Source organism: Giraffa tippelskirchi, chromosome 2, assembly GCF_054371585.1.
Source record: "Giraffa tippelskirchi isolate mGirTip1 chromosome 2, T2T-mGirTip1v1.2.pri, whole genome shotgun sequence".
NCBI classification, from domain to species: Eukaryota; Metazoa; Chordata; class Mammalia; order Artiodactyla; family Giraffidae; genus Giraffa; species Giraffa tippelskirchi.
Window position 1 is genome coordinate 43270629 of NC_137276.1, and position 72089 is coordinate 43342717.

At 37.0% G+C, this 72089-nt stretch overlaps 1 long non-coding RNA gene and 1 other non-coding gene across 2 annotated transcripts; one reads left to right on the top strand and one right to left on the bottom strand.

Moving 5' to 3' along the window:
- Positions 1-7194: 7194 nt before the first annotated feature.
- On the bottom strand, positions 7195-7266 carry TRNAC-ACA (transfer RNA cysteine (anticodon ACA)). The gene has a single exon. It is a non-coding gene; the product is annotated as a tRNA-Cys (tRNA).
- An 8685-nt stretch (positions 7267-15951) lies between these two features.
- On the top strand, positions 15952-41152 carry LOC145539160 (uncharacterized). The gene is made up of 2 exons (XR_014077610.1): positions 15952-15995; positions 39509-41152. It is a non-coding gene; the product is annotated as an uncharacterized LOC145539160 (long non-coding RNA).
- Positions 41153-72089: the final 30937 nt, after the last annotated feature.

Here is a 72089-nt window from a genome sequence, read left to right on the forward strand (position 1 = left end):
CCATTGTTTCCCCATCTATTTACAGTGAAGTGATGGGACCAGAAGCCATGATCTTAGTTTTCTGAACGTTGAGTTTTAAGCCAACTTTTTCACTCTCCTCTTTCACTTTCATCAAAAGGCTCTTTAGTTCTTCTTCACTTTCTGCCATAAGGGTGGTGTCATCTGCATATCTGAAATATATTGATATTTCTTCCAGAAATCTTGATTACAGCTTGTGCTTCATCCAGCCCAGCATTTCACATGAGGTACTCTGCATATAAGTTAAACAAGCAGGGTGACAATATACAGCCTTGATGTACTCCTTTCCCAATTTGGAACCATTTCCTGATTTGTTGTTCCATGTCAGTTCTAACTGTTGCTTCTTGACTAGTATTCAGCTTTCTCAGGAGTCAGATCAGGTGGTCTGACATTTCCATCTCTTTCAGAATTTTCCACCATTTGTTGTAATCCACACAGTCAAAGGTTTTGGCGTAGTCAATAAAGCAGAAGTACATGTTTTTTTGGGAGTCTCTTGCTTTTTTGATGATCCAATGGATGTTGGAAATTTGATCTCTGATTTCTTTGCCTTTTCTAAATCTAGCTTGAACATCTGGAAGTTCACAGTTCGTGTACTGTTGAAACCTGGCTTGGAGAATTTTGAGTATTACTTTGCTAGTGTATGAGATGATTGCAATTGTGTAGTAGTTTATCATTCTTTGGCATTGCTTTTCTTTGGGATTGGAATAAAAACTGACCTTTTCCAGTCCTGTGACTACTGCTGAGTTTTCCAAATTTGCTCGCACATTGAGTACACACTTTTACAGCATCATCTTTTAGGATTTGAAATAGCTCAACTGGAATTCCTTCCCCTCCACTAGCTTTGTTCGTAGTGATGCTTCCTAAGGCCCACTTGACTTCACATTCCAGGATATCTGGCTCTAGGTGAGTGATTACAGCATCGTGGTTATCTGGGTCATGAAGATCTTTTTTTGTATAGCTCTTCTGTGTATTCTTGCAAAGTCTTTTCAATATCTTCTGCTTCCATTAGGTCCTTACCATTTCTGTCCTTTATTGTGCACATCCTTGCATGAAATGTTCCCTAGGTATCTCTAATTTTCATGAATAGATCTCTAGTCTTTCCCATTCTATTGTTTTCCTCTATTTCCTTGCACTGATCACTTAGGAAGGCTTTCTTATTGGTATTCTCCTTGTTGCTTTCTCCTTGCTATTCTTTGGAACTCTGCTTTCAAATGGGAATATCTTTCCTTTTCTCCTTTGCCTTTAGCTTCTCTTCTTTCCTCAGGTATTGATAAGGCCTCTGCAGATAACCATTTTGCCTTTTTGTATGTCTTTTTCTTGGGGATGGTATTGGTCACTGCCTCCTGTACAATGTCACGAACCTCCATCCATATTTCTTCAGGTACTCTGTCTATCCAGATCTAATCCCTTAAACTTGTTTGTCACTTCCACTGTATAAATTAAGGGACTTGATTTAGGTCATACCTGAATGGTCTAGTGGTTTACCTCCATTTTAAAAAGAAATGAAAAATTCCAGTTAAAAGTATTTTAAGTAAATACTATAAGAAAAAAGTGAGGGAATATCTTCCCTATTTTTAATAGGGAGTATTTTAAACCTCTTATTTAAAATTTCTATTTTATTACAGTTATTAGGGGGAAATATATAAAAAAAATAAGGCTGCATGAGCTAGAATTTTCTGTGGTATCACTAGTGTTAATTTTCACAAAAAGAAAGTTATTGATAAGAGAGATTTGTAGCTAAAGGATATGTTACTCACTGAAGTTTAAGCTTGGCATGTTTAAGTTTATTAAAATAATAAGGTATTGAGCAAACGAACTTGAGATAGTATTGAAAAATTTTACCGAAATAGGTCTTTAATTGGTATTTGACTGAAGTTATCTTTGCTTATACAATGATATTGAATTTTGCAAAATCTACTTTGACTGGTAGACTGTGAGGTGGATTTTCCAGATTTAGCAAATTAAAATTCAAGACACCCGCTTAAAGTGAATTTCCATTCAAATTTAATTACCTGTCATATTTTGTATGGCAAATTCATTATGAGATGCAGTGGTTGAAAAATAAGATGGTGAGCTTGAAGTAACACTGACAAACAGAATTGTGGTTTAAATCCCAACTTGCCCAAACTGAAGGTTTGCTTTCTTAAACTATATCTTATACAACCTGTCAGATGGCATAACTTCTAAAATCTATTTGTTTTTTACCTATATATGTGGCTTGTCTTGGATCAGCCATTTAAACTCTCTGGTTTTCTATGTTTGTATATATAAAATTAGAGCATTAAATTTGGTGATTTCTAAAGTTGCTTCATTTCTAAAATTCTGCTTTGTCAGGAAATCAGACAGCTATGCTAGTGAGGTACAGGAAATAGAAATATACTTAATTTACCCTCTAGACTTTAAAGCCAAACAGAGAGGTTAGGCAGGCTAGAATCATAACACATTGGTCAGGGTTATCTTCATGTCAAAAGCCGCAAGAACTAGAAGAACCTACAAGGTCACAGGTCACAACCTCCTCCTAAGCTTAAGAGGAGGAGCAGAATCAAGTAGGGAGAGAAAATATTTAATAAAAAAAAGAATCTGACCATGGGGCTACTTTTACCTCTTTGTCTTCACGTTTTTATGTGGCCCTGTGTGAAAGATCTAGGTTTAGCCTACTTTGTTCAGGACACATAGCTGACTGGATATACCTCAGAGATCTAGAAACTTGATTGGCTATGACACTTCTGACAGGTAGATTTTGAACACTGCCTTGTCCCAGGCATCAAGAGGGTCTTGGGATTCTTATTGCCTTTATCATTGCTATTTTTTCCCATTCTTCCTATATAGTCTATTTCCTGGTTCATGTCAACATTCAGCAAAATAGTTGACTGATCACTTTTGATATGCTTAATACGGTGCTATGTGCTGCAGAATGCAATAAGCAATAGAATTACAGCTTCTGCCCTCATAGGGATACAGACGAGTGGAAAAACACCTACCAAAGAAGCAAATATAATGTAGTGTGAGAAAAACTATAATGAAGAAATAGTGCATTGAAGAACACCAGGACTAGAGTTCTCTACCACATTTGAAACCCATGGTCAGACAGTCCAGAAGTACTTTGTTTTCCAAAATTCCTGGTTTGTTTACATAGATTTGACAAAATGTCACATACTCAATGCACCTGTGTAACCAGAAGCCAGAACAAGAACACTGTGATCACGTCAAAACACCCCTCCCCACCACCACCACTCCACATTCCATTTCAGGATAAACTCCCAAAGGTAACCAGAATTTTGACTTAAATATTATTGCTTAATTTTGTTGTTTTTTAACTTTATAAAAATAGAATTATAGAATATATATTCTTTTGTTTCTAGGTTATTCTCAGTTTTTTCATTATAAATTGCATTAATCTAATTCATCTATAGTTTGTATCTAGGTTTAGTTTAATTATTAAAAGTATTCAAATTATCCATATTACATGTAATATATATAGCGCTATATATAGTATAGATACACTATGTCATAGCCAATAGTGTAGATGCCCTCAGTGTGCTCAGTCACTGAGCTGTGTCCAACAGTTTGCAACCCCATGGATTGTAACCCACCAGACTCCTCTGTTCATGGGATTTTCCAGGCAAGAATACTGGAACGGGTTGCCCTTTCCTTCTCCAATTGTAGGATATACTATAGTTTATTTATCTTTTCTTCTGTATATAGACATGTGTGATATGTGTTACTTTCAAATTTTGAATAGTGCTGTCATGAATGATCTTGTAATGTCTTATACCAGTATATGTATACACTACTGTTAGTGGAATTTTGGGGTCCTAGGAAATGCACACAAACACTTTTCCAAAGTGATTAGATCAATTTACATTCTCAACAGGAGTATTTCATGAGAGCGGCCATGAGGACCTACCCAACGTCCAAGGTCAAGGGCAGCGGCCATGGGGAGCTACCCCATGTCCAAGGCAAGGAGCAGTGGCTGCGCTTTATCTCTGTGAAGAGATACCCTACGTCCATGTAAGACAGTAGGCACTGAGAGAGGGCATCAGAGGGCAGACAGACTGAAACCACAATCATAGACAACAAGCCAATCTCATCACAAGGACCACAGCCTTGTCTAACTCAATGAAATTAAGCCATGCCGTGTGGGGCCACCCAAGATGGATGGGTCATGATGGAGAGGTCTGACAGAATGTGGTCCACTGGAGAAGGGAATGGCAAACCACTTCAGTATTCTTGCCTTGAGAACCCCATGAACGGTATGAAAAGGCAAAAAGATAGCACACTTAAAAATGAACTCCTCAGGTTTGTAGGTGCCTAATATGCTGTCTCCAGTATCTCCAAAATGGAGATCAGTGGAGAAATAACTCCAGAAAGAATGAAGGGATAGAGCCAAAGCAAAAACAACACCTAGTTGTGAATGGGACTGGTGATAGAAGCAAGGTCTGATGCTGTAAAGAGCAGTATTGCATAGGAACCTGGAATGTTAGGCCCATGAATCAAGGCAAATTGGAAGTGGTCAAACAGTAGATGGCAAGAGTGAATATCGACATTCTAGGAATCAGTGAACTAAGATGGAATGGGTGAATTTAATTCAGATGACCATTATATCTACTACTGTGAGCAGGAATCCCTTAGAAGAAATGGAGTAGCCATCATAGTCAACAAAAGAGTCCAAAGTGCAGTACTGGGATGCAATCTCAAAAATGACAGAATGATCTCTGTTCATTTCCAAGGCAAACCATTCAATATCACAGTAATTCAAGCCTATGCCCTGACCAGTAATGGTGAAGAAACTTAAGTTGAACGGTTCTATGAATACCTACAAGACCTTGTAGAACTAACACCCAAAAAAGATGTCCTTTTCATTATAGGGGACTGGAATGCAAAAGTAGGAAGTCAAGAAATACATGGAATAATAGGCAAATTTGGCCTTGGAGTACAGAATGAATGAAGCAGGGCAAAGGCTAATAGAGTTCTGCCAAGAGAATGCACTGGTCATAGCAAACACCCTCTTCCAACAATACAAGAGAAGACTCTATGCATGGACATCACCAGATGGTCAACACCGAAATCAGATTGATTATATTCTTTGCAGCCAAAGATGGAGAAGATCTATACAGTCAGCAAAAACAAGACCTGGAGCTGACTATTGTTCAGATCATGAATTCTTATTGCCAAATTCAGACTTTAATTGAAGAAAGTATGGAAAACCACTAGACCATTCAGGTATGACCTAAATCAAATCCCTTATGACTATACAGTGGAAGTGAGAAATAGATATGAGAGACTAGATCTTATAGATAGAGTGCCTGATGAACTATGGGTGAAGGTTCATGTCATTGTACAGGAGACAAGAATCAAGACCATCCCCAAGAAAAAGAAATGCAAAAAAAGCAAAATGGCTTTCTGAGGAGGCCTTACAAACAGCTGTGAAAAGACGAGAAGCAAAAAGCAAAGGAGAAAAGGAAAGATATACCTATTTGAATGAAGAGTTCCAAAGAATAGCAAGGAGAGATAAGAAAGGCTTCTTCAGTGATCAATGCAAAGAAATAGAGAAAAACAATAGAATGGGAAAGACTAGAGATCTCTTCAAGAAAATTAGAGATAACAAGGGAACATTTCATACAACGATGGGCTCAATAATGGAAAGAAATGGTATGGACCTAACAGAAGCAGAAGATATTAAGAACAGGTGGCAAGAATACACAGAAGAACTGTACGAAAAAGATCTTCACGACCCAGGTAATAATGATGGTGTGATCACTTACACTTACCTAGAGCCAGATATCCTGGAATGTGAAGTCAAGTGAGCCTTAGAAAGCATCACTATGAACAAAGCTAATGGAGGTGATGAAGTTCCAGTTGAGCTATTTCAAATCCTAAAAGATGACACTGTGAAAGTGCTGCACTCAATATGTCAGCAAATGTGGAAAACTCAGCAGTGGCCACAGGACTGGAAAAGGTCAGTTTTCATTCCAATCCCAAAGAAAGGCAATGCCAAAGAATGCTCAGACTACTACACAATTGCACTCATCTCACACGCTAGTAAAGTAATGCTCAGAATTCTCCAAGCCAGGCCTCAGCAACTCTGGAACTGGAACTAAGTTTGGTTTATCAAGAGAGGATAGTTGAATGACTGTTCACTAAGGTGTCTGATTGCATGTAAATGTTTCAGGTAATTTACCTGTAGTCCAGCATTTGGTCTTTGTTAGGGTACTGATGTTAGGTGGAACAAGGGATGATAACTCACATTCAGTTCAGTTCATTTCAGTCACTCAGTCATGTCCGAATCTTTGCGACCCCATGAATCGCAGCACGCCAGTCTTCCCTGTCCGTCACCAACTCCCGGAGCTTACTAAAACTCATGTCCATCGAGTCGGTGATGCCATCCAATGATCTCATCCTCTGTCATCCTCTTCTCCTCCTGCCTTCAATATTTCCCAGCATTAGGGTCTTTTCAGATGAGTCAGTTCTTTGCACCAGGTGGACAAAATATTGGAGTTTCAGCTTCAGTGTCAGTCCTTCCAATGAATACTCAGGACTGATTCCTTTTAGGATTGACTGGTTTGATCTCCTTGGAGTCCAAGGGACTCTCAAGAGTCTTCTCCAACACAACAGTTCAAAAGCATCCATTCTTAAACATTCAGCTTTCTTTATAGTCCAACTTTCACACCCATACATGACTACTAGAAAAATCATAGCTTTGACTGATGAACTTTTGTTGGCAACGTAATGTCTCTGCTTTTTAATATGCTGTCTACGTTGGTGATAGCCCTTCTTTCAAGGAGCAAGAGTCTTTTAATTTCATGGCTTCAATCACTATCTGCAGTGATTTTGGAACCGAGGAAAGTAAAGTCTATCACTGTTTCCATTCTTTCCCCATCTATTTGCCATGGAGTGATGGAACAGGATGCCATGATCTTAATTTTTTGAAAGATGAGTTTTAAGCCAGCTCTTTCACTCCCCTCTTTCACTTTCATTAAGAAGCTCTTTAGTTCCTCTTCATTTTCTGCCATAAGGGTGGTGTCATCTGCATATCTGAACGTGAAAAGTGAAGTCGCTCAGTTGTGCCCAACTCTTCACGACCCCATGGACTGTAACCGACCAGGCTCCTCCGCCCATGGGATTTTCCAGGCAAAGGGTACTGGAATGGGTTGCCATTTCTTTCTCCAGGAAATCTTCCCGACCCAGGAATCGAACCTGGGTCTCCCACATTGTAGGCAGATGCTCTACCAACTGAGCCACCAGGGAAGTCATATCTGAGGTTATTGATATTTCTCCTGGCACTCTTGATTCCAGCTTCTGCTTCATCCAGTACAGCATTTCTCATAATCTACTCTGCATATAAGTTAAATAAGTAGGGTGGCAATATACAACCTTGAAGTACCCCTTTCCCAATTTGGAACCAGTTTGTTGCTCCATGTCCAGTTTTAACTGTTGCTTCTTTACCAGCATAGAGATTTCTCAGGAGGCAGGTCAGGTCATCTGATATTCCCATCTCTTGAAGGATTTTCCATAGTTTGTTGTGATCTACACAGTCAAAGGCTTTGGCGTAATCAATAAAGCAGAAGTAGATATTTTTCTGGAATTCTCTTGCCTTTCCTATGATCCAATGAATGTTGGTGATTTGATCTCTGTTTCCTCTGCCTTTTCTAAATCCAGATTGAACATCTGGAATTTCTTGGTTCACATACTATTGAAGCGTGGCTTGGAGAATTTTGAGCATTACTTTGCTAGCGTGTGAGATGAGCACAATCGTGCAGCAGTGAACATTCTTTGGCATCGCCCTTCTTTTGGATTGGAATGAAAACTGACCTTTTCCAGTCCTGTAGAACAGTATGAAAATCCAACTCACATTAACTAAATTCAAAGTATCCTAGAGAATAAGCAAGGTCAATATATTAACTGACAATGGAGAATATTATTTTCGTTAACTGCAATGTTCAAACTGCCTAGTTAGGTCACAGCTTTCATTATCATCAAGTTATAAATGGAATGTTGCTTAGAAATGAAAATGGAAGTAAAGTAAGGTGAAATATCATGACAGACTTTTCATTTGGACTACAGTGACACTTGATTATATATTCCTTTTTGTAAACAAAGGTGTTATTTCCAATGATTCTGTGGGTTTCTCAAAGTTAGTGTCTCAATCTGAAGGATGCCAGATAAACCATATCACCTTGTTGGGCTTACTTTTTCTAACTTTCATGCTCTTTGCTTTCTTGGTGTTTATTTAAGTTTTCTTTAGGTAGAATGCAATATAGTGGGTAAGGTTTCAAAATATTAAAAATGCAGCTCAACCCTGCTTACCTGATATAAAATTTGGGATATCTTGATACTTGGATTAGGGATTCACATTTTCTTTCCATCCCACAAATACTGATCATCTCTTTATCTGCCCTATATTTTTTTAATTCATTCCAAACATGTTTAATCATACTGTCTCTGTAGAATTTTGTTTAGAGGATAGTTTCAGCTTCAAGTTCTTTAAGATAATGTCACTATCTCACTTATGCTCATCTCACTTCTATAATATTCATATGATTTATTACCTTGTTTTTGTTTATTTAAAACAATTATTTTAAAGTAGATTTAAAAAGTGAGGGATACTATGTGATCATTACTATTTCTTCCTGCACCACCTATATGAACATAAGTTAGTTCATAAATATGAGAATGTATTCCACTTTGAGAACACAGTTATTTTAAAAATATATCCCACTTTGCAGCAGATCTTAGAACATGGTAGCATCATTAACAATGATGGCAAAGTCAGAATAGAACAAATTAATGTTCTTGTTAGGTGAATCTCAGAGTTTTCAACTAGTTTGGAGGAAATGCTTATTTGATAAGTCTTTTCCTGTTAATTCATCATCTTTACTAATATGCTTTTCAAAGTCAAATAACTATGTGAGTCAGACAAAGGAAAATGAAGATATTATAAATTCACATATTTGTGCATTCACATTTTTATAAATATCCCCCAGAAGAGACTCATTTCTTCAACTCTGCTTGTAGGTTGGAACATAGATATATATTCATGTATTTGATAAATTCCAGAAAGAAGGGCATAATTTGCTTTATGTTGAGATACTTATACAAGTTACCAGGGTGACAGTATAATTTGCAAGTATGTTGACTTCTCAACAGATTTTATAAGATGAAACTAGACAGGCTAAGTAAAATGGCATTGAGAATAAAGTCAGAAAGACTGAAAGGCCAGCTAGCCATGGTTAAGGAGCAGGTGAAAAGGCAAGAGCAACACGTAGCAATTGATGGTTTGGAAATTGCTTGAAAATGATCTCAACTCCCAATGTTTGTCTGTTCCAAACTTTTCCAACGTTTGTCTGATACTAATTTTGAAACTTGATTATTTACTCTGCCCTTTATCAATTGCCATTTTTATTTGGATTTTCTTTTTTATTTTATTTTATTTAATTTTTTTAATAAATTTATTTATTTTAGTTGGGGGCTAATTACTTTACAATATTGTAGTAGTTTTTGCCATACATTGACATGAATCAGCCATGGGTTTACATGTGCTCCCCATCCTGAACTCGCCTCCCACCTCCCTCCCTATCCCATCCCTCTGGGTCATCCCATTGCCCCAGCCCTGAGCATTTGTCTCATGCATCAAACATGGAATGGTGTTCTGTTTCACATATGATAATATACATGTTTCAATGCTATTGTCCCAGAACGTCCCACCCTCACCTTCTCCCTCAGAGTCCATAAGACTGTTCTATGCATCTGTGTCTCTTATTCTGGATTTTCTTTCCTTATTTTTCTAAGGGTTATATCAGAATATCAAGAGCAGAAAATGCTATTCGCTTTGTTTTTGATTGTTTCATGGCTCTGACAGTGTCAGCCATATAGATTACTCAGTTAATAAATACTTGTTTAGACTTTAGGATTTCATGGGAAGGCAAAATATAACACTATGATTGAAGAACCTAGGACAATTGAGCTAGTGTGAACTTTATAGCAATTTTTCTTTATATTTTCAAAGCTATTCAGAATTTTAAGTATTATATTGTACTCCACTATCATGCCCTATTTTATTGCTGTAGAACTGATGCCGGAGTTCCGCTCCAGCTGGTCCAGGGTTACCCAAGGAATGAACAGCATTGGTGAAAGGAAAGAAAGGAGACAGAGAGTTTTTGATGGCCCAAGGACCATTGGTCCAAGGACAAAATCTTTATTGCTTTTAGTTTCTACTTATATAGCACATGTTCTTCTACGTAATGACTCTTACAATATTTTTCCGTTCAGATCAACATCCCCTGATTCTAAGATGTGTTAAAAGTTTTTTCCTAATCCTTTGTCACATTTTGGTTACATGTTTACCCCGAAACCTATTTTGATTTTACTAAAACATAGTCTATGAATCATATTATTCCATCTACTTATTCTGTACAGCCTGCTACTACAGCGAATACAGCGTCTTGCTTTGGTGAATAAGTACTATAGCAGGGTCTAAAGGCAAAAATTTCTCATAGTACAGCCATTGTCAGCGGTGGTTTGTTTACCATCTACCCACATACCACAAGACTTTCTGGCAGGGGCAAGTCTTTTTCAGTTTACCTTGAAACTATTTACAATACAATTCATATATTTATTTTCCATTTATGCTTAGATTCTGAGGGGAAAAGGCAATTGGCTTAGTTTCTGTAATTTTCCCTGATACATGACCCAAGTTTTCCAGTCATCAATAACAATCTCCTCATGAGGCCAGGTCACAATAGGCTTAGGGCTTGTTTTCCAAATGATCATGGCCTATTCCCTGGCTGAGTGTTAAGGACCCACCAGTCAGGGGCCTCAGTAGGTTTAATCATTTTTGAAATGTTTCTCTGGGGCAAGGGATCATTTTTCTTTTTCCTAGACTCTCATGACCTCATCATGGAAGCCCCTACAACTCCAGCCATCAAAGAATGAACCAGAGTTAGCCACAACAAAAGCATAGAAACCAGAAGGAGTAAAGGTTCTGATCCAGGAGAGAAACCGCTTTGCAGTTTCTTCTTGAGTGGTGCCGGGACTTTGTTATCCAGCAGTAATTCCAGAATGGCTCCCAACAAACTGAGACTTAATTTAGTAAAATGGCTCCTAAGGTTAACAGTTTATTTGTTACAGATTTGAATCTGGAAGCACTATTCTAAAATTAGATATGTAGAGTATTATTGACATCTACATCATTCTCATACAGCATATAAGTCTTAAATAAAATTTTATTTTTGTCTTATTATTCAACTATCATATAGTAAGTGAACTTTGGAATCATTTTTGGAAATCTTAATTAGCTCCATATTTTTGTTTTCTATGTACCTTAGAATATACTGTCGTTTATATGTCTCATCTCAAGTAGAGTTAAAAATAAAAACAAAAAATCATATCTATTAATTATTTTTTTTATAGAAACTCTTTAGTGTTATATGAAAAAATGCTTATTTTGCTTTTATTTCCTTTATTTTCTTCACTCTTTTATCCCTTCCTCCTATTTTTACAATAAAGTATTTAAATTGGAAGTATTTCATCTCATAATTTTACCATGTTAAAGTAAAATATATAAACTTCCATGATTCATTAAAATAAATTATTACAATTTAATAAAGAGGATGTTATTAAATAATTTCAAATATAAGAGATTTGTCTTTTAAAGAGAGTGAACCCATTGTGATTACATGGGTTCAAGCCAATTCTAACATGTACAGGAAATATAAAGGACCTAGAATAAGGAAAGCAGTTTTGAAAAATAGCAAAGTTATAGCACTTATACTACTGATTTTATTACTCCTTATAAGGTTAGAGTAATAAACACTGTGATAAGGTTAGAGTATTAAAAATAGTGTGGTGCTGGCATAAATATAGACATAAAATCAATACAGCAGACCTGAAAATGCATATATATGTGGTCAATTAATTTTGACAAAGGCTTCAAGGTGCTCAGTGTGGAAACAATAAATGGTGTTAACATAACCATATTTTCATAGAAAAGAATGAACCTTTGCCTTTGCCTGATATCATATGTCAGAGAAGGCAATGGCACCTCACTGCAGTACTCTTGCATGGAGAATCCCATGGACTGAGGAGCCTGGTAGGCTGCAGTCCGTGGGGTCGCTACGAGTCAGACACGACTGAGCGATTTCACTTTCACTTTCCACTTTCATGCATTGGAGAAGGAAATGGCAACCCACTCCAGTGTTCTTGCCTGGAGAATCCCAGGGACGGGGGAGCCTGGTGGGCTGCCGTCTATAGGGTCGCACAGAGTCGGACACGACTGAAGCGACTTAGCAGCAGCAGCAGCAGCATACCATATGTAAATACTAACTTAAAATGTATCATGGATCTAAATGTAATAGCTAATACAATAAAAGAGAGATAATGCTGAAACCTTGGGCTGAGCAAAGGTTTCTTAGAACACAGAAAGAACAAACCGTAGAAGAAGCAAATGATAAATTGTATTTAAACTCCATAAAAATTGAAAAGGTAAGCCACAGTTCAGGGCTTTCCTGATAGCTGAGTTGGTAAAGAATCCACCTGCAGTGCAGGAGACCCCAGTTGGATTCCTGGGTTGGGAAGATCCGCTGGGGAAGGGATAGGCTACCAACTCCAGTATTCTTGGGCTTCCCTTGTGGCTCAGCTGGTAAAGAATCATCCTTCAATGTGGGAGACCTGGGTTCAATCCTGGGTTGGGAAGATGCCCTAGAGAAGGGAAAGACTACCCACCCCAGTATTCTGGCCTGGAGAATTCCATTGACCATATAATCCATGGGATCTCAAAGAGCAACTTTCACTTTTCACTTTCAAGCCACACATTAGAAAAAATATAATAGATGTATGAAAAAAGAATGCATCTAGAATATATAAATATCTATCAAAACAATAATAAGATGACAAAAATCCTACTTAAAACATAGGCAAAATATTTAAATAGTCACTTCATAGAAAAAACACATATGAATGGCAGAAAAGCACATGAAAAATCACGGAGACATTCAAAATAAAATCACAATGAAATGCCACACACATTCATTTGAACAGCTCTAATTTAAAAGCTTGACAATATCATGTATTGACCAGAATGTTCATGCATAGCTATTGAGAATGTAAAGTGATATCCTTTGGAAAACAGTAGTAGTATATTACCAACTTAAATGTACACTTAATCTACAACCTAGCAATGATACTTCTAAGTATTTATCAAGAGAAATAAAATCTTATGTCCATGAAAGCGTTTGTACAGGAATTTTCTTAGCAACTTTATTCCTATTAGCCAGAAACTGGAGACACCTCAAATGTCCAACAACAGACGAAAGAATAAAGAAAATATAATATATCTATACAACATGATACTAATGAGAAACAAAAAGTTACACACAACTTATGCATTCAACAACATGAATGAGTCTCTAAAAGATACTGAGTGGGGAATCCAAACAGTAAAATTACATACTGGATGATTTATTTATGTAACTTCCTGAAAAATACAAGCAAACATAAAAAGAAAAGAGCCTAGTGGATTACCTGATAGAAGTAATTTATTGCAAAAGGGTGTGAGGGGACTTTTCAAGTTATAGAAATATTCTATAACTTCATTTTGGTTTTGGTTACATGGGTGTATATATATTTTTTATAGCTTATTAAATTAAGCATTTAAATAGATGCATTTTATTATATATAATTTATACCTTAATAACTTTTTGAAAAAGATGATTAAAGAAAACAATACCCTGGAGGAGGATAAAATAAACCTTAAATGTATTATAATTACTAATTTTTAAATTTGTTATTATTTTCATATTCTGAGGTTTTTTTGGCAGAAAAGTAGCTGATGAGGTTGTATTTATTTAGTTGACTGGTTTATTTTATGTTGTTCTAAGAGTTGGTATACATACAAAAAGCATTTTGAATGCATCAAATTATAAAGAGAACTTTCATTTAAATTTTTTCTTCAGGAAAATAATGTATAGAACTATATCTCAATTTAGTTCAAGATATTAATATATGAGTATAGATATTAACATAGTTATGTAAATTGATATATGAAGTCTTACTCAGGGAAGATGGTTAAAAAGTAAAGAGCTGAATTGGAAGTTAGTAGGTACATGTCACAGTGCTCCAAAGGTTACTCCAGTAATTCTTTATTTTAACACTCAATTAACTCTCACACCACTCCTGGCAGAAATTATGAACTCAATCTGAGGGAAAATGGAAGAGAAAGATAAATGAACTTCCCAGCTGCCCAAGGCTTTGCTAGTCTCTGTCAGATCTTACATTCCTTGATTCTAAGGAGAATCTGTTGACTAAGTGCCAACTGCAAAAATGTTAAGGGTAATAAGCATATAATTTGAAGGTATAACTAATGATTGTCATGTATTTGAGGAGTAGATTCTCCTATTGAAAAAAAAAAAAAAGCTCAGATTCTTTGTATTTCTAGAAACTTCAGTATCATTTAAAAAGTATCATTTTGATCAGAAAATGAGGTTTTTTGAAAATTGCTGATAATAGAATACCTAGGGATGTTTGAAGAAGTTGAACTGAGATCAATCAGTATTTTCAAAGTAAAAATTTATGGAGTGCTTCCAATTATTTCTGAGCTCTTATAGAATTTCAAGAGAAAGAGGAGCACTAAAAACTACAGGCTGTCATTGAAGAGGATTGATGGGGTGGGGCTGAGTTTGCTGTTAGCTTGCCTTCTTCTTTGCAGAAGCCAATTAAGAATAAAGACCACTGGAATCCATCAGTTGGCAGTTAGATCAGAGAACCCTGTTTGGAGAAGATGTGATAATGATTTCTGTTTCTTGCAAATAATCATTTGTAATGTTGGTCATCTGCTGTAGTTCTGATAATGTCAACCATGCACATTGTTTTTTTTTGGAACAAGCGTATGGAGGAAAATCTGGATTTAATAAAGTCATATAAGGATGGCCCTTTCTAGAACAGACAATGACTCCTTGGTGCTTCTAGGATGTGTGTATTTTCTTCAGTGTTCTTTACATCAATATTGACTGAATTAGTTTCTTATTATTGCTGCAATAAATCACCACAAGCTCAATGGTGAGTAGGAAAACACAAATTTATTATCTTACAGTTCTGAAGTTCAGAAGTATGACATGGGTCTCACTGGGTTAATATTAGAACATCAGAGGGACTACATTCTTCCTGGAGAAGAGGAGAAAATCCATATTCTTGCCTTTTCCAGTTTCTAGAGGCCACCTGCATTCCTTGATCTATTATATATTTTAAAGTTAGCATAATAACATCCTCAGATCTCTTTGTACCTTACTCTTTTGCCTCCATCTTCCATATTTTAAGAACCCCAGGATCCTTAAGTCTGCCTTCCAAATAATCCAGGATAATTTCCTTATATTATGGTCATCTGATTAGCAACCTTAAGTCCATCTTAAAACTTAATTCTATCTTGTATATAACATACAATATTTAGTTTCTAAGGATTATGTATGAAAATCTCTGGGAAGCATTATTCTGCCTACAACGGTGACTATGCTAGGGAGCCTAGAATGTCACAAGTCACATATTTACCCAGTCCAAATGTAGCTAGGTTGGAGTTAGAAAGATTGAATCAAAGACCTTTCACTTATACTCCTAACACATTATTATTTTAATAATATAATAGCACACTATTAATAATGTGCTAATTAGATGATATTGAGGAATATATCAATAGTGTGCTAGTACAGAAATATCTTGGGCTTGCCTGGTGGTTCAGCAGTAAAGAATCTGCCTATTAATGCAGGAGACATGGGTTTGATCCCTGAGTCAGGAAGATCCCCTAGAGAAGGAAATGGCTACCTACTCTAGTATTGTTGCCTGAGAAACCCCATGGACAGAGGATCATGGTGGGCTGCAGTCTATGGGGTCACAAAGAATCAGAGATGACTTAGTGACTAAATAACAAGGAAATATCTTAGCAGCAGTAAACTTAGCATGGCTCAGCTGAAGAGCATTGAAGTAGAAGCAAGGTATCTGAAATTTTAAGAATTACTATGTATTTTTTGTAAGTGTTAAAGGTTATTAGTTTAGTGATGCACCTGAAAACAAACCTCAAGATTTATGCTAATAATAGGTATGATATAAAACATTGAAAGTAAATGAAATGAATAGACAGCAAACCCTATGCTATGGAAAAAGTGATGTTTTAAGGTAAGAGCCATTAGGAACTTTTCCTTTATCTTTTGAGTGAATTTATTGAAATCCTATCATTGAGGCAGTGTATAAGAGAGAAATTTTAAGACAATATAATACAAGGAAGAACCCAAGTCTCACTTATAAAGATGGAGGTCATTCATCTGTAAAAATGCTTCAGATTTGAAACTTTTTTTTCAAATATTCTTTATTTTATAAATTTTTCAAAATTTTATATTTATTCATCTCTGTTTAAAGTTTTATTTTTAAAATTTGCTCAATATTAAACTGATTGTATTAATTTTCTGCTGCCATTGTAATAAATTGCCAAAAGTTTAGCAGCTTAAAATAGCATAGGTCTATCACCTTATAGATCTGTTAATCAGAAGTCTGAGTACATCCTGGCTCAGCTAGATTAAAGCTCTATTTGGAGTCTCACAGGTCTAGAATCTCATGGATCACAGCCTTTTTGTGGCAAAGGAGCTTGTGTAAGTCAATGAAGCTATGAGCTATGCTGTGCAGGGCCACCCAAGATAGAAGGGTCATAGTGAAGAGTTCTGACAAAATGTGATCCACTGGAGGAGGAAATGGCAAACTACTCCAGTATTCTAGCCACAAGGACACTATGAATATTATGAAAAGGCAAAAAGATATGACACCAAAAGAGAAGGTTGGAAGGTGTCCATTACACTACAGAGGAAGAGTGGAGGGCAATTACTAATAGCTCCAGAAATAACGAAGTGGCTGGGCCAAAGAAGAAATGGTACTCAGTTGTTGATGTGTCTGGTGGTGAAAATAAAATCTGATACTGTAAAAAACAATATTACATAGGAACCTGTAATGTTAGGTTCATGAATCAAGGTAAATTGGATTTGGTCAACCAGATGACAGTGAGAGTGAACATTGACAACTTAAGAATCAGTGAACTAAAATGGATGGGAATGGTTGAATTTAATTCAAATGACTATTATATCTACTACTGTGGGCAAGAATCCCTTAGAAGAAATGGAGTAGCCCTTGTAATCAACAGAAGAGTCTGAAATTCAGTACTTGCAGTGCAACAACCTCAGATATGCAGATGATACCACTCTAATGGCAGAAAATGAAGAGGAACTAAAGAATCTCTTGATAAGGGTGAAAGAGGAGTGAAAAAGCTGGCTTGAAACTCAGCATTAAAAACAACTAACATCATGAAATCCGGTCCCTTCACTTCATGGCAGATAGAAGGGGGAAAAGTGGAAACCAGGACGGATTTTCTTTTCTTTGGCTCCAAAATCACTGTGGATGGTGACCGCAGCCATGAAATTAAAAGATGCTTGCTCCTTGGAAGAAAAACTATGACAAGAAATGTGACATAGCATATTAAAAAGTAGAGACATTACTTTATTGACAAAGGTCTGCATAGTCACAACTATGGTTTTTCCAATAGTCATGTATGAATGTGAGAGTTGGACCATTAAGAAGGCTGAAGGCCAAAGAATTGATGCCTTTGAATTGTGGTTTGGAAGACTCTTGAGAGTCCCTTGGACTGCAAGGAGATCAAGCCAGTCAATTCTAAAGGAAATCAACCCTGAATATTCATGGAAGAATTGATGCTGAAGCTCCAATACTTTGGCCACCTTATGCAAAGAGCCTTCTCATTGGAAAAGACCCTGATGCTAGGAAAGTTTGAAGGCAAAAGGGCAAGGGGGGGGTGGGGCACAGAGATTAAGATGGTTAGATAGCATCACCAACTCAGTGGACAGTAATGTGAACAAAATCGGGAGATAATGATGAACAGGGAAGCCTGGCATGCTGCGGTCCGTGGGGTTGCAGAGTCAGACACGATTTTGGTCTGAATGACCATTTTTCTCTTTGTGTCTATAGGTAGTTTCTCCATCAGCTACATTATAAAGCTTTTGTATATTATGCTACTGTGTGACTCTCATAGTACATAAGATATGACACTTGTTATAGTAATTGATTCTTGGAAAAAAAAAAAACAACTTTTATTGGAAATATTACAGGAGATCCACGTTTGATTCCTGGGTCAGGAAGACCCCCTGGGGAAGGGAATCTTCAGTATTCTTGTCTGAGGAATTCAATAGACAGAGGAACCTGTTGGGTCTGCAGTCCATGGGGTTGCAAAGAGTCAGATATGACTGAGTGGCTAACACACACACACACACAAGGCCAGATGAAAGATCAGATGAAAGTCAGAGGTTTTTCCTATATAATTTTTTGAATAAGACTTGCTTCTATCTAAAGTTATTTTTATTACAATTTTAATGTTCCCACATTCAAGTAAAATGAAAATGATATAAGGAATTATGCTAAATGGTTAAAAATAACATTAGTCATTGCTTTCCTGTGTGTGATTCAGTAGGTAATTTAAATGATAATCTAGTGACAGTCTCTAGGGAAAATTGAATATCTGCAATGAAACTAAAAATTAGAAAAAAAGAAATAATACATCTCAACCATAAATATTCAAGTATGTTGTAGTCAATCCCACATTCACCACTGTGGGTATAAAACCTCTGCCAGGCACTCTGTCTAGGAATGCTGTAGCAGTGAAATAAATAACTTCCAAAGCCTGCTTTACCCATCTTCATGCCAGAAGTAATTCTGCAGTCAACCCACATACATTTCCAAGGGCATTTACAAGGGAACAGGATTATCTAGAATCCCGGAGCAAGCTCATCTCATAAGCTACTAGATAAAAAACCTTGAAAATTACTAACATTAGAGTGAGCTATTCTCCCTAGATTCAAATTCAAGGATGCTAAGCTCTTTTGAACTTATCAGTGTCTATTTATGAGATCAGTGAATTTTGCTTTCAGTGTAACCTCTTTTATGCAAATTAAGCTGATGTGATTCTTATTTAAAAAATGTTCTTTGCTGAATAGATCAGAAGACTTAAAGCTGACCCATCAGGGATCCACCATACTGGGATGGGCAAAGATGCTGCCAGTTGAAAGGGAAGAGGAGTGTCCCTTTCTTGATCCATGGGTCCACCCCTCTCATTAAAGCCTCTGAGGATTAGGTCGTATTTCATTTACAACTATTACTCCTAGTGTTTCTGTGTAATGATCCTGACAAAACACTGATGCAGTTCCACAATAGCCCTGCTAAGGTCTATTTGCTGCTGACCAGTAAGGAGAATCTTCTTGAGGATATTTTAAAACAGAATCCTTTTCCAAATAAATGGTAGAAACTATGTTAACTGGAGATTTACTCAATTACAACGCGTGCTCTGAAAAGTCAGATGGAAGTCAAACTTTATTTTGAATTCACAGGATACTGTCTTTGTAAAGAGACTTTGGACTAATGCTTTGGATCATAAGCATTTTATAAAAGGGCTTTTCAGAAGCAAATCCTGCCTGAAATGAATTTTGAAGAATCCCATGTCAATTACACTATATGTGTCAATTGCACACATATAGTCTTAATATTCATTTTTTGGCATAAAATATAACCTTATTTCTCCTCCTTCCCTTGAACCCCATACTCCTCACCAAAAAGATACTTCAAAAAAATCTGCATTTCCACAAGTTGCTATTACAACATTTGGGGGAAAATTGCTGAAATGGTTTAATAATAATATTATTTTTTAGGAGATGTTTTGCACCTATGAAATAAATTATATAAAGAGAGCTCAATCATACTTGCCAGGAAATTTTCCCTGGACTAAGAGAGATAATATCAATGAATGTTTATCCAAATTTTTAATGTCTTTAAGGCTAGAGATGGAGAAAAACAATTGTTTTTGCAATTTTCACCAATGATCATGTATCTTTTAGTTAAAAAAATTCTAATTTTCAATTTTTAGTTACTTTTCCAAGTGATACTGAAACATTTATGAATTAAGAATTAAGCAAATTGCTCATAAGGGAAATAATTGAGGCATGGTGGTGGTTGTGGTAAAGAACTCTTCTGCAAATGCAGGGGACAAGAGATGTGGCTTCATTCCCTGGGTTTAGAAGATCCCCTGGATGAGGACATGGCCACCCTTTTCAGTATTCTTGCCTGGAGAATCCCATGGCAGAGGAGCCTGGTGGGCTACATTCCACAGGGTTGCAAAGAGTCAGACATGACTGAAGCAACTTAGCATAAAGGAAAATGAGGTTAACATATTAACCATAAAATTTTTCTACAAAATTATATAATCTACAATTTATAAGTAAATGCATAGAACTAAAATGTAAATGTTACAATGAGTTCATCTGCTTGACCATAATGGTCATTATTTATAGATAGTATTCTATAGTATATAGTATGAGCACTCTGAATATAGTTCTTTATATACTCTATACACATCTTTTTTCAGATGTACATTTTACAAATATTTTGTCCCATTCTGTTATTGTCTTTTAGTTTCCTTATGGTATCCTTTGAAGCACAAAAGTTTGATTTTTGATGAAGTCATCTATTTTTTTTTTGGTCTATTTTTTTCTTCCGTAGTTTGTGCTTTTGATGTTTTATATTTAAGAAACCAATGACTATTCCAAGGTCCTGAAGGTTTACACTTAATATTTCTTCTAAAAGTTTTATTGTTTTAGCTTTTACATATAGGTCCTTGATTCACTTTGAATTATGTATGATTTGAGGGTGGGTTCCAGATTCATTCTTTTGCTTGTGGATACTAAGCTGTCACAGCACCATTTTTTCAAGAATTTTTTTTCCCCTATTGAATTGTCTTGTTGAAAAACAAGATTTAACATTTTTTAATATCAATTGGCCATAACTGTGAGGGTTAACTTCTGAACTCTTTTTATTTCAGAATTTTATTTGTATGGTTTTGGCTGCTCTGGGCCTTTGTGGCTGCATGCAGGCTCTCTCTTTAGTTATGGTGTGCAGGCTTCTCATTGCAGAGGCTTCTCCTGTTGCGCAGCACTAGCTCTTAGACATGTGGGCTTTAGTAGTTGGCTTGTGGGTTGAGTAGCTGTGGTGTTCAGGCTTAGTTGCCTCATGGAATGTAGAATCTTCCCAGGCCAGACATTGAACTCACATTTCCTGCATAAGCAGATTCTTAACTATTAGACCACCAGGGACGACCTGACTGAATTCTATTCCAGTGGACTATATATTTTTCTTTATGCTTGTCCCACATTGTCTTGGGTACTGTAGTTTGATAGTAAATTTTGAAATTGAGAAGTGTGTGTCCTCCAATTTTGTACCTTTATTCAGGACAATTTTGGTTTTTCAGGGTCATTTGCATTTCCCTATGAATTTTATGATCAGCTTGTCAATTTCTGCAAAAAACAAAAGGCAGTTTCAAACTGGGATTTTCGTAGGAATTACATTTAATCTATAGATCAATTTGGAGAATATCACCATCTTATATCTTTCTACTTGTTTAGTTATTCTTTATGTTTTCACAATGATATTTTAAGATTTTCATAGTATGTAAGTTTTCTTTTGTTATTCTTAAGTATTTTGCTATTCTTGATACTATTGTAAATAGAATTATCTTCTTAATTTCATTTTTGTATTGTTCAAAATATAAATTATTTTGTATCTTGGCTTTAACTATATGGACCTTGTTATTAGTTCTAGTAGTTACTTATGCATTCCTAAAGATTTTCTGTGTACAAGGTCATGTCACCTGTGAATAGAGATAATTTACTTCCTAATTTCCAATCAAGATACCTTTTCATTCTTTTTCTTTCCTTTTTGTCCTAATTGCCCTGAAAATAACCACCCATGCACTATTGCATAACATTGTCAAAAATGTCTCTGATCATGAGGGAAATCTGTCTCACTACTAAGTATTATATCCGTGGAATTTTCGTAGATGCTTTTCATTAAGTTGAGGCTGTTCTCTTCTGCTACTTGTTAAGTGTTTTTATCTTAAAGAGGTATTGGATTTTTGTCAAGTGTTTTTTGGTTTTTTTTTTTTTGCACATAATGAAATGATCATTCATGTTTTTTGTCCTTTATTCTATTGATCTGTTATAGTAGTGGATTTTTGTATCATTAATCTACCTTATGCATAATATTTTTAATATGTTACTAGATTCTTCACGACCCAGATAATCACGATGGTGTGATCACTCACCTAGAGCCAGACATCCTGGAATGTGAAGTCAAGTGGGCCTTAGGAAGCATCACTATGAACAAAGCTAGTGGAGGCAATGGAATTCCAGTTTAGCTATTTCAAAACCTGAAAGATGATGCTGTGAAAGTGCTGCACTCAATATGCCAGCAAATTTGGAAAACTCAGCAGTAGCCACAGGACTGGAAAAGGTCAGTTTTCATTCAAATTCCAAAGAAAGGCAATGCCAAAGAATGCTCAAACTACTGCACAATTGCACTCATCTCACATGCCAGTAAAGTAATGCTCAAAATTCTCCAAGCCAGGCTTCAGCAATATGTGAACTGTGAACTTCCAGATGTTCAAGCTGGTTTTAGAAAAGGCAGAGGAACCAGAGATCAAATTGTCAACATCCGCTGGATCATCGAAAGAGCAAGAGAGTTCCAGAAAAACATCTATTTTATTGATGTTGCATCTATTTTATTCGTTGCATCTTTATTGACTATGCCAAAGCCTTTGACTGTGTGAATCACAATAAACTGTGGAAAATTCTTCAAGAGGTGGGAATAACAGACCACCTGACCTGCCTCTTGAGAAATCTGTATGGAGGTCAGGAAGCAACAGTTAGAACTGGACATGGAACAACAGACTCGTTTCAAATAGGAAAAGGAGTACGTCAAGGCTGTATATTGTCACCTTGCTTATTTAACTTATGTGCAGAGTACATCATGAGAAACACTGGGCTGGAAGAAGCACAAGCTGGAATCAAGATTTCTGAGAGAAATATCAATAACCTCAGATGTGTAGATGACACCACCCTTATGACAGATAGCAAAGAAGAACTACAGAGCCTTTTGATGAAAGTGAAAGAGGAGAGTGAAAAAGTTGGCTTAAAGCTCAACATTTAGAAAACTAAGATCATGGCATCTGGTCCCATCACTTCATGGGAAATAGCTGGGGAAACAGTGGAAACAGTGTCAGACTTTATTTTGGGGGGGCTTCAAAATCACTACCGATGGTGACTCCAGCCTTGAAATTAAAAGACGCTTACTCCTTGGAAGGAAAGTTATGACCATCCTAGATAGCATATTAAAAAGCAGAGACATTACTTTGCCAAGAAAGGTCCATCTATTAAGGCTGTGGTTTTTCCAGTAGTCATGTATGGATGTGAGAGTTCGACTATAAAGAAAGCTGAGCGCTGAAGAATTGATGCTTTTGAACTGTGGTGTTGGAGAAGACTCTTGAGAGTCCCTTGGACTGCAAGGAGATCCAAGCAGTCCATCCTAAAGGAAGTCAGTCCTGAATATTCATTCGAAGGACTGATGTTGAATTGGAAACTCCAGTACTTTGGCCCCCTGATGCGAAGAACTGACTCATTTGAAAAGACCCTAATGTTGGGAAAGACTGAAGGCGGGAGGAGAAGGAGACAACTGAAGATGAGATGGTTGAATGGCATCACTGACTCAATGGACATGAGTTTGAGTAAACTCTGGGAGTTGATGATGGACAGGGAGGCCTGGTGCTGCAGTCTATGGGGTCGCAAAGAGTTGGACATGACTGAGCGACTGGACTGAAATGACCTGAAGGTTTAGTTTGCTAGTATTTTGTTGAAGATTTGTTTTGTCTGTGTCCATAGAGATGTTATCTATAGTTTTCTACTCATGATATGTCTCTCTGCTTTTCATATCAGTGTAACAATAGTCTCAAAGATGGTCCAGGAGGCACCCCCTTCTCCTCTATTTTTTGAAACAATTTAAAGAGTTGGTATTAATTCTTTAAATATTTAGTAGAATTCATCAATGAAGGCATTTGGGCTTGGGTGTTTCTCTGTGGGAAGTTTAAAATTTTTACAGTTCAAGTTCTTTATGATAGATGTCTTCATATATTTCTTTGTCTTGGGTCAATGATGGTAGTTTGTATCTTTCTGGTAATTTCTCCATTTAATCTAAGTTACCAAATTTGTAGCATGCTATTACTAACATTATTGCCTTATAATTTAATCAAAATTATGCAAGATCCGTAGTGATATTCTGACTCCTAAGTACTTCACAATTCTGTAATCCTTGAGATATCTTACATGTATTTACTCTAAATCCCTTTGTGTCTTACCTTCTGTTTAGTTTTCCATTTCCCAAAGAGTGCCTCTGAGTTACAGATATGATCATGAGGTCAAAATGCATATGTCAAGTTGTTGGGTTGTTTTTTCCAATTTCTGTTTTACTAAATGCATAAAAGGAATTAGATTTTCTTAGATTCTTGACAACTGTTCTGGAAATGCTGAGATGTGAAGAGCCATTTCGGTATACATGTTAACATTGGGTACAACAGGGTTCTGCTGTTTACATTTTTTTTTCCTCAAAAGATGAGAAAATTGTTTAATTACAGAAGTAAATCATAAGGTATATCAAATAATCTTGTGTGATAAAAGCTGTATTTTATATTATATTAATAGTATAGAGAACTAGAGGTTATAACTAAACAGATTTGTGAGAAGAACTCACAGTAAGTGTATTATATTTCCAGATTTAGCCATCAGGCAAAACTTTCTGCTTCTCATTCTGCTATGGTAGATTTAATTGTTGGTGGTAAAAGTCTCTATTGTCTGGCTTAGGGCCTTATATCTATGGTTTGAACTCACATATAATTAGTAGGGAAATGTGGTGGCTGAAAATGCTGCACTCCTCAAAATTTACAGAACCTAATCCCTGGAACCTGTGAATGTTACTTTATATGGCGGAAAAAAAAAGGACTTTAGAGATGTTTGCAGATATTTTAAAGATCTTGAGATGGGATTAGTTTGGATACTATCTGAGTGGGCCCAAAATGCAATCACAAGTATCATTGTAAGAAGAAAGCAGAGGAAATTTTGGCACACAGAAGAGGAAAACACTATCTGACCACAAAGGCAGAGAATGGAGTGATTCCACCAGAAGCCAAGCTTGCCAGCAGCCACCAGTAGCTGGAAAACCAAATGATTGTTGAAGCATTTGGAAAGAGCACAGCTCTGCTCACACCTTGATTTTGGCCCAGTGATACTGATGTCAGACTTCTGGCCTCAGAGTTATGAGTAAATAAATCTCTGCCGTTTTAAGCACCAAATCTGTGGTAATTTGTTGCAACAGCCACAGGAAATGAACAAAGTAAACAAATGATTCTGAACAAAGCTCCGAGGTCAGATTTGTCTTCAGTACTTTTTCTGCTTTCTCATTCGTTGCATTGCCTTGAGCTTCAATTGCTTTGATTTGGTACCTTGCTGCTCAGTACAATAGGATTGCATTAGCAGTGATAAAACTGTATCTCTGATGCTTAGCTGCTACAGGTGAAAATAGGTAGAACTATCAGCTTCAAATTCTTCCATCCAAGTTCAAGCGGGCAACTGAAGCATCTCTATTGTGCCTGAATATGGATTTATCTCTTGCTCTTTTTCTTAAGCCACTTTGTCTGCTGTTTTTTTCCTGTGCACTCAATACCTTCCCACTTATTCTCTGGTCACTGTGCAGAATTTCAGTGAAAACTTTATTCTTGATGTACATCTTCTTGTCATCCAAATTGTCTCTCATGGTTGGAGTAATATATTGTAAGACAGTTTTTAGAAAAGTTTTAGGTTTACAACAAAATTGAGAGAAGGGTACAGAGATTTATCATATGCTTCATGCCTACCCACTCCAGTATTCTTGGCTTCCCTTGTGGCTCAGCTGGTATAGAATCTACCTGCAATTTGGGAGACCTGAGTTCAGTCCCTGGGTTGGGAAGATCCCTTGGAGAAGGGAAACGCTACCCACTCCAGTATTCTGGCCTGGAGAATTCCATGGACTGTACAGTCCATGGGGTCACAAAGAGTCGGACATGACTGAGTGACTTTCACTTTCACTTTCCTTGCCTCACACATGTATCAGTTCAGTTCAGTCGCTCAGTCATGTCTGACTCTTTGCGACCCCATGAATCACAGCACGCCAGGCCTCCCTGTCCACCACCAACTACCAGAGTTTACCAAAACTCGTGTCGATCGAGTAGGTGATGCCATCCAGCCGTCTCATCCTCTGTTGTCCCCTTATTCTTCTGCCCCAAATCCTTCCCAGCATCAGGGTCTTTTCCAATGAGTCAACTCTTCGCATGAGGTGGCCAAAGTATTGGAGTTTCAGCTTCAACATCAGGCCTTCAAATGAACACCCAGAACTGATCTCCTTTAGGATGGAGTGGTTGGATCTCCTTGCAGTCCAAGGGACTCTCAAGAGTCTTCTCCAGCACCACAGTTCAAAGAATCAATTCTTCAGCACTCAGCTTTCTTCACAGTCCAACTCTCACATCCATACATGACCACTGGAAAAACCATAGCCTTGACTAGATGGACCTTTGTTGGCAAAGTAATATCTCTGCCTTTTAATATGCTATCTAGGTTGGTCATAACTTTCCTTCCAAGGAGTAAGCGTCTTTTAATTTCATGGCTGCAATCACCATCTGCAGTGATTTTGGAGCCTAAAAAAAGTCTGAAACTGTTTCCACTGTTTCCCCATCTATTTCCCATGAAGTGATGGGACCAGATGCCATGATCTTAGTTTTCTGAATGTTGAGCTTGAAGCCAACTTTTTCACTCTCCTCTTTCACTTTCATCAAAAGGCTCTGTGGTTCTTCTTCACTTTCTGCCATAAGGGTGGTGTCATCTGCATATCTGAGGTTATTGATATTTCTCCTAGCAATCTTGATTCCAGCTTATGCTTCTTCCAGTCCCGCGTTTCTCATGATGTACTGTGCATATAAGTTAAATAAGCAGGGTGACAATATACAGCCTTGACATACTCCTTTTCCTATTTGGAACCAGTCTGTTGTTCCATGTCCATTTCTAACTGTTGCTTCCTGACCTGCATACAGGTTTCTAAAGAGGCAGGTCAGGTGGTCTGCTATGCCCATCTCTTTCAGAATTTTCCACAGTTTATTGTGATCCACACAGTCAAAGGCTTTGGCATAGTCAAGAAAGCAGAAATAGAAGTTTTTCTGGAACTCTCTTGCTTTTTTGATGATCCAGCAATGTTGGCAATTTGATCTCTGCCTTTTCTAAAACCAGCTCAAACATCTGGAAGTTCACAGTTCACGTATTGTTAAGCCTGGCTTGGAGAATTTTGAGCATTACTTTACTAGCATGTGAGATGAGTGCAATTGTGTGAGCTCATTTCTTTTTAGTTTTGAATGCTATTTCATTGTCTGGATGTACCACAGTTTATTTATCTATTTACCTAGTAAAGAAAATCTTGGCTGTATCCAAGCTTTGTCAGTTATGAATAAAGCTGCTATAAACAACCATGAACAGGTTTTTGTATAGACATGAATTTTTAACTCATTTTAGTAAACATCAAGGAGTGAGATTGCTGGATCAAGTGTTAAAGATATATTTAGTTTGGTAAGAAACTGCCAAACTCTCTTCTAAAGTGGTTATACCATCTTTTATCTTTATCAGTAGTAGATAAGATTTCCTTTTTCAGGGACTCATGAGCAGAAAGTACCCTGGCAACAAGTGCCTGAATAGGAAAACCTGATAAGGTGACATAAAAAGTTAAGGTGAAAAAGGTCAAGGAAATGAGTGAACAAACCATAAAGACTTTAAAGTGGAAGTGGTCTGTCTGGTATCTTCAATGAGGACTGCAGAGTTAAGAACTGGCATGGAATAATGATAAGGGATGACATTAGAAAAATAATAAGTGTTAAGACAGTCTTATAAGTATAGGCTTTGTATACTGAGATAGATAAGAGCTACTGTAGGGTTTTCAGCAGAATTGAAAACTCTGGTTAGACGTTGGGGTTAATTCTGGCTACAGTGTTGCGAATAGTCTATAGGGGACAAAGAAAGAAGCATAGAGCTCACTATTTCTAACTAGTGTTGAGAGAAATGTTTTTGCCATTGGAAAGTCACTTGGAAAGCCAAACTGCTCTAGTCGTGTTATTAAGGATCTAAAGCACTTTGTGATGAACATGTACATGGTTCTGTAAAAGGAAGGCTCATAAAGGTTCAGGGAATGTTGCTTACTACCCTCTCCTTAGGGTCAATGCATTGGAATGAAGCAGAGATCATTTGGAGAAGAAAAGTTTATTTGGAGGTTGAAGTAAACTCCACTGAGATTCAAAATGATGATCAGATATGGGACCAGTTAGTTGGACAGGAATGGTTGTATGGTAAGCATTTTCTCTTTATTCAGTAAGCTAAAAATTGAATCTGACATCCAAATCCTTGAAAAATGTTGACATGTACCTGTTTATGTTGAAATTAGACCAAAGCGTTTTGGAAGTAACTGAAGTATTTGTTTTGGATAATGCCCTGATACTCCATACATTGAACATTATATTGGGGAGCTCTGGTCAAAAAGAAACTCAGCTCTGGAAGGCCTTGAATTCAGAGAACCTATAAACACGTGGGTTTTTTGTTTGTTTGTTTGTTTGTGCATCTATGGCCAGTGATATGATAACTGGGTAATAAATAGAAATAATAAAAAATAATTTGCAAGGGAATAATATCAACAAAACTTCATATTATCCAGAATAATGGTGGAAAATAGTAAAATTTAAAGTGCATGTCAGATAGCCAAGTTTGCAGAATTTTAATGTTCTTTTTTGAGGTTACTTTTGATTTTCTTCTCCATAATTGTCATGACATCTTCAAACAATATGAAATTCTGCAACTCTGCCCCTGTCTTGTTCAAATGCTGTCCTTTATACTCTGTTATAAATCTGTGAACTTATTTTCATTTTTCAAGTATTTGTATATCAATTTTCTAATTATTTGACTTTTAAGACTGATTATTCATTTTAATATTTATTATTTTATTAACTGAATTTTCAATTGTTTACTGCATTTTGTTTGTGCTTATGTTCTCTTTTTGGTATATTTCTCTGAGACTTTTGCAAGAACAAGGCAATGACAATTGATAGCACAAAAATTGATTAGTCGTTTCCTTTTCGTTAGAGATCAGCATTTTCTAAAATCTGTTGTTCATGAAACCTATTTTTTTTTCAGCTTTTAAATTATGTAAATTAGTTTTAACCAAATCCAGACTTTCAAATTATACATTAGGAAAAAATTTATAGTAAGTTAAATGCTATTTTTGTCATTTTTTTTAATCATTTTAAATATGAGAAGAATCTCACAAATGCCGAATTATAAGATCAACAAATGTTAAGGAAATGGTGAAAAGTGTGTTTAACTGAGAAAAAGATAATTGAAACTATGCAGGGTTGTTCAATTCTGTAAATTCTATGGGTAAAAGCAAGTCACAAGACCAGCCATGATGAATGGGAGGGAAAACAGATTCTGCCTTTTACAGGGAGAAGCAGCATGTCCTCCTTTAATATTTCTTGGGTTGAACAGTGTCTTTAGAACAATATTATTTCTTTCTCTTTGTAGAACAGTACTTTCTCATTATTCTAGAGCCTCTTGTGTGTTGGCTTCCTTGATGGCTCAGTGGGTAATGAAGCTGCCTGCAGTTCAAGAGATGCAGGAGATACAGGAAATGCAGGTTCAATCCCTGGGTGGGGAAGATCCCCTGGAGGAGGAAATGGGCAACTGACTCCAATATTCTAGTCTGAAAAATCTCATGGACAGAGGAGCCTGATGGACTATATATAGTCCATAGGGTCGCAAACAGTTGGACATGACCAAAGCAACTTAGCATACACATAGGCATGTTGCATTTGTGTCTGATCAGAAGCATAGTGATTCCTTTTCCTATCCTACTCTTAATTGAAACTTCATTGTTTATCTCCAGAATGTATGACTAAGAGAAGGAATTTGTTACTACATCAGTCTGTAGCTTCTGACCAGCTATGGTTTAAAAAGTCGTGGCTCACAGTGATTGTTCTCCATTTAAAATAAATAAATTTTAAAAAAAGAAAGTAAAAAAAAAAAGAAACTGGCTCAGTGAGTCGTGCGGTTTTAAATGGCTTCCTATCCCACACCTCAGTGTCAGTAAAGGTTTTGAGAGGTCATTTCTTCTAAAAAGGGTACTTATATGTGAACAAGAACAGTGTTGACCTAGTTAGAACAATAATTTGTAAAAGTTTTATATTTTCATGTCAGAGAAGCGGCACTAGAATAGGAAGGGATCGTAGGTGGGAAAACTGAAACCCACCGTAGTAAGAATTTATACTGTTTATATTTCTTTAATTATAGGTCTAGAATTCAGAAAATACTTCCATTAAACAGTTCTATTTATTTCTGCTTTATTCCATTATTTCTATAAATGCCATTGCATTTGAAGCAGGATGTAATACTCTTTTGGTAGACGGTAAACTGAGACATAGTTGTATAAATTACTTAATCAGGCCACAATATTTGTGATTGAACTAAACTATTTACTGTAGTTTAAGACACTGTACTGCTTTTTAAATCTTATTTTATTCCTTGAAACATTTTTTTTTAAATTTGAAAAGATTCTGTCTTCTTTTATCCTACTACTTATTATATAAGTGTTTTAGACTATCAAAGTCTTTCAAATATGAGCAATTCTAGGATAAATACCTAAGCTATGACCATCCCAAATTAATAATCAACCCTTAAAAATGATGCAGACTGTGGTTGATTTTTCTCCTCAAATACATAAACCCATTTTCTCTTTGAATCTTGTTTTGACAATAATTCACAGGAAAAGAAATATCATGAAAAGAGTTAGAGTGAAGGGGATTATTTATAGTTCAGGTTGCAACAGGCACATCTATACAGTATTCAATTAGCTTGAAAAGCTAGGAGCTGTAAAGTACAACAAGATCATCTTGCCTTGAAAAGGGCAAGTTTGTTTGGGTTTTGGCATATTGCTTCTATGAATTTATATTAATAATTTATGGCAATGATATGGCAAGAAGCATAGACTTGAGTGAGGAGGTGATTATTATTCTACATTGGAAGGCTTCTTGTGTATGTGTGTTCACACTTTCCCTTGGAAAAGGAGCTTGGTTATTCCATTTCTTTATAGCAAAGTAGAGTAAAGTAGACTTTCCATTTCTTAAAGTAGAGTCCTGTGTGGAAGCCTGATTTTAAAAATGGAAAGCAATCAAATTTGGGGGGGGTCTAAATACTTGATTTAGGCTCACCTAAAAATGCTATCTACCACAAGGTGATCACATGAGGCTACTTCTTCCATAGTTTTCAATACTATATTTCATGAATTTTGTCAGTGATGACAAAACTTTAGAAGTTAACAGTGTGAGAACTAAAAAGAAAGCACTGGAATTTGGCAATTATAGCAAGGACTGAGAGAGAAAGAGAGACAGAGAGAGACTGAAGATAGTAAGCAGTTATGGAAAAACCTGAATGAACTTTTTGGCCCACTCAGTATGAGATAATAATGAAAGCAATTTTGTAAATAACTTTTTTGCTTATTATGTACTTGAGAACTCAGTAAGCACAACTCATAGTGTGGATCTCCTGATGAAAGAGGGCGTTGTTGATTGGCAAAGTTTTTATTTTTAATCTTGAGTTCCAGTAGTGTTTTAGAATCAATGATTGCGATATTCAGTTTATACTTTTTTCATTAGTAGGAGGGGTATGAAATGAATTTTCATTTATTTAGATCTAGAACTGGTGTGTACAGGTACAACTTGTAAGCGATAAGTTTTGGAATTGATTCCAGTCTGGGACATGTCTTTTGTTCATTCCCTCACACATTCAGTCATTCACTTAACAAATACTTATTGAAGGCATTTCATATGCTGGCTCAGGAGATTCACAAATGAACAATAAAATTAAGTATTATATCTCAACCCTGTTGCCAAGTAGATCACGTTCATGTTGAGAAAGACAAAATGAACAGGCAAAGTAAATAAAAAGCAAGCTAGTTTAAGATTCTTATTGGGTGCATAAGGGAAAAATTACAGAGTAACTAAGATAAAGTTAACACTTTAGATAAGAAGACAGAGAAGGCTTCCCTAAAGGATATAGTATTTGAATTGAGACTGCCACAGTGCAAGAGTCAACTATACAAAGTCTGTTGGGGAACAAGAAAAGCGAAGCTTCTAAGGAAGGAATGAATTTTCCATGTTTGAAGGATAAAATCAGGTCAAATTGCTGGAGTACATGAGTTAAGGAGCAAACATAATGATTTGGGCTTCCCAGGTGTTGCTGGTGGTAAAGCACCTTGTTGCCAGTGCAGGAGACACCTGGTTGCCAGTGAGAGATGTGGGTTTGATCTCTGGGTCAGGAAGATCTCCTGGAGGCGAGCATGGCAACTCACTCCAGTTTTCTCGCCTGAGAACCCCATGGACAGAAGGAACCTGGCAGGCTAGGTCGATAGGGTCGCAGAGTGGGACACAACTGAAGCAACTTAGCGTGTACACATAATGATTTGAGACTATAGAAGTAAGCTGGACCCAGGTCACATAAAATCTTTTCCTCTTTGCTAAGTCCCACTCCAGTACTCTTGCCTGGGAAATCCCATGGATGGAGGAGCCTGGTAGGCTGTAGTCCATGGGGTCGCTAAGAGTCGGACACGACTGAGCGACTTCACTTTCACTTTTTGCTTTCATGCATTGGAGAAGGAAATGGCAATGCACTCCAGTGTTGTTGCCTGGAGAATCCCAGGGACAGAGGAGCCTGGCGGGTTGCCGTCCTTGGGGTCGCACAGAGTCGGACACGACTGAAGTGGCTTGGCAGCAAGGAGGAATTTGGATTTTGTTCTAAGAGAAGATACTATAATGCTCTAAAGTTGAGAAACTCATAGCTTGTTTTAAATGGCTGCTCTAGAATTCTAATGAATTCATTATATCTCGATACCTAATTCAAATTGTTATTCAAAATTATAGACCAAGGAGATGGAAGGAGAAATTAAAACTCTGGAATGACAATTTTTAAACTGGGAAAGCATGGTAACAATTATGGTTAATTGTGGTTATTGTATTGGGAAGAATTTTGGCTTTGAGGTAGAAAATATTCTTTCTCTGGGGTAATTTCCTATCTATCTAGATATTCTCATTGAAAAGAAACATTCTTTTCCCAGAGCAGAGATTAGTCCATTCAGCTGGAACTTTTTAAGATAAATGTTTCATATTCAAAATTTAAAATAAATGACTCTTGAGAGAAGGAAAGAAATAGTCATTTTCAGTTAAAATCAAATAGTTCCTCCTTTTTTCAGTTAAGTCATTCCCCAGTTAGAAAGCAAAAGGAGAATAAAAAGAGACGGAGAAAGAAATACTTAGTTGACTCATCAAGGAAGAGAGTTTAATGTCTGAATAAATGAACCGGATAAAAAGAACTTTTGGTATTGTCAAAGGGTACTGAATGATTATCTTTTTGGAAATTCATTTGGAAATGTTTGAAATGACAAAACTTTCTACTACAAATAAGAATACTGAAGATATTTATTTTTAAATGGTGAGGAAATGTCATTTGATAAACTGTTTTGAATTGTCTTGTTTTGGTGTAATATCATTTCAGCATTCTCATTTAGATAAACTTGTAATTCTAAAACTCAAAACTAGGTTTTCATGTAAGTAAATTAACATTATTTCATTTATTTTAAATATTTTTACTTTTGTGGAAATATGAGACAAGTATAATGTTCATTTTTCTTTAATGAAATAGATGTATGAAAAATCACCAGTAATTTAGCCTGTGTATGGAATATTCTTTCTTTTTGTTCTTTTAAATTTGCTGTAATATTTCTCAAGTTGTTTTTTGTAATATGTTTCAAATGAGCCCTCTAGAACTCAAGTCCTAAATCACTTGTGATTCTAGTGGAGTGATTGAGATCTTAGTGGAGTGCTGTGCTGTGCTTAGTTGCTCAGTCATGCCCAACTCTCTGCTACCCCATGGACTGTAGCCTGCCAGGCTCCTCTGTCTATGGGGATTCTCCAGGAAAGAATACTGGAGTGGGTTGCCATGCCCTCCTCCAGGGAATCTTCCCAAACCAGGGATCGAACCCAGTTCTCCCGCACTGCAGGCAGATTCTTTACCCTCTGAGCCACAAGGGAAGCCCAAGAATACTGGAATGGGTAGCCTATCCCTTCTCCAGCGGATCTTCCTGACCCAGGAATCGAACCGGGGTCTCCTGCATTTCAGGCATCTTCTTTACAAGAGCTACCAGGGAATGGTGACAAGGAGATGAAGATAATTAAGCTAAACTTGCCCATTAAAAGTGAATCTGCCAGTGTTTTCCATAGTGATATACCTGAGACCTTGAAGCACTTCATCATATCAAAAAAAAAAATAGTATTTTTCCTCTAAAATGAAACTCATAGGTGTTAAGTCCTTAAAAATTATAGCTTTCTGAAGTCTTTGGTAAATATGTCTTCCTAGATCCTGAAAACTGACGTTTACTGGCACCCTCTAAATCTTAAACACATCAAGAGATAATTGAAATATCCTTTAAGGAAAACATAATGTTGCTTTTTCAAGTTTTGCTTTACAGGGTGTATAGAGCTATAAAATATTATTTTACAATAAAAATGATTCTGTCTTTACACTTGTACTTCAGTGCTATCAGAGCCTACTTATGTGACTATAAACATGTAAGAAGGATAGGACTCATATATCACTGCTGTGTGTTTTTCTGAATTACACAGATTATACTGATTACACAGAAAGCAAAATGGTTTAGTTGGCAAGATGAGCCTGTGACCACTGCTTTCTTTATTTTTTAAATAGTTTGGCTATTTCTGCAAGCTCCTCTGCACACACATTCTAGATCCCAGGCATATAACATTTAGGGTGCCCTTAAAACTGCTCATTCTGAATAAAACTCGGTATGCCCTACTTTGACCTTGGCAAAAAGCTGTCTTTTAAATTTTTGCTTTGTACTATTGCTTCTCATCTTGTTCTAATGATTATAAAATACCTTTTTATACTCAGCCCCACTAAAAACATAATGACTGTGAATGATATCACGTGTTACTAGTTAAGGAGGCCCAGGCGTTTGAAATGGTTTTATCTAGAAATTCAAAAATGTGGAGCTCTGAGCATTGGAATTTTAGATATAACCTCAGATTCAGGTGAAAGAAACCCTCCTTCAACAAAATCCTACTATAAAGATGGCATTTATTCTATTTGGATTAAAGCTGACCTATCTGAAATCACTGTTCTAGCTATGCTGATGGAAGTTTTAAAACGTATGGCTGCAGAATCAATATAGTGAAAATGAATATACTACCCAAAGCAATATATAGATTCAATGCAATCCCTATCAAGCTACCAACCGTATTTTTCACAGAACTAGAACAAATAATGTCACAATTTGTATGGAAATACAAAAAAACTTCAAATAGTCAAAGCAATCTTAAGAAAGAAGAATGGCACTGGAGGAATCAACCTGCCTGACTTCAGGGTATACTACAAAGCCACAGTCATCAAGACAGTATGGTACTGACACAAAGACAGATATATAGATCAATGGAACAAAATAGAAAGCCCAGAGATAAATCCACGCACCCATGGACACCTTATCTTTGACAAAGGAGGCAAGAATATACAATGGAGAAAAGACAATCTCTTTAACAAGTGGTGCTGGGAAAACTGGTCAACCACTTGTAAAAGAATGAAACTAGAACGATTTCTAACACCATACACAAAAATAAACACAAAATGGATTAAAGATCTAACCATAAGACTAGAAACTATAAAACTCCTAGAGGAAAACATGGACAAAACTCTTTCCAACATAAACCACAGCAGGATCCTCCATGACCCACCTCCCAGAATATTGGAAATAAAAGCAAAAATAAACAAATGGGACCTAATTAAAATTAAAAGCTTTTGCACAACAAAGGAAACTACAAGCAAGGTGAAATGACAGCCTTCAGAATGGGAGAAAATAATAGCAAATGAAGCAACGGACAAAGAATTAATCTCAAAAATATACAAGCAACTCCTGCAGCTCAATTCCAGAAAAATAAAAAACCCAATCAAAAAGTGGGCCAAAGAACTAAACAGACATTTCTCCAAAGAAGACATACAGATGGCTAACAAACACATGAAAAGATGCTTAACATCATTCATTATCAGAGAAATTCAAATCAAAACCACAGTGAGGTACCATTTCACGCCAGTCAGAATGGCTGCTATCCAAAAGACTACAAGCAATAAATGCTGGAAAAGGTGTGGAGAAAAGGGAACCCTCTTACACTGTTGGTGGGAATGCAAACTAGTACAGCCACTATGGAGAACAGTGTGGAGATTCCTCAAAAAACTGGAAATGGAACTGCCATATGACCCAGCAATCGCACTGCTGGGCATACACACTGAGGAAACCAGACTTGAAAGAGACACGTGTACCCTAGTGTTCATCGTAGCACTGTTTATAATAGCCAGGACATGGAAGCAACCTAGATGTCCATCAGCAGACGAATGGATAAGGAAGCTGTGGTACATATATACAATGGAATATTACTCAGCCATTGAAAAGAATACATTTGAATCAGTTCTAATGAGGTGGATGAAACTGGAGCCTATTATACAGAGTGAAGTAAGCCAGAAAGAAAAACACCAATACAGTATACTAACACATATATATGGAATTTAGTAAATCCATAAAGATAACCCTGTATGCGAGACAGCAAAAGAGACACAGATGTATAGAACAGTATTTTGGACTCTTTGGGAGAGGGTGAGGGCGGGATGATATGGGAGAATGGCATTGAAGCATGTAAATTATCATACGTGAAACGAATCGCCAGTCCAGGTTCGATGCATGATACAGGATGCTTGGGGCCGTTGCACCGGGATGACCCAGAGGGATGAGATGGGGAGGGAGGTGGGAGGGAGGTTCTGGAAGGGGAACATATGTACACTCATGGCAGATTCATGTCAATGTTTGGCAAAACCAATACAATATTGTAACGTAAAAAAAAAAAAAGATAAATAAATTTAAAAAATTAAACTAAAACATATGGCTGCAGTCTTAACAGGAACGTTGAAAGAACATGGGGGAATAAATGATTATAATAGATATTATTTCTTAAAGGTGTTACAATTTCTCATGCCTTAAAAGAAATAGTTGAAAGAAAGAAATCAGTTTTTGCTACATTTTCAGGTGGAATGCTGTATCTGAGAAAGTGTGTGTGTACACAGGCTAAAATGTAGAGTGAAAAGAAAAATGGCCTAGCTATTTTTATATTAAAAAAAACTTTTATGTCTATTCTTAAATGCTCTTATAGTTTATGTAGCATTGAATTTATGTGGAAGATGTAATTGATATATATCACCTAGTAATGTTTGGATGAAAGGTTCAGATTGCTCTAGATCTTATTGAAGCCCAAGGACCTCAGCCATATCAAAAGCTCATTAGAGGGTCAGGCACTGTGAGTGGCATGTGCAGAAGTAGGTGGTATCAGAATTGGGTGTTCCCACCATGACAGCTACTTTGAACAATAAGAAAGACAATTGAGAAAGTATATGTAGAAATCAGCAAAATAAACAGTGTATTCATTATACAACTATCGATTTGAAAGTTTTAATTATACATGTCAATGCTTCATTTATAAGGCTAGGGAATCATAAGCAGGCTATTGTAGAAAACAGTTGTATTGGTTTCAGAAAAAGAAACTTACAGTACTATAGTATAATATTCTACATAACTGGGAAATTCTGCTTTCCATAAAATGATTGATGTTTTGATACAAAAGCTTTCAATGTAAATAATAATAATGATTTATATTTATTAAGGATTTAGGTTCTTCTCAAATATTATTTCATGTAAAATTTCAACAGAAGCCTTATTTTACAAATGAGGAAACTAAGAAGCAGAGAGAGTAGTAATTCTTCCAAGGTCACATGAGTTGTTGTGAAAGTGAAAGTCACTCAGTTGTGTCTGACTCTTTGCAACCCTATGGACTATACAGTCCATGGAATTCTCCAGGTCAGAATACTAGAGTGGGTAGCCTTTTCCTTCCCCAGGGGATCTTCCCAACCCAGGGATGAAACCCAGGTCTCCCACATTGCAGGCGGATTCTTTACCAGCTGAGCCACAAGGAAAGCCCAATAATACTGGCGTGCGTAGCCTATCCCTTCTCCAGTGGATCTTCCCGACCCAGGAATCAAACTGGGGTCTCCTGCATTGCAGACAGATTCTTTACCAACTGAGCTATCAGGGAACCCCCCCACATGATTTGCTGTTCAGTCACTATATCACATCAGACTCTTTGTGACCCTGTGGACTGCAGCATACCAGGCTTCAATGTCCTTCACTATTTCCCAGAGATTGCTTAAACTCATGTCCACTATGTAGATGATGCCATCCAATCATCTCATCCTCTGTCACCTCTCCTCCTTCTTCCTTCAATCGTTCCCAGAATCAGGGTCTTTTCCAATGAGTTGGCTCTTCATATCAGGTGGCCAAAGTATTGGAGCTTCAGCTTCAGCATCAGTCCTTCCAATGAATATTCAGGGTTGATTTCCTTTAGGATTGACTGGTTTGATCTCCTTGCAGTCCAAGGGACTCTCAAGAGTCTTCTCCAGCACCAAAATTCAAGAGCATCAATTATTCTGTGGTCAGCTTTCTTTGTGGTCCAACTCTTACACCAGTACATGACTACTGGAATAACCATAGGTTTGACTGCACAGATCTTTGTCAGCAAAGTGATGTCTCTGCTTTTTAATATGCTGTCTAGGTTTTTATAGCTTTCCTTCCAAAGAGCAAGCATCTTTTAATTTCATGGCTGCATTAATATGACTAATAGTTAAAAAATAAACACAATTTGCCATATGCCAACTAACTATGGAGCCCCTTGTCTAACCATGTACTATGGTGTGTGGCCTCCTTGGAAAATAAATAGTTCTTCCTGACCAACCACTTAAAGTATAAATAAGAAAGAAGTCACTTCAGATGAAAAAAAAAAATACCTGAGTTAAACTCTAAAGTAAAAGTCTAAAAATGAACTGGATAGAATCTGATGCATTTCTGGTCTAATTGAATAACAGAATTATATAAGAAAAACTGAATTTTCTTAAATATATAAGTAAGAACAGATGCTTATTTACATACAATCAGCTTTAAATATTATCAAGTGGGAAGTTAACCATTAGGTTATTATACATAATATGCGGGTTTAAATTTTCAGTTGTAATAACTTTGTAAAACAATCTGCCAAAGTGCAGATTGCTTTGGTTTTTTTGGCAGGCAATTTAGGGCTAAAAGAAACTCCTTAATGTACAGCTTTTTTGCATACTTATCAGTTCTATGGTCAGTAAGGAAATGATTCAAACTCTGAGAATATTGCCCTGTTAGTTTAATTTGAATGCAAATTTCACTAACTTAAGTCTCTGTTTGGCTTCGGGGATTTTTTTGAATGTGTGTATTTGAATGTGGATGTGACCTCACTTGTACACGGCTGACCAATTTTAGTTACTTTGGGTCATCTCTCTTTCAGACAAATACTTTGAAGTTTGTCTTTGGATGGAACTTAGGGAGAGATGAAAATTTAAGAGAAGCAGCACTGTGTGGTTAGCTTGGATTTCGATTATATCTTTTGATTAGATAATGAAGTCAGGGACCCACCAGTAAACTATTGACTTCAGGGTGACAAGACTGAGTCGCTCCAGAGACAGAATGTGGGGAACTCATTTGCTTTTCCTCTGAGTTTCATCTTCTTCATCCATCAACTGGAGAGGGAGGAGATTGATGTGAATGAGGTGATTTCTAAAGTCCTATTCCACTATGCAGTTCTATTATTTTTTATCTGGCTCTGCCTTCTGAAGTTATTTTCCTTTTTACAAAGTGAGAATTGAGACTGCCTGCATCTATACAGCTTACCTATGAGACTAACAACTAAGGATGCCTTCATCAATGTGACTTTACTCTGTTTCAGGAAATTCTTACCTAGATAGATAAGACTGTGAACCAGTAAATATCTTATTTGCTGCAGTAGCTTGTTAAAAATCAGTTTATACAAATAATATACTGCTCACGCAGCCTTCTTAGGACAATAGTTGTTCATCTGCAGAGCTTCGTTCTCATGACAAAAAAAAGATTGCTTTAACAGGCGAGCTGCAGTGGTTTGCCTCTTCAGACTCATTTCAACATCCTCACCTCTCTGTTTCAGTCAAATCCTAAACCATTATTTTTTGAATGTTTGTCAAATTCCATTTAGATACCTAGTGAAATGCCCATTCAAACTACTTGAGGTTAGTCCCCAAACTGTGTAAATATCAGTCCTGGATCCCCATCCCTTTAAAAATAAACAGATATTTTGTTCAGGTGGTGCTGCCATTTATTGCAGAGATGATAAACCCAACATTACTTGAGTACTGAATTACCCTTACGGGTCTTACTGGGGAGTTGGAGGTCAAAATTATTACTGTTTCTATTTATAGAAAATGAATGTGAAGCTGTCTCAACAGAACACAGATAATCAGTACAGTGCTTGTAGAAATCTCTGGTCTTCTGATTCTTATTCCACTTCTTTTGGGGTATCAAATAATGTTATGAGCAAAGATTGTTTATAATTTTTAATAGTTTTAATAGGAAAATCATGACTTTGATGCAATATTGGAGATAACTGGTTTTATATTGAAGCAAAAGAGACAACCTACTTTGCTGAGGTGCTAAAATTCAAGCCAGTTCTGTCAGCCAACACCAAGGCACTCAGTGCTGACCAGCACAAGAGAAGGCTCTACACATGGACATCACTAGAAGGTCACACCAAATTCAGATTGATTATATTCTTTGCAGCCAGAAATGCAGAAGTTCTATACAGTCAGCAAAAATAAGACCTGGAGCTGAATGTGGCTCACATCATGAACTCCTTATTGCCAAATTCAGACTTAAATTGAAGAAAGTAGGGAAAATCACTAGACCATTCAGGTATGACCAAAATCAAATCCCTAACGATTATACAGTGGAAGTGAGAAATAGACTTAAGGGACTAGATCTGATAGAAAGAGTGCCTGATGAACTATGGGTAGAGGTTCGTGACATTGTAAGGAGACAGGGAGCAAGACCATCCCCACGAGAAAGAAATGAAAAAAAGCAAAATGGTTGTCTGAGGAGGCCTTACTAATAGCTGTGAAAAGAAGAGAAGCAAAAAGCAAAGGAGAAAGGGAAAGATATACCCATTTCAGTGCAGTGTTCCAAAGAATAGCAAGGAAGGTAAGAAAGCCTTCCTCAGTGATCAGTGCAGAGAAATAGAGGAAAACAATAGAATGGGAAAGACTAGAGATCTCTTCAAGAAAATTAGAGATTCCAAGGGAACATTTCATGCAACAATGGGCTCAATAAAGGACAGAAACTGTATGGACCTAACAGAAGCAGAAGATATCGCCAAGAGGTGGCAAGAATGCACAGAAGAACTGTACAAAAAAGATCTTCATGACCCATATAATCACAATGGTGTGATCACTCAGAGCCAGACATCCTGGAATGTGAAGTCAAGTGGGCCTTAGGAAGCATCACTATGAACAAAGCTAGTGGAGGTGATGGAATTCCAGTTGAGCTATTTCAAATCTTAAAAGATGATGCTGTGAAAGTGTTGCACTTAATATGCCAGGAAATCTGGAAAACTCAGCAGTGGCCACAGGACTGGAAAAGGTCAGTTTTACTTCCAGTCCCTATGAAAGGCAATGCCAAAGGATGCTCAAACTACTGCACAATTGCACTCATCTCACATGCTAGTAAAGTAATGCTCAAAATTCTCCAAGCCAGGCTTCAGCAATACGTGAACCGTGAACTTCCACATATTCAAGCTGGATTTAGAAAAGGCAGAGGAACCAGAGATCAAAATGCCAACATTTGCTGAATCATCAAAAAAGCAAGAGTGTTCCAGAAAACCATCTATTTCTGCTTTATTGACTATGCCAAAGCCTTTGACTGTGTGGATCACAATAAACTGTGGAAAACTCTGAAACAGATGGGCATAGCAGACCACCTGATCTGCCTCTTGAGAAATCTGTATGCAGGTCAGGAAGTAAGAGTTAGAACTGGACATGGAACAACAGACTGGTTCCAAACAGGAAAAGGAGTACGTCAAGGCTGTATATTGTCACCCTGCTTATTTAACTTATATGCAGAGTACATCATGAGAAATGCTGGACTGGAAGAAGCACAAGCGGGAATCAAGATTGCTGAGAGAAATATCAATAACCTCAGATATGCAGATGACACCACCCTTATGGCAGAAAGTGAAGAAGAACTAAAGAGCCTCTTGATGAAAGTGAAAGAGGAGAGTGAAAAAGTTGGCTTGAACCTCAACATTCAGAAAACTAAGATCATGGCATCTGGTCCCATCACTTCATGGGAAATAGCTGGGGAAACAGTGGAAACAGTGTCAGACTTTATTTTTTGGGGCTCCAAAATCACTGCTGATGGTGATTGCAGCCATGAAATTAAAAGATGCTTACTCCATGGAAGGAGGGTTATGGCCAACCTAGATAGCATATTTAAAAGCAGAGACATTACTTTGCCAATAAATGTCCGTCTACTCAAGGCTATGGTTTTTCCAGTGGTCATGTATGGATGTGAGAGTTGGACGGTGAAGAAAGCTGAGCGCCGCAGAATTGATGCTTTTGAACTGTGGTGTTGGAGAAGACTCTTGAGTGTCCCTTGGACAGCAAGGAGATCCAGTCAATCCATCCTAAAGGAGATCAATCCTGGGTGTTCATTGGAAGGCCTGATGTTGAAGCTGAAACTCCAATACTTTGGCCACCTCATGCGAAGAGTTGACTCATTGGAAAAGACCCTAATGCTGGGTAGGATTGGGGGCAAGAGGAGAAGGGGACGACAGAGGATGAGATGGTTGGATGGCATCACTGACTCGATGGACATGGGTTTAGATAGACTCTGGGAGTCGGTGATGGACAGGGAGGCCTGGCATGCTGCAATTCATGGGGTCGCAAAGAGTCGGGCATGACTGAGCGACTGAACTGAACTGAACTGAATTCATATAATATACTCAAATGGTACCTAGCATGCCCTCAGTACTAATTAAGTGTTAGATGCTATTTATTTCCAAAGCAACAGTACTAAGTAAGTGTTGGATACTATGTTATTTCCAAAGCAACAAGCTAACAACAGGAAGAATTAAAAATTTCTTGGAAATAAAATTTATCTTCCAGTATTTGATGTTTATATACAAATAATAATAAAAAAATTAATATGATCATGATGTGACTGGCAGATTAGCTTGACCCTCTGCTAATCCGAGGTATTAATTCAGTATTTTGTCATATTCCTTTTTCCCCATCCCACATCAGATTGCCAAAGCAATAGTGACTAATGTGGATTTTGCTCATTTTCCTGAGGAGATGGAGAAGAAATTTATCTGTCGTATTTATATAGGACAGTTTAAACTTCTTGCTTGGTCACTTGTCCCCTCTCTCATGTCTGTCCCTTTAGCCATATACAATCCCCTGTAGAGATTGTGCACTTTCACAAAGCATTTTCTATTCCAGACCAAGCTAGCTTTTGCACATAGCAAAGCAACATCACAGCAGTTAGTCAAACTGTTTCCTCTTGTTGTGTATTCCAAGTGTGGGGGAGTCTTAGAAACACTTAATAATCAGACAATCCTTCACTCAAGATTTTCAGGTCAAGTGGACAATGGCATGGGGTCAATAAGTTCCACCCAAAGCCCAAAGACATTTTGACTCTTAAAATTTATCTTTTTTTCTTTGCTCGTTTATGGTTTGGTCATGTTAACACCTCATCATAAATTATGGTGTACTAGTGGTCAAGAACCTGCCTGCCAACCCAGGAGGTGTAAGATACGCAAGTTCGATTCCTGGAATAAAGATCCCCTGGAGGAGGACATGGCAACCCACTCCAGTATTCAAGCCTGGAGAATCCCATGGGCAGAGAAGCCTGGCAGGCTACAGACTATGGGGATGCAAAGAGTCAGACATGGCTGAAGTGACTTAGCAGCAGCAGTATAAATTATGATAGCTATAAAGATCCTATCCCTAAATGCTTTATGCACTCATAGTCATGCCTTGATATGAGTTCTACAACTGACTTGACTTTGCTTATAATTTGGCTGAAGTTCAGTTCAGTTCAGTCGCTCAGTTGTGTCTGACTCTTTGTGATCCCATGGGCTACAGCATGCCAGGCCTCCCTGTCCATCACCAACTCCCAGAGTTTACTCAAACTCATGTCCCTTAAGTCGGTGATGCCATCCAACCATCTCATCCTCTGTCATCCCCTTCTCCTGCCTTCAATCTTTCCCAGCATCAGAGTCTTTTCAAATGAGTCAATTCTTTGCATCAGGTGGCCAAAGTATTAGAGTTTCAGCTTCAACATCAGTCCTTCCAATGAATATTCAGGACTGATTTCCTTTAGGATGGACTAGTTGGATCTCCTATACAATCAAACTTACTATTGACTTTGTATGAACATTCCTTTAAAAACCACCCAGTTTTCTTGAGCTCCAGTTTCTTATAGTAATCAGTTAGTATCCTTGGTTATTAGACTTAATCACTAGCTACTTTTTAGATAGAAAGCAAAACAAAGCCCAGACATATAGAAGTCTAAAACTTTTTAACACCACATACATAGAGCTAAAGATTACAGTTACCACATAAACAACACTATGGAACTTTTTATAGTAGCTAGGCCCTAATCAAACTTTTACAGAAATAGAGCTGGAGAATAGATGAAGTATATTCAGAGGCTCTGTCATTTTTATAAATCTTATAAGAAAGACTCACTATCTAGGTTCAGTCCGAAGCTGTGATTTTAGATCTAACCAATGATATCCCATGTACATATTTGATCACCTGACACTGAAATGCACTTTTGATGAATTATTGCAAGCTATTATAATACTATTCAATAAAGTAGGGTTATTTTAACCTTAAAATAACTGATTGGTTCATAATGATGGTACTTATTTTTCAATATAGAATATCTATTAGCTGCTACCCACAGTTCAATAGGGGTTTTCCCTGGTGCTCAGATGGTAAAGAATCTGCCTGCAATGCGGGAGACCCAGGTTGGATCCCTGGGTTGAGACGATCCCCTAGAGAAGGGAATGGCTACCCACTCCAGTATTCTTGCCTGGAGAATTCCAAGGACAAAGGAGCCTGGTGGGCTACAGTCTGTGAGATTGCAGAGTCAGACATAACTGAATGACTAATACACACAGACACACACACACACACACACACACACAATTAGATAGAGGTGGATACCTATAAGCAGGATAGCTCCTGATATAATCTAGGATTATTTTGGCCCTCATATTCCTATCTTTGGAAGAGAAAAGTTTTACATTTTTTTAATTGAAGAATAATAGAAAATGGGCACATAATTTAATCGCAATAATTTAATACCTAGAGGGGAATGTTGTTCTGCTTTCTTTTATCCTGAAGTCTCTTAATTTCATACTTTACAAACAGCATGAAAAATTAGGATAATATATGTCAGAAAATTGGAAGAGTACTAACAACGTTACTAAACCAAAAAACTTGTTTTCTGAGAGTTTCATGATTTTAGACATGTAGCAACTTAAAATAAAATTTCTTTCAATATAATATTGGTCATTTGAGGTGCAAAATATGTTGCCTTAGGGAGAAAATTTTGTACTTTCCACATTACACCTTTTTAATATCACTACTGTTACTAAAAATATATTAAAATCTAAAAATGAGTTATAAAACATGGTAATTTGGTCAATATTACTATATTTTATGCAGCCTCCTTATTTTGAAGAAATAGGTTTGTTTTTAATTGAACTAATTAACTATGACACCTGGTTTAGAAGTGAATTGCAAACTCTTGTAATCTTTATCAGTATTTTTCTGTTTCAAGTCTCAGGTATGTGATCTCAAATGCTGTTGCATAACCTCTGACCCATGCAAAGATCCAAACAACTAATTTTCCAATATAAGGAACAAGAAAATCTGATTCTTAAGGAGATTGGAAAGACTCCCATCAGAAATTTTACTCATAGCAATATATTAAAGGAAGTCAGGAGAGACACCTTTCATGTAAAGGCAAATAACATTAGAATTGGAATATACCAGCAAACCACTGAACTGAACAGTTTAAATGGGAGAATTTTATATGTTATGTGAATAAAATATCCATAAAGCTGTTAAATAATTTAAAAACTAACCATAATGAGTTATACTATTGTGTGCCTCTATTAAACAATAGTATATCAGACATACTTTTATATCTTTACGTTAAAAATATGAAACTAAACAACAATAACTTAGATACTTCTTCCAAGAAACATCTGTTCCTGGAACATAATACTATGAACTAACTAAAACAACTTTCTTTAAAGTTTGTATTATAAAGTCATGCTTAACAGTTTGCTCTTTAATACTTGTTTCCAGATCTTTATCTCACTCTGTCTACCAGTTAAGAGCTGTCTTTGTTATCAATTGTGCCTCATCAAAACTAGGTCCCTATCTTGCAAGACTTGCCTTAATTTCAGTCATATCAAGCCTTAAGACCCTTTAAATAGTCTTCACTAATTTCCTCATTTTGATATAATACAGGACACAATCAATCTGATATTCTCCCTTATTATATTAAGTCTATTAAACTTAATTTTACTTGACTGAGAAGATTTTAGGGTGATCTGAGGAGTCATTTGTCACAAGTCACCCAGAATTAATATCTGTAAGTAAGAAGAGAGAATAAGAATTAGTTATATCACTAGATATTGAAATACTTAGCTTATACCCTTATCATATATTCTTTGAAATTACATTTACTTTCTAATCTGAAATCTAAATTAAGTAAATAAATAAATATCTACTCAATAAAATTTATTGGCTATTCCTAAACTAACTTCAACAAATAGCTAGAATATTTATGATGTTGTGTATAATATGGATCATTGTTATATATATGTTCCATTACTTAAATTACATTAATATAATTAATACATATAATGGATTACATTAGTGTAATAGCTCATTACTGTAAAAAATGTCTTATACTCACTACCATATTAAAGTTGAATTTTATATACAGAGTAAAAATTTATGATTTATTGTTCCTACAAGATCATTTTACTAGAGTACATGTTCAAATAATAAATACTATGTCTGTAGAATTTTTCAGAGAATGAAGTAACTGTGAATTATAAGCCTGAACTCTTTGGATTATATAGCTATTTAACATTCTAAATCTGAGCACTGAAATCACAAACCTTTAGGTAACTTTTAAATCTAGAATCATTAGGTCTTATCAATGTTCTATTTTTTAACAGTTTTTGTCATTTCCAACTTGAGTTAATTTATATTCTGAAACCACAACCACATCAATACCTGAGAATGTATTGAGGAGTTTCTTAATTTCATTTTTTCAAATCTTGGATAGAAGATGATTTTAGAAAACACATTCTTTACATTTTGAAGATCAATGTTCTTTTATAATGTATTCTGAAATATGTATGTGATGCTAAATGAAATATTCCAAATAAGTCTTTACCCACTATGCTGCCAGATATAGAAGATAAAATGGTAGATTTTTTTTTTTACATTGAAAAGCTAATAGCTCATAGATTCAAATTAATTTCATTTACTTGAATAAAATCATGCTGGTACTGATGATGTAGGTGAATTAGCTGGACTTAAAGACAGTGGTGAAAACTCAAACACGCAGTTTTGAGGTTCAAGGACCAAAGGAGAAAAAAAGTTGACTACTCTCTTCTCATTTCATCTAAAATAGGGTGATGTCTAATGGGGAATATTATAGGAGCACAGAAGCTTATATGAGGCAGCGTGGAGCAGAAAGTCCAATGGGAAGAAACTTAGGTGTCAAAAGGTGATTCTTGGACAGAGAGTGTTGAAATTACCTGAAAGCTTGTTAGAAATGAACAGTCTCACCCCAGACATAACAATCAAAATCTGTAGGTGATTCAAGTGCACACTTAAGTTTATAAAGAACTGTGTTGCTGCTGCTGCTGCTAAGTCTCGTCAGCCCTGTCCGACTCTGTGTGACCCCATAGACGGCAGCCCACTGGGCTCCCATGTCCCTGGGATTCTCCAGGCAAGAACACTGGAGTGGATTGCTGTTTCCTTCTCCAATAAACAACTGTGTTGTAGAATACTAACGATCGAGCTGGGTAGCAATAACCACAGAAATGATCAGGAGCAAGGCAAAGTTTGAACAAGAGATTAGGCTGCTTAATTGGTGAATGACCCACTGTAGCTCAAAAGGTAGGATGGGCTTGTGTGAACAGCTGTTGGGTTTTAGGAGAGAGTGAAGACAAGGAGTGGCAGAGCATTTCAAATAACATCACATTATATGTCAGCCATGAACTGTAATTAGAGAAACTAACAGAAGTGAATGACATTTTATGATTGTAAAGCTAAACAGTTTACATTTGCTCAAAGACAGTCATGCTATCAAAACAGCAAAACCAAAATTCTGATTGCCTATTTACTTTTATCATATGCTCTTGAGAAAAACTATTTTTGTAACATCAATCACTTTTTTGGAGAAGGAATTAAATTAGCATGAGGATGAAATACTGGTTTGGTAAAATTTGACAAGCCTAGAACTAACTGAAATAATAATATAAACCTATTTGCTTTTCACTTTCATATAACAGAATGACAAAACTGTTTTTGACACTCCACATATTGGTGATGAGGTCTGTGGGTGATATGCAATAGTAAAATGATAATTTGCATTGATTTAGTGCCTTTCACACATCAACAATTCAGTTGAACCTTTGGTGGCAGTGTCCTTATCCCTATTGACAGAGTGGTCCATTATGCCTTCCAGAGTTGAGTTATAGGATTTGACTAGAGCAGCAGTGACATTGAGTTTTTGGAGGGTGAACTCCCTATAAGTCTATAACTTTCCATAAAGACTTAAGTTCATTTCCTTGCTCTTGAAATTGCTTCTCCTTATTAACATAGTGATGAGAGCATTGAAACTGCTTCTGGTCCCCTGGCACAGACATTTGATATTGTAAGTACAGGGGTGTTTTTTTCCCTCTCTTTTACTATGTGATATACTTACCTTGATGTTGCCAGTGTTTCTTAAAGTTGTCTTTAATTACTCAAGTAATGGACCATAGAAACTGTATAGGCACTTAGGAATGTGAATATTAATATTAATATTGAGGGTAACACAGTTGTCTGGACTTTAAAATTCATTACTTCATTTAAACACTACAACAGTGCTATAACATAAGCATTACCTTGACTTTAAGATAAGTATTAATAATTTGCCAATGACTATAAAATAGTAGAGCCAAGATTTAAAGCAATATTTGTTGAATGCTAAAAATCTCCTTCTGACTTCATTAGGGAATTGATTCACTTTCCATGACATGATGAAACAATTTATAGGATTAATACCGTATGACTTCATATATCATTCAGGATGATGCATCTTGTCTAATTTATCTTTTATGTGTGTTTTTGCCTAATCACTTGCATTCTATATCAACTTCCTCCTATATATCTAACTTTCCCTAATTTATTTATGCTTTAATCTTAAAAACAAACAACTTCCTCAGAGAGTAAGATATTTGTAAGAAAAAGTTGAGTTCATACAAGTAAACTGATGATGGAAAATAGCTTCTTTCTAAAGTCTTTAGATTTGGATAGAGATACGTGGGCTTGAGATTGGAGTCTTTATTTAATGCATTCTAATAAAATTCCTACCTTCATGACAGATATCACAATGCCTTCTCACTAATCTTGATTTGGTGGGACAGGGAGTCTTTTCTTCAACATCATTCCTTCTGTGCCTATATAGTACAGTGCTCTGGTTAATCTTTTGTTTTTTAAATTCTAAACCGTACTTGCTTCTATCTCCTGCTTCTTTTGCTTTTATAGCACTCTTCATTCTAAGCCATTTTATCAATTCCTGATTTTATCTATATGGTAAGACAATAGCAACTCAGAATTCAGTCGTGCTCTGCTCCAGGGAAAGATTGAAGACGAAAAGAAAAGGAGGAAGCGGAGGATTAGATGGTTAGATAGCATCACCAACTCAATGGGCATGAATTCGAGCAAACTTCATGAGACAGTGGAGGTCAGAGGATCTGGTGGACTACAGTCCATGGGGTCACAAAGAGTTGGACATGATTTAGCGACTGAACAACAACAACTGTTCCAGGGAATCAGAGCATAAACTTGTGGATAGAAAACAAAATTACATTTCTCTTATTGTTTTATTTTTAGTTTTAAAATATGATTGTTAGAATTTTGAATAATATGAAGAGATTGAGATTTTGTGTATATTTTGGAGAGTCAGTGGTTTAAAAGGTTGGGAAATCCTCACCTACCATATAAAAAGTTTCTGAGAAACTAGAAAATTTTTTCAGTGGATGGTCTTGGGATCATAGAGAGTGTGGGTAACATTTAGCACCATATGTCATTCTCAGTAGCATTAGCACCTCTTAAATGATACTCCCCCCCCCTTAGATTCTTTTACTACTGAATGATATAAATAATCCTAGTGACTCTGCACCAATGATGATTGTATTTTATTCTCCATTCAGTTAACTTAGTATTTATTTGACAATATCAACTTGCAAAAAAGTGGTAGAGATGAACCATTTTGCTTTTTTTTTTTTTTCCATTGGAATAAAACAATATCCTAAGTGATTTATGGAAATACTCAAGAAAATACTCTCAGGTAAAGGAAAAACATACAACTTTTAAACAATGTAATGTATTTTTTTCTGCACTGCAAATGGAGTCCAAATCTATTAGAATTTTTTTTTTAATTTGAATTTGGTTTTTTGAGATTAAGAAAAGTAGGTTGCTCAATCCACTGCTAATTACTTGAGATGGTAAATATATTTCTCAATTTTTGTTTTGTTTGAGTTGAATATCAGATGTCATATACTTCATCATTCTCCTCCATCTTCCATTTCTTATGCTCAGACTCCCACAGGAGAAATGCATGCCTTGAATATGTGTGACATTTGTGCATAAAGTTAACAGCAGACACATTCAGAAATTTAGTAGCCTTAACTCTGACTAACCTTGTAACCTACACTTTAAACATATATAAAGGAAACTGTGAAGCATATTTAAGTGAAGAATAAATTTATTTTCAAAGGATACAAAATATATTACCTCCAGTTGTATCTAAAAATAATTATTCAGTACAATAGCAAAGCCAAATGCAGCACTATCTATGACACAGATTACTTCTTAGATGTCCTTTATCTCCCAGAAACTTGTAGTCAGAGCTCTGAGGAGAGAAAGATGTAACCAAAGAAGACATTTATTTTAATCTCAAAGAGAGAAAGATTTTAAGAAATTATATCATCAAAAAGCACTAGGCCCAAAATGATTTCACATGGGGATTCTACTAAACCTTTAAAGACTAAATCATTACAATGCTCTATAAAATATTCCATAGTATTACATTCCATAGCATAGAAAAATAACTCTTTATAATTCCTATAATAAGTAGGAATTTAGATTTAAAACTGATAAAACAATACCAAAATAAATCTGCAATTATCATTCATGTGCATCAATAAAATATAAAATAAAATATTAGGAGACAATAGTATACTGATTATATCAAACACTGTACATAGTACATAGATAATATATCAAGAATAGAATTAATCATGATGGAGTAGAACTAAAATGAAATTGCATAAATGCTAAGAAGTCACTGACAGAATTCAACACCTATTTCTAGTAAAAATGCTTAACTAAAAAGGAATTGAGAAATAATGAATTTCCCAAAGCTGGTATTTTAAATATTAGGGAAACACGCTATAGGCATTAGGCATTTCCACTAACACTGGAAATAAGGAAAAACTACCTACTCTCCCCATGATGTTTCAACATTGTCATATGAGGTATTAGCCATTGCAATTAGATAAGATAAATCATTTTCTTTTTAAAATATTTGATAAATACTAGTCTATACTTGTATAGATTCCACCACAGAATCTAATATGGTAATTTACCTTTGTTATTTGGAATGTTTCTTAGTAAACTTGACAAGCTATGCTGTGCTTAGTCATGTCTGACTCTCTGTGACCCCATGGACTGTAGCCCACCAGACTCAGTCCATGGGATTCTCCAGGCAAGAATACTAGAGTGGGTTGCCATGCTCTCCTCCAGGGGATCTTCCCAACTCAGGTATCAAACCCAGTTTTCCCACATTGCAGGCAGATTCTTTACTGTCTGAGCCACTGGATGGTATATTGAATACTGGATACATATACTCAGTATATATGTATATATACTGAACACTGTATACTGAATACATGAACACTGGAGTGAGTAGCCTATCACTTTTCCAGGGGATCTTCCTGACCCAGGAATCAAACCGGGGTCTCCTGCATTGCAGTTCAATTCTTTACCAGCCGAGTTACCAGAGAAGCCCAAACTTGACATATAGTAGGTAAAAAAAAAAAAAAAACTGTGATTTTAAATATCAGCAACTTTTAGTATAGTTTGTTTAACTTAGGTATGCATTGTTCATAAAATCAGAGAAATCAGTTGAAAATGAAAAAAAAATGCATAATTTCTGCATAAGAAAAATAGATTTATGCTTTCATTGATATAGCTTCTGTTTTGCTGAATTGACTAGAGTTTTAAAGATCACATAGCTAAAATCCAGTTTGATATTTGCTTTCTTGTGTTTAAAAGTCCTGAGAGTGAAAGTTGCTCAGTCATATCCAACTCTTTGCCACCCCATGGAATATACAGTCCATGGAATTCTCCACTACTGCATTATTTCAGAATATAAATGTATAACTTCAAAGCAGCAATGTTGACCAAAATATTTGACAAATGTACTTCATAGGAAGTTCCTATTTGCACTGAATGAAAATATTCAAAACCCATGTAACTTATACGCTGTCAGCCCTTTTCCAATTTGAATTTCTAAAGTTGGTGAAAATGTTCAATAACTTTAGTGGCATTTTCAGAGACAGAATCACCTAATAAACTTTATAAAAACAAAAACTAAAACAAAATGTAAGATCTGAAGAATATTAAAAAAAATTATAAGAAACTAGAAAAATATAGAAACTGAAAAGTGTGGAAAACCTTACTTTCAGGGCATACTTTTCAAATTTCATTTGAAACAATATACAATGATAAATGTCAAAATTTTATAAGCAATGTGATTGAGACTTCCTATAATATTGTTATTATATAATTTATAATAAATTATATCCAAATTATATTTCCCAGACTTTATTGAGATGGCTAGGAAAAAAAAGATTAATGGAATACAAACCATAAGGCAGAATTTTCATCCTACAATGGTTAAATGACAGCCTTCCTGCATTCAAAGACCAAGGCTTCATCCTCTTCATTTATTTTTGTAAATACTAGATGGTTGCTTTCCACTAGTTCAGTTGAATTCAGTCGTTCAGTCGTGCCCGACTGTTTGCAACCCCATGAACTGCAGGACGCCAGGCCTCCCTGTCCATTACCAACTCCTGGAGTTTACCAAACTCATGTCCACTGAGTCGGTGATGCCATCTAACCATCTCATCCTCTGTTGTCCCCTTCTCCTCCTGCCTTCAATATTTCCCAACATAAGGGTCTTTTCAAATGAGTCAGCTCTTCGCATCAAGTGGCCAAAATACTGGAGTTGCAGCTTTAACATCGGTCCTCCCAATGAACACCCAGGACTGATCTCCTTTAGGATGGACTGGTTGGATCTCCTTGCAGTCCAAGGGACTGTCAAGAGTCTTCTCCAACACCACAGTTCAAAAGCATCAATTCTTCGGCACTTAGCCTTCTTTATAGTCCAACTCTCACATCCATACATGACCACTGGAAAAACCATAGCCTTGACTAGACGGACCTTTGTTGACAAAGTAATGTCTCTGATTTTTAATATGCTTTCTAGGTTGGTCGTAACTTTCCTTCCAAGGAGTAAGCATCTTTTAATTTCATGGCTTCAATCACCATCTACGGTGATTTTGAAGCCCCAAAAAATTAAGTCAGCCACTGTTTCCACTGTTTCCCCATTATTTGCCATGAAGTAATGGGACCAGATGCCATGATCTTAGTTTTCTGAATGTTGAGCTTTAAGCCAACTTTTTCACTCTTCTCTTTCTCTTTCATCAAGAGGCTCTTTAGTTCTTCTTCACTTTCTGCCTTAAGGGTGGTGTCATCTGCATATCTGAGGTTATTGATATTTCTCCCAGCAATCTTGATTCCAGCTTGTGCTTCCTTCAGCCCACCATTTCTCATGATGTACTCTGCATATAAGTTAAATAAGCAGGGTGACAATATACACTAGATGGTCTCTCAAAAAATGATGACTTTATACTTCAGTATAGAGTCATACATTACTTTGCCAACAAAAGTCTATTTAGTCAAGGCTATGTTTTTTCCAGTGGTCATGTATGGATGTGAGAGTTGGACGATGAAGAAAGCTGAGCGCCAAAGAATTGATGCTTTTCAACTGTGGTTTTGGAGAAGACTCTTGAGAGTCCCTTGGACTGCAAGGAGATCCAATCAATCCATCCTAAAGGAGATCGATCCTGGGTGTTCATTGGAAGGACTGATGTTGAAGCTGAAACTCCAATACTTTGGCCACCTCATGTGAAGAGTTGACTCATTGGAAAAGACGCTAATGCTGGGAAGGATTGGGGGCAGGAGAAGAAGGGGACGACAGAGGATGAGATGGTTGGATGGCATCACTGACTCGATGGACATGGGTTTGGATAGACTCCAGGAGTTGGTGATGGACAGAGAGGCCTGGCATGCTGCAGTTCATGGGGTTGCAAAGAGTCGGACACGACTGAGTGACTGAACTGAACTGAACTGAACTACTTCAGTATTACAAAGATTGCTTCTACAAAATGACAATAAAATAATAGAACTATGTCATTTTGAAGATAATTTAAATGCACTCTTTTGTAGAAAGGGGATGTAATATTATACACAGGAAAGACCTGTGTATAATACACCTTGGGATACAATAATGAAGTACACATGACCTAATGAGCTTACATTCTAGTTGGGGAGATGCATGTAATTATGAATGTACTAAGAAATTGCAGATGTTATGATAGGAAGTTACATAAATAAGTAGTAGCATTTTATTCTGGGACAAAATGGGTAATGGGAGTAAAAATACTTCCTAGAAAGGATAACATTTGTGCTGCATCTTTAAGGGTGGTCATATTTAAATGTAGACAAGGTAGAAGAGGACTTTTCAAAATTTAAAGAGCAGAGACAGAGTATGTGGAAGACATGAAATGATATGTTAGAAGAACTGCAAAAAATATGTATTCATTCTTCCATTACACTGTGACATAAGCATGAACATTTGCAAGCATAAAATACACATCAAGATTTATGTGTGAACTTTCAAAAGAGAATGACACTGAGCTGGTTAGAACATTTCCTGGAGAAACTTGAATGACATTAATAGATCAGGTTATAACCAAGAAGGGACCTACCTATTTTCTTCATAAAGAGAATATTGTGAAGGAAAGTGTTTTAATAAAAACTATACTAGGATAATATTCTGTATTCTTAAAGCAGCATTTTCATGCTTTATTTCCCCCTCAGTTAACTTTTTCTCTTTCAGAGCCTTCTTTAATACTCTGAGAGAAAACATTGCCTGCATTAACAACCATTTTACTGTTGAGATAAGTCACCTTCACAGTTCTTAAAGCTCTAATGCAGCAATTCAGAGTCAAGAAATTATTTTTACACTAGGGTCATTGGTTGGAGAACATGTTTCATAATAAGTCTCGGCACAGTGTGAGAAATGTGGGTGCATTATGAACAATAAAGTCGTGGAAAGAGTGTACCTAAGTCAGTTCTTCTCTCTAAAGCTCAGATTTCTGTAACACGTGGCCACATGTGGCATTTGTGAGCTTTCCCTCGGGCTAAGCAGACCACATATTGTCATCAGGCAAAATAGAGTTGTATTAACAAAGGTGTCCTGAAAGAAAGTTCAAGGAGATAAGAAATATCCTTTCTCTTTTTGAATGAAGCACATAGACTAAAAATATCAATCAGTTAACCAATAATTAATGTAATTGTTAACATGCAATTGAAATAATGGGGTGATGTTCTGTAACTAAAAATTTCATCTTGATATCTCAGAAAAAACATCTCATATAGATGAATGCAAATAGAAAATTTCATCTAGATTGAGAAACATATAATTTACCCTATCTGCTATTTAAAAGTAGTATTTTAGTTGTCAAGTGTGTACATGAAAAGCCAAAGGTGAAGCAACAGCAATGACCAAACCCTTTTCTCTTCTTATTACCTCAGGCAGCAAATGATTCCATAATTTATGTAGTTCTGTAAGTCACATGAAAGAAGCGAATATATTTTGAAGATGTGAAAATGATATGTAATATCTGAAAACTATGCTGAAATGATTAAACATCAATTCTATGTAAAAATTAGGAAACATTACAGATCTTTGCTTTCAGTAGGTGTTTTCTTAGAAATTACTTTGCAGTTTCTTATCTTTATTTTTTTTTTTTTATAAATTTATTTATTTTAGTTGGGGGCTAATTACTTTACAATATTGTAATAGTTTTTGCCATACATTGACATGAATCAGCCATGGGTTTACATGTGTTCCCCTTCCTGGACCCCCCACCCACCTCCCTCCCCATCCCATCCTTCTGGATCATCCCATTGCCCCGGCCCTGAGCCCTTGTCACATGCATCGAACATGGAATGGTGTTCTGTTTCACATATGATAATATACATGTTTCAATGCTATTCTCCCAGAACGTCCCACCCTCACCTTCTCCCTCAGAGTCCATAAAATTGTTCCATGCATCTGTGTCTTTTATTCTGTCTCGCATATAGGGTTATCGTTACCATCTTTCAAATTCCATATATATGCATTAGTATACTGTATTGTTGTTTTTCTTTCTGGCTTACTTCACTCTGTATAATGGGCTCCAGTTTCATCCATCTCAGTAGAACAGATTCAAATGTATTTTTTTTAATGGCTGAGTAATATTCCATTGTGTATATGTACCACAGCTTCCTTATCCATTCGTCTGCTGATGGACATCTAGGTTGCTTCCATGTCCTGGCTATTGTAAACAGTGCTGCGATGAACATTGGGGTACACGCGTCTCTTTCAATTCTGGTTTCCTCGGTGTATATGCCCAGCAGTGGGATTGCTGGGTCATATGGCAGTTCTATTCCCAGTTTTTTAAGGAATCTCCACACTGTTCTCCATAGTGGCTGTACTAGTTTGCATTCCCACCAACAGTGTAAGAGGGTTCCCTTTTCTCCACACCCTCTCCAGCATTTATTGCTTGTAGACTTTTGGATAGCAGCCATTCTGACTGGTGTGAAATGATACCTCATTGTGGTTTTGATTTGCATTTCTCTAATAATGAGTGATGTTGAGCATCTTTTCATGTGTTTGTTAGCCATCTGTATGTCTTCTTTGGAGAAATGTCTGTTTAGTTCTTTGGCCCATTTTTTGATTGGGTCGTTTATTTTTCGGGAATTCAGCTGCAGAAGTTGCTTGTATATTTTTGAGATTAATTGTTTGTCTGTTGCTTCATTTGCTATTATTTTCTCCCATTCTGAAGGCTGTCTTTTCACCTTGTTTATAGTTTCCTTTGTTGTGCAAAAGCTTTTAATTTTAATTAGGTCCCATTTGTTTATTTTTGCTTTTATTTCCAATATTCTGGGAGGTGGGTCATGGAGGATCCTGCTGTGATTTATGTCGGAGAGTGTTTTGCCTATGTTTTCCTCTAGGAGTTTTATTGTTTCTGGTCTTACGTTTAGATCTTTAATCCATTTTGAGTTTATTTTTGTGTACGGTGTTAGGAAGTGTTCTAGTTTCATTCTTTTACAAGTGGTTGACCAGTTTTCCCAGCACCACTTGTTAAAGAGATTGTCTTTTCTCCATTGTATATTCTTGCCTCCTTTGTCGAAGATAAGGTGTCCATATGTGCGTGGGTTTATCTCTGGGCTTTCTATTTTGTTCCATTGATCTATATTTCTATCTTTGTGCCAGTACCATACTGTCTTGATGACTGTGGCTTTGTAGTAGAGCCTGAAGTCAGGCAGGTTGATTCCTCCAGTTCCATTCTTCTTCCTCAAGATTGCTTTGGCTATTCGAGGTTTCTTATATTTCCATACAAATTGTGAGATGATTTGTTCTAGTTCTGTGAAAAATACCATTGGTAGCTTGATAGGGATTGCATTGAATCTATAGATTGCTTTATGAGTCATAGACAATGGCTTGCATGAACATTGCTGAATTTAAGACCTCATTCAAATAGTCAAATAGCTCTTAAAGGGAACTACTATTTAAAGAGTTACATGTGAATGGATGCCTTAAAATCAGGACAATGCCACAAAGACTCCTAGAGTTCCAGGGATCACAGTGTTGGTTAACCAACTCTCTTAGTCATTTTCAAATCTAGTTCAGCCTCCTGAGGAAATGTCACTGAAAACTGAATTCCACTAAACATCTGTTGGGCCTACCATGGGATGCCTATTATTTGCACATTTTATTCTAATCAGACCTATGATTGAAGTGTCCTTTTTCTGTTATCAATGAAAACATAAAATTTATTGAAGTATACTGCTTTATAGAGCAGCACAAGAGGGCCAGTTCTGAAATGGCATATTTGCCCTCCTTTACATTATTTATATGGGCTTCCCAGGGACTCAATGGTAAAGAATCTGCCTGGCAATGCAGGAGACAAAGGAGACACGAGTTTGATCCCTGGATTGGGAAGATCCCTTGGAGGAGGAAATGGCAACCCACTCCAGTATTCTTATCTGGGCAATCCCATGGACAGAGGAGCCTGGTGGGATACATTTTATGGAGTCACAAAGAATCAGACGCAACAGAGAACACACACACATTCTTCATACAGGTTTTGAATGAGCTCTAGATATACTGCTTTTTCTTTGTGATACAGTGTTTATTTATCATCAATGAATTTCACCATATAATATAGCTAAAACTTTGAATATTATTTTTATTAGTAATATGGATTTTCCCATGTGAGGTGTGAAATAAATCATTTAATTATGTAATCCAGTGATTCTTAAGCATTACGAACTTATAGACCCCCTTAGACTCTGATGAAGGTTCTGGGCCTTTTTTCAAACCAGGACTTTTTTTTTTTTAAGTCAGGACAAGATTTCAAATGCAGCCCAATTCTCTGATGGGTGTGTATTCTGGATGGAGCTACATTAAATGAGTAGCTAAGCTTAAACTCTGAATTAGTCCTAACCGTGTATCTGGAATCCCAGTTTCATGATTCTTAAATTGGTGTTCTTCCTAATACCACGTTGTCTCTAAAAGGTCCAAAGCCAATTCTCTAAATCTTTAAATCTTTGCACGTCCAAACCACATGTATGATTATGTTCACATTGCTATGCTTCATTGACTTTGGATGAAACTTTTATCAGTATCTGTTTCTTTTGGCAGTAGTCCTACTCTTTGAGGTCTTTCTTCACTTGTTCTTTTATTATCATGACGCTTCAAGTCTGTCTCTTCTGACTTCAATATTTTGATCTCTCTTAGCTCTGTGAAACTTTTAGGTTAGGTGTCAAATAATGCATAAACAGATGGAAATAAGTGAATGACTTTCCACAATCTATATGCTACATTCATATGATATATTATAACTATATATTTTTGTAAGAAGAAATTTTAAGATTTCACAATCACCAAAGAAGCCAAACTAAGTATTTGAGAGCATTCCTTGATATGAGTTATTTTGAAAGTTTCAGATTTATCTGTTTTTAATATGGATTTCTGAAGATAAATTTAAATGGAGAGTGAGGTCAATATAAATAGACCTTCTTCAAGAGACGGAGACAAAGTTTTTTTCTCTTTAAAGGCTGTACTACAGTTCTGCAACACACTCATTTTAGTGAATGAAATGTTGAGGATTACCTAGTTAAGCTACAAAGATAAGTGCCAGTAATGCATCCATCTGTCTCCCAAAGTCTCTAATCCTTCTCTTACCCACACCAATCTGTCCCTAAATAGTAGAACAAAGAGTAATTATAATGGGAGGTTTTCTTACAAGTATTTTCGTAAGTAGAAGGTATAATATTTATATGGATAACAGAAGAGCCAAGTGTTTACATGGATCACAGAAGGGCTGCGTTCACTCTGGACAGTAAACTGGACAGGCCGCCTGCTCTCCAATGAGCAATTTTCCTGAAGGAAGTGTTTACAAAATGCCTCTACTAGGAAAACCAGAAACTGTGCCAGTATGTTCACTCCATTGCTTCTCCATTGCCTTCAAAATAGGCTACAACTGACATCTTGACGAAAATTTAAAATCCATGCTCAGGATTTATTGTCTCTCCCTGTGAGCTCTCCTCCTGTATTCTTTATTATTGTCTTCCTTTTGTTCCTTCCTTTCTGTTAAAGTCAGGCTTCAAGAAAGTAAAAAGTAAAAACAGTTTGGTTTGGAAGTATGTTCATAGCCACTATATCATTTGATCCTCGTTATAGTCACCTAAAAGAAAAAGTGTCATCTCCATGTTTTAAGTGAAGAAAATGAAGGTCTAAGTGCCAAAGTGCTCAATAGTGTCCCTGACAGACAGGATTTGAACTTGAGCTACGTGCCTTAAAATCCAGGCATCTTCTTTTTCGTGGTAAAATGACTATACACCTTGGTATTTCTGGGATAAGTTTTGTTAATTCCTAATGTTAGGTCCATGAATCAAGGCAAATTGGAAGTGGTCAAGCAGGAGATGGCCAGAGTGAATGTTGACATTCTAGGAATCAGCGAACTAAGATGGACTGAAATGGGTGAATTTAACTCAGATGAGCATTTTATCTACTACTGTGGGCAAGAATCCCTTAGAAGAAATGGAGTAGCCATCATGGTCAACAAAAGAGTCCAAAATGCAGTACTTGGATGCAATCTCAAAAATGACAGAATGATCTCTGTTCGTTTCCAAGGCAAACCATTCAATATCATGGTAATCCAAGTCTATGCCCCGACCAGTAACACCAAAGAAGCTGAAGTTGAACGGTCTATGAAGACCTACAAGACCTTCTAGAACTAACACCCAAAAAAAGATGTCCTTCTCATTATAGGGGACTGGAATGCAAAAGTAGGAAGTCAAGAAACACCTGGCGTAACAGGCAAGTTTGGCCTTGGAGTACAGAATGAAGCAGGGCAAAGGCTAATAGAGTTTTGCCACGAGAATGCACTGGTAATAGCAAACACCCTATTCCAACAACACAAGAGAAGACTCTACACATGGACATCACCAGATGGTCAACACCAAAATCAGATTGATTATATTCTTTGCAGCCAAAGATGGAGAAGCTCTATACAGTCAGCAAAAACAAGACCAGGAGCAGACTGTGGCTCAGATCATGAACTGCTTATTGCCAAATTCAGACTTAAATTGAAGAAAGTAGGGAAAACCACTAGACCATTCAGGTATGACCTAGATAAAATCCCTTATGAGTATACAGTGGAAGTGACAAATATATTTAAGGGACTAGACCTGATAGACAGAGTGCCTGACGAGCTATGGACAGAGGTTCATGACATTGTACAGGAGACAGGGATCAAGAAAATCCCCATGGAAAAGAAATGCAAAAAAGCAAAATGGCTGTCTGAGGAGGCCTTACAGATAGCTGGGAAGAGAAGAGAAGCAAAAAGCAAAGGCGAAAAGGAAAGATATTCCCATCTGAATGCAGAGTTCCAAAGAATAGCAAGGAGAGATAAGAAAGCCTTCCTCAGCGATCAGTGCAAAGAAATAGAGGAAAACAACAGATTGGGAAAGACTAGAGATCTCTTCAAGAAAATTAGAGATACCAAAGGAACATTTCATGCAAAGATAGGCTCAATAAAGGACAGAAATGGTATGGACCTAACAGAAGCAGAAGATATTAAGAAGAGATGGCAAGAATACACAGAAGAACTGTACAAAAAAGATCTTCACGACCCAGATAATCACGATGGTGTGATCACTCACCTAGAGCCAGACATCCTGGAATGTGAAGTCAAGTGGGCCTCAGAAAGCATCACTACGAACAAAGCTAGTGGGGGTGATGGAATTCCAGTTGAGCTAGTTCAAATCCTCAAAGATGATGCTGTGAAAGTGCTGCACTCGATATGCCAGCAAATTTGGAAAACTCGGCAGTGGCCACAGGACTGGAAAAGGTCAGTTTTCATTCCAATCCCAAAAAAAGGCAATGCCAAAGAATGCTCAAACTACCGCACAACTGCACTCATCTCACATGCTAGTAAAGTAATGCTCAAAATTCTCCAAGCCAGGCTTCAGCAATACGTACACCGTGAACTTCCAGATGTTCAAGCTGGTTTTAGAAAAGGCAGAGGAACCAGAGATCAAATCGCCAATATCCGCTGGATCATCGAAAAAGCAAGAGAGTTCCAGAAAAACATCTATTTCTGCTTTATTGACTATGCCAAAGCCTTTGACTGTGTGGATCACAATAAACTGTGGAAAATTCTGAAAGAGATGGGAATACCAGACCATCTGACCTGTCTCTTGAGAAACCTGTATGCAGGTCAGGAAGCAACAGTTAGAACTGGACATGGAACAACAGACTCGTTCCAAATAGGAAAAGGAGTACGTCAAGGCTGTGTTTTGTCACCCTGCTTATTTAACTTATATGCAGAGCACATCATGAAAAACGCTGGGCTGGAAGAAACACAAGCTGGAATCAAGATTGCTGGGAGAAATATCAATAACCTCAGATATGCAGATGACACCACCCTTATGGCAGAGAGTGAAGAAGAACTAAAGAGCCTCTTGATGAAGGTGAAGGAGGAGAGTGAAAAAGTTGGCTTAAAGCTCAACGTTCAGAAAACTAAGACCATGGCATCTGGTCCCATCACTCCATGGGAAATAGACGGGGAAACAGTGGAAACAGTGTCAGACTTTATTTTTTTGGGCTCCAGAATCACTGCAGATAGTGACTGCAGCCATGAAATTAACAGACGCTTACTCCTTGGAAGGAAGGTTATGGCCAACCTAGATAGCATATTTAAAAGCAGAGACATTACTTTGCCAACAAAAGTCCGTCTAGTCAATGCTATGGTTTCTCCAGTGGTCATGTATGGATGTGAGAGTTGGATGGTGAAGAAAGCTGAGCGCCGAAGAATTGATGCTTTTGAACTGTGGTGTTGGAGAAGACTCTTGAGAGTCCCTTGGACAGCAAGGAGATCCAATCAATCCATCCTAAAGGAGATCAATCCTGGGTGTTCATTGGAAGGACTGATGCTGAAGCTGGATCTCCCAGTACTTTGGCCACCTGATGCCAAGAACTGACTCATTGGAAAAGACCCTGATGCTGAGAAATTTTGAAGGCAGGAGGAGAAGGGGACAACAAGGGATGAGATGGTTGGATGGCATCACCGACTCGATGAACATGGGCTTAGGTAGACTCCGGGAGTTGGTGATGGACAGAGAGGCCTGGCGTGCTGCAATTCATGGGGTCGCAAAGAGTCGGACAGGACTGAGCGACTAAACTGAACTGAACTGTTCAGAGGTAATTTTTACTGGAATTCCCTTTCCTTTTCAGAGTACACAAATTAGAATGATAAGGTTGTCCTACTTTTGTGATCTCGGTGCATGGATTCATATTATCCTCCTCAGAGATATCCATTGTTTTGCTGATTTTTTTGTAGAGGAATTTGAGGAATCCAGAAGTGGTGACTGATACACTGGGTTCTTCCTGAAACCTAGCCTAATCGTTAAATCTCCTTTGGAGTAGCCTTGATTTAAGTCATCTGGAATATCACACACTTAGCAGGATTTATCTATTGCAAGTAACAAGATCAAAAATCAAAACTTCGTAAAACTAAATGAGGAATTTATTGATCACACAACTGAGAGATTCAAAGACAGGTATTTAGACTAAGAACAGTTTCTCTTTCTTCCTCTCCCTCTTTCTCACTCTCCCTCACTCTCTTTCTCTTGCCTGATTTCCTCTGTATGTAGACTACTTCAGTATCCTGAAAATTCACCAGCAGCTATAGTTTATATATAACAATGAAAATGTTTTAGCCGTTGGTGCTATCCAAAGTTCTCTGAGATTGAGAATGGAGAATGGGGGAGATTTACTTTCGCAGAGGAAAATAAGAAAGATGAAGGGGAAATGAATGTTGACAAACAAACACAGCAGCTATTTACTGTACTTCTTTTTTGTTGAATTTCATAAAATGAATCATATGAGGTGGAAGTTGTGGTCTTAAAGGTGCAGGTTCTTCTTACAAATTTCATGATTAAGTCTTTGTCATGGTCAGTTTTATTCTGGAACAGGAATGAAGTATCCTAGTTATTCCTCACATCCAGGGATATAAACTGCAGGTACACTTGCTTTAAAGATAGCATGTGTGCATGATTCTCTGAATTTTGTTGAACATAGAATTCTCCCTTTGTTGTTGCCCAGTCTTCACCATTTTGTTCTCATTTCTGAGGTTATGGTTAAGAAACATTGTACCTTCCATCCTGGTTTTATGATTCACATCCAGGTCTGGGCAATTCTGCCTATTTCTATATAAAAGTACCTGAGTGTTAAGTGTATGAATATAAGCTCTGTAGGAACTGAGGCTTTATCCTAGCCACTTTTATGTTTCTTATATTGTCCTGTACCCTGCCAACTTCACCATCATGTATCATCCAAGAATAGTAAATACTTATTAAACTAAAAAGTGCCATGGACTATAATAGTTTATTTCAATGTAAAAGAGATTAAAAAGATGCTACAGTATTCTAGGGATAGTATTCACCAGTTTATAAAAATGTGTAACAATAGTAACAGAATTTTTTTTACTTTCTGGTAGCTGTCAAAATTAACAAAGTCATTTATTTAGCTTGGTAATGATGTATAACATTTCCCTTATCCATTCATTCATTTGTTCATTTATATAACACATCTGTACTGACTGCCACCATTGTGGCACTCGTTGATTATAGATAATGTAGTTAATGATATCTAGTTGATTATAGAGTCTTGCTAATTCCAGAATAAAGTTAACCATTTTTGCTTTGCTGAGACACATGTACCAAAAGAATATGGCAAATATTTTTAATTAGACATGAACATCACAATCACATTGGAAGCTTTATCCAAAAACAAATTCCTATGTCCAACCTCAAAAAGTTTGTGTCCCAGAAGGTATGAGTATGGTCTGAGATTTATGTGCTTTTAGCATTCTTTTCTGATAATTTTTCAACATATAACCTGGTTAAATCAGGATATTTTATTAGAAGACACTCTAGCAGTAATAAATAAGCACCCAAAATAAGTGCTTCTGATTTCAACCAGAGATCAGAATGCAGCAGTCAATGCTCAGTTCGGCTGCACTCTCTGATGATTAGGGTGGTGGAGGTTTCCAACAGAGATGCCATTGGAGGTGGCCTGAAATTCAGGGAAATCCAAATACCACAGAATGTGCCATCAAGGAATGGACAGTAGTAACTAATGCTGCATTTTGTTTTGTTATGATAGAGTAAAACCATGGGCTTTGTTTTGCTTCCATTTTTAATTTGGACATAACATGTTTCTTAGATGTTAGATGATGTTAGGTAGACAGTAATGGTGAGAAGTCACCAATATATTCATTGTGGCCAGAAACATTACAGGAATCTGTCACTGGAACTGAAATAGTTTACCCTCTTTTCTTTTACTTCCCTTTTGTTTAAAAGTGACCAAAACTGGGATTAGTTTAGGGGAAAATATAATTTAAAGAATTGTGTAATAAGGAAAATTCAAGAATGAAATGGCCTTTCACACCATATGAAATAGGGACTTAAATTTTCTCTCTCTCTCTCTTTATCTAGATCTCATCTTGCACTCATTTACTGCAGACAACCTTTCCCTGTACAGTTATATAATGTGGGGAAATAGATTGCAGTCAGCTAAAGACTTGCCTTGAACCCCATGAAAATAATATGGAAGAGGACATGGGGAAATAATTCCCCAAAAGAAATGCATGCATGTGGAAGTTTTGGAGTGGCAGGTGAGAGAGGGTACACTGGAAATGTCCTTAATACATGGAAAAAATAAGTGCTGGGAGAGTGAACCAACAGTGGCACTACATCTCTGAATGCTAACTACCCAAAGAATAAAATCTCAAAGGAGAATTTTCACTTCACCATCGAATAGTTTTTCTTCTGGTATAGTGTCTTACAAGGCCTCCAGAGTTCACAGGAAAACACTGGCTTAATTATGTTGAAGACAATCAAAATGCTAGGGACAGAACATAAAGGAGTGTAGTATTTATTTAGACACATTCAGAATATAAGTGACTCTGTTGTTGTTTTGATAGATTTTACTTTGTCATCCCCATATCTCCTGAATATTGTTTCAGTTATTATTGTTTTTAATCCTGAAAATTGAAGTGTTATGTTCCATATATATGTAATGTTCCATATATATATGGGCTTCCCTGGTGGCTCATCTGGTTAAGAATCTGCCTGCAATGTGGGAGACCTGGATTCAATCCCTGGATTGGGAAGATCTCCTGCAGAAGGGAAAGGTTACCCACTCCAGTATTGTGGCCTAGAGAATTCCATGGACAGTATAGTCCATGGGGTCACAAAAAGTCGGACACAAATGAGCGACTTTCTCTTTCATATATATGTATATATAAGAATTAGATTGTTTGGTACCAATCCATGCTTTACCACCTCTTACATGTGGGAATTTGGATAGGTTACACAGGAGTCATCTAACTTGGTCGCCACATTATAAAAGGGTGAAACTAATGAATGAACTATCTCGTGAGTTGTGGGACTTAAAGGAGATAATGAATGTAAAGCTGTATTTAGGGCAGTGCTTGGGAATTGATTGTGCGTTAGTCACTCAGTCGTGTCCGACTCTCTGAGACCACATGGACTATAGCTCACTAGATTCCTCTGTCCACAGACTTCTCAAGGCGAGACTACTAGGGTACGGGTTGCCACGCTCTTCTCCAGGGGATCTTCCTGCCCCAGGGATGGAACCCAGGTCTCCTGCATGGCAGGCAAATCCTCTACCCTATGAGCCACCAGGGAAGCCCCAGTGTTAAGTTCTCTATAAACTTTAGCTCTTATTCTTTTTATTAAACTGCTGTTTCATTTTTTTTTCTTTGTAGAACTTCTAAAATCAGAGACACTATTGCTGCCTTTGTTCCCAGTAGATAGTAACTGTCCCTTTGCAGAATTTTCCTTGATCTCTACATATTCCAGAACTATACATTAAAAAATAGCATTTCAAAATTTTCAAACATATGTAGAGTTATGATATCTATGCTGGGATATTATGTAGAATCCCATTTGACATTTTCCTGTTAACAATATTTTCCCCTCAAAAAGAGGGAAAATCTGAGAATGATGCCCCAAATTTCCTGTCATTACTTGATTTATGTTAATTACAAAAACTTCAGGTTATACTTCTAAAGCTATTTTGCAAATAATAACTTCTTTCCTAAGAATGTATTGATATTATAATAGAGATGTAATATTTTATCCTTTACCTTGGAAGGATTACACCAGCATCACCTGAACAACTATACTCCTAAAATGGCACAAATATGACAGAACCATGAATCTTCACAAGGTTTATCTCTCATCCTCTGAAGTGTGTCTAACCAAGGCCTCCAATGTATTTGCTACCTCTTGCTCACATGGTATGATTTAGTGGCTTCCCAGGTGTCTCGGTGGTAAAGGATCTGCCTGCTAGGCAGGAAATGCAGATTCGATCCCTGAGTTGGGATGATCCCCTGGAGAAGGCAATGGTAACCCACTGCAGTATTCTTGCCTGGAAAATTCCATGGGCATAGGAGCCTGATGGGCTATAGTCCATGAGGTCACAAAGAGTTGAACATGACTTAGTGACTAAACAGCAGTAGCAGTGTACTTTTATTGAACCAATTATGATATTATGTTGCATGGCCAAATAGCACATGTTCTGTTAGTCTCTATTATTATAGAGAGTGGAAAAGTAACAAAGGCCAAGGAAATGACTGTAGATGTATACTTTCATTTATCCAAAGTGAGTGCACACTGTTTCTGGTTTGTTTTGTGACAGCCATACATTTGCTATATTAATGGCCCAATATCATGTGCATGAGGCAGTGTTCATATAGTTTAGCAAAGTTAGTGCATAAGCCTATGGTATTATAGGCGTTTGCTTCTTGGTTGAGTTTGTGAAAGGCCACTGCTATCCTTTATGCTGTTTGGCTTTCGCTGGAGCAAGACTAGTGAACTAAACAAGGACATGATGAGGCTCATTATCCCTACATAGCATATTAAAAAGCAGAGGCATTACTTTGCCAACAAAGGTCCATCTAGTCAAGGCTATGGTTTTTCCAATAGTCATGAATGGATGTGAGAGTTGAACTGTGAAGAAAGCTGAGCTCCGAAGAATTGATGTTTTCGAACTGTGGTATTGGAGAAGACTCTTGAGAGTCCTTTGGACTGCAAGGAGATCCAACCAGTCCATCCTAAAGGAGATCAGCCCTGGGTGTTCATTGGAAGGACTGATGTTGAAGCTGAAACTCCAATATTTTGGCCACCTCATGTGAAGAGTTGACTCATTTGAAAAGAACCTGATGCTGGGAAGGATTGGGGGCAGGAGGAGAAGGGGACGATAGAGGATGAGATGACTGGATGGCATCACTGACTCGATGGACATGGGTTTGGGTAAACTCCGGGAGTTGGTGATGGACAGGGAGGCCTGGCATGCTATGATTCATGGGGTCGCAAAGAGTCGGACATGACTGAGCGACTGAACTGACTGACTGACTGATCCCTACATACTTTAGGTTTTTAAGTCAAGGATAAAGTCTGCAGTTCCTTCCAGGATAGGATTTTGTTTTCCTATGTTGACTTCAGAGGCTTCAACTTGTCTTCTCCTACTACCATATCTCTTATCCCACAGATCAAAGAACCAAATAGCAAGATCTTCTGACTGATTATTATCTTCCTTCAGCCATCTGATTATATATGTAATCATTTCCTTTAGTTCTATAAATTGAAAAACCCTTGTTGGTTAGACATAAGTCTTGTCCATAATATGCTATGTTCTAGTAACATCTCTGGAGCTCTGTGTGGTTCAGGTGCTCCTGACTCCTAGTCTAATCTTGTAACTCAGGGGTACCCAACCGTTAGGTGGTGGAACGATATCTACTGTCAGATGATCAGTGGCATTCAATTAGAAAAAAGAGCATGATAAATGTAATGTGTCTGAATCATCTCAAAACCATCCTCCCATGCCCCCTGATGCTATTCCATGAAAGCGACTGTCTTCCACAAAATTGATCTAAGTGGCAAAAAAAGGTTGGTGCCCACTGTATGTAACTCATTGATATAATCGTATCTGACTTCCTTCTAATGGTTAAATATTGCCAAAAAGTCTCTAATATTTCTTGAATTTATTATACGTTTAGTTTGTCAGGAGGCCAACTTCAGTGATGCCATCTTCCAGTCTTAGTTCTGGCCTGGAGAGGACAGGGACCTTTAAGCTTGTCAGTGATGAAGGTATCTTCTCATGAGTACATTCCTCATTGCTTGGTAAACACAGTGTTAGGTGATCCTTCATGTGAAAGATTTTCATTCTTATGTGATATAACTATGCTCAGTTCAGTTCAGTCGCTCAGATGTGTCTGACTCTTTGCAACCCCATGGACTGCAGCATGACAGGCTTCCCTGACCATCACCAACTCCTGGAGCCTATTCAAACTCATGTCCATCAAGTCAGTGATGCCATCCAACCATCTCATCCTCTGTCATCCCCATGTCCTCCTCCCACCTTCAATTTTTCCCAGCATCAGGGTCTTTTGCAATGAGTCAGTTCTTCCCATCAGGTGGCCAGAGTATTGGAATTTCAGTTTCAACATCAGTCCTTCAAATGAATATTAAGGACTGATTTCCTTTAGGATCAACTGGTTGGATCTCCTCGCAGTCCAAGGGACTCTCAAGAGTCTTCTCCAACAGCACAGTTCAAAAGCATCAGTTCTTTGGCACTCAGCTTTCTTTATAGTCCAACTCACACATCCATACATGACTACTAGAGAAACAATAGCTTTGACTAGACGGACGTTTGTTGGAAAAATAGTGTCTCTGGTTTTTAATATGCTGTCTAGGTTGGAAGTAACTTTTCTTCCAAGGAGCAAGCGTCTTTTAATTTCATGGCTTCAGACACCATCTTCAGTGATTTTGGAGTCCCCAAAATAAAGTCTCTCACTCTTTCCATTGTTTCCCCTTCTATTTGCTGTGAAATGATGGGACCAGAAGCCATAATCTTAGCTTTCTGAATGTTGAGCTTTCAGCCAACTTTTTCTCTCTCCTCTTTCACTTTCATCAAGAGGCTCTTTAGTTCTTTGCTTTCTGCCACAAGGGTGGTGTCATCTGTATATCTGAGGTTGTTGATTTTTCTCCTGGAAATCTTGATTTCAGCTTGTGCTTCATCCAGCCTGGCATTTCTCATGACGTACTCTGCATATAAGTTAAACAAGCAGGGTGACAATATACAGCCTTGATGTACTCCTTTTCTGATTGGGAACAAGTATATTTTCTATTACCAATTCTAACTGTTGCTTCTTGACCTGCATACAGATTTCTCAGGAGAAAGGTCAGGTGGTCTGTTATTCCCATCTGTTTAAGAATTTTCCACAGTCTGTTGTGATCCACACAGTTCAAAGTGTTGGCATAGTCAATAAAGCAAAAATAGATGTTTTTCTGGAACTCGCTTGCTTTTTCGATGATCCAGTGGATGTTGGCAATTTCATCTCTGTTTCATCTGCCTTTTCTAAATCCAGCTTGAACGTCTGGAAGTTCACAGTTCGTGTACTGTTGAAGCCTGGCTTGGAGAATTTTGAGCATAACTTTGCTAGCATGTCACATGCGTGCAATTATGTGGTAGTTTGAATATTCTTTGGCATTGCGTATCTTTGGGACTGGAATTAAAACTGACCTTTTCCAGTCCTGTGGCCACTGCTGAGTTTTCCAGATTTGCTGGCATATTGAGTGCAGCACTTTTACAGCATCATCTTTTACGATTTGAAATAGCTCAATTGGAATTCCATTACCTCCACTAGCTTTGTTCGTAGTGATGCTTCCTAAGGCCCACTCGACTTCACATTCCAGGATGTCTGGCTCTAGGTTGTTGATCACACCATCGTGATTATCTGGGTCATGAAGATCTTTTTTTGTACAGTTCTTCTGTGTATTCTTGCCGTCTCTTCTTAATATCTCTGCTTCTCTTAGGTCCATACCATTTCTGTCCTCTATTGTGCTCATCTTTGCATGAAATATTCCCTTAGTATCTCTAATTTCTTAAAGAGTTCACTAGTCTTTCCCATTCTTTTGTTTTCCTCTGTTGCTTTGCATTGATTGCTGAGGAAGGCTTTCTTATCTCTCCTTGCTATTCTTTGAAACTCTGCATTCAAATGGATATATCTTTCCTTTTCTCCTTTGACTTCACATCTTTTCTCTTATCAGCTATTTGTAAGGCCTCCTCAGGCAACTATTTTGCCTTTTTGAGGTTCTTTTTCTTGGAGATGGTCTTGATCACTGCCTCCTGTACAATGTCATGAACCTCCGTCCTTACTTCTTCAGGCACTCTATCAGATCTAATCCCTTGATTCTATTTATCACTCCAACTGTATAATCATAAAGGAGTTGATTTAGGTCATACCTGAATGGTCTAGTGGTCTTCCCTACTTTCTTCAACTTAAGTCTGAATTTGGCAATAAGGAGTTCATGATCTGAGCCATAGTCAGCTCCCAGTCTTGTTTTTGCTGACTGTATAAAGCTTCTCTATCTTTGCAAAGAATATAATCAATTTTATTTCAGTATTGAGTATCAGGTGATGTTCATATGTAGAGTCTTCTCTTATGTTGTTGGAAGAGGGTGTTTTCTATGACCAGTGCGTTCTCTTGGCAGAACTCTATAAGCCTTTGACCTGCTTCATTTTGTACTTGAAGGCCAAATTTGCCTGTTACTCCATGTATTTCTTGACTTCCTAATTTTACATTCCAGTCCCTTATAATGAAAAGCACATCTTTTTTGGGTGATAGTTCTAGAAGGTCTTATAGGTCTTCATAGAACCGTTCAACTTCAGCTTCTTCAGCATTACTGGTAGGG